At 43.4% G+C, this 70,551-nt stretch overlaps 5 protein-coding genes and 1 long non-coding RNA gene across 10 annotated transcripts in view; 3 read left to right on the top strand and 3 right to left on the bottom strand.

The window, feature by feature from the left end:
• Positions 1-7,259: 7,259 nt before the first annotated feature.
• Positions 7,260-8,527, bottom strand: LOC124877650. Its single transcript, XM_047381026.1, has 2 exons — positions 8,483-8,527; positions 7,260-8,311 (listed from the first exon to the last, which is right to left on the bottom strand). The coding sequence occupies exon 2, from the start codon at positions 8,300-8,302 to the stop codon at positions 7,421-7,423; it is 882 nt and encodes a 293-aa protein (XP_047236982.1). The 5' UTR covers positions 8,303-8,311; positions 8,483-8,527; the 3' UTR covers positions 7,260-7,420.
• A 1,155-nt stretch (positions 8,528-9,682) lies between these two features.
• Positions 9,683-10,952, top strand: LOC124877651. The gene is made up of 2 exons (XM_047381027.1): positions 9,683-9,729; positions 9,901-10,952. The coding sequence occupies exon 2, from the start codon at positions 9,910-9,912 to the stop codon at positions 10,789-10,791; it is 882 nt and encodes a 293-aa protein (XP_047236983.1). The 5' UTR covers positions 9,683-9,729; positions 9,901-9,909; the 3' UTR covers positions 10,792-10,952.
• Positions 10,953-14,603: 3,651 nt separating this feature from the next.
• On the bottom strand, positions 14,604-17,004 carry LOC124877653. Its single transcript, XR_007040578.1, has 3 exons — positions 16,574-17,004; positions 15,181-15,246; positions 14,604-15,004 (listed from the first exon to the last, which is right to left on the bottom strand). It is a non-coding gene; the product is annotated as an uncharacterized LOC124877653 (long non-coding RNA).
• A 510-nt stretch (positions 17,005-17,514) lies between these two features.
• LOC124877649 (regulator of G-protein signaling 3-like) lies at positions 17,515-59,655 on the top strand. 4 transcript variants are annotated; one of them, XM_047381022.1, is made up of 28 exons: positions 17,529-17,661; positions 18,235-18,339; positions 18,991-19,170; positions 19,246-19,486; positions 19,608-19,737; positions 19,818-19,868; positions 19,946-20,004; positions 20,085-20,179; positions 22,552-22,620; positions 22,697-22,757; positions 22,878-23,010; positions 40,179-40,387; positions 43,469-43,550; positions 44,163-44,268; positions 44,424-44,520; positions 44,682-44,924; positions 45,618-45,657; positions 45,746-46,002; positions 46,246-46,329; positions 47,516-47,627; positions 47,874-48,043; positions 48,363-48,873; positions 56,482-56,705; positions 57,810-57,859; positions 57,973-58,071; positions 58,242-58,303; positions 58,391-58,557; positions 58,631-59,655. In XM_047381022.1, exons 1-28 carry the CDS (start codon positions 17,606-17,608, stop codon positions 58,844-58,846), a joined length of 3,909 nt encoding a protein of 1,302 aa, XP_047236978.1. In that variant the 5' UTR covers positions 17,529-17,605; the 3' UTR covers positions 58,847-59,655. The 4 variants fall into 4 exon arrangements, with proteins under 4 accessions (XP_047236980.1, XP_047236981.1, XP_047236978.1 ...); XM_047381021.1 differs by having other exon boundaries at positions 17,531-17,661; positions 18,232-18,339; XM_047381024.1 differs by lacking the exon at positions 18,235-18,339 and having other exon boundaries at positions 17,515-17,661.
• A 2,474-nt stretch (positions 59,656-62,129) lies between these two features.
• LOC124877652 (myosin light chain 1, cardiac muscle-like) lies at positions 62,130-62,808 on the bottom strand. The gene has a single exon (XM_047381028.1). It carries the CDS (start codon positions 62,789-62,791, stop codon positions 62,204-62,206), a length of 588 nt encoding a protein of 195 aa, XP_047236984.1. The 5' UTR covers positions 62,792-62,808; the 3' UTR covers positions 62,130-62,203.
• A 5,133-nt stretch (positions 62,809-67,941) lies between these two features.
• The window catches only part of LOC124878218 (G-protein-signaling modulator 1-like), a 23,412-nt gene continuing 20,802 nt past the window's right edge, over positions 67,942-70,551 (top strand). Inside the window, exons 1-2 of one of the 2 annotated variants that reach the window (XM_047382066.1) lie at positions 67,942-68,034; positions 68,235-68,739. The gene's annotated coding sequence lies outside the window, so the exon portion shown is untranslated. Of the gene's footprint in view, positions 68,035-68,234; positions 68,740-69,738; positions 69,962-70,551 lie in introns of those variants that run through there. The other variant, XM_047382067.1, reaches the window with a different exon arrangement.

Below are 70,551 nucleotides of genomic sequence, written 5' to 3' on the forward strand. Positions count from 1 at the left end.
ATTAATGTACCTACTTTATGTTCATTTTATTTTTAAAACCCAGCGATGTTTGAACATTTATTTGGTGTTGGTCACTTTTTGTGGTTATCTTCTCAAGATGATCTTGCACCTTAATGTATTTCACTTCTGAATGTTAAAATTGTAAAATGTGTTAACTCCAAAAGATTGATGGTTGCAGTTGATTATTGAATGTTTGGGTTCAAAGGACTATCTGTTATCTGAAAGAGCACCAAAATTGCTTACTTTGTTAAAAATGCAACTAATGTTGTCAAGTTCTTCTTCAAAGTAATAAAGCTGTGTAGCTAAAAATGCTGAAGCCTCAGTGCAATTTATTTTTGTTCGTTCGTTCGTTCGTTCGTCGTCTTCCGCTTATCCAGGACCGGGTCGCGGGGGCAGCAGACTCAGCAGAGACGCCCAGACGTCCCTCTCTCCAGACACCTCCTCCAGCTCCTCCAGGGGGAGCCCAAGGCGTTCCCAGGCCAGCCGAGAGACATAGTCCCTCCAGCGTGTCCTGGGCCGTCCCCTGGGCCTCCTCCCGGTGGGACGTGCCTGGAACACCTCCCGAGGAAGGCGTCCAGGAGGCATCCGGTATAGATAACCAAGCCACCTCAACTGGCTCCTCTCGATGTGGAGGAGCAGCAGCTCTACTCCGAGCTCCTCACCCTATCTCTAAGGGAGTGCCCGGCCACCCTACGGAGGAAGCTCATTTCAGCCGCTTGTATCCGGGATCTCGTTCTTTTGGTCATGACCCAAAGTTCATGGTCATAGGTGAGGGTAGGAACGTAGACCGACCAGTAAATTGAGAGCTTTGCTTTTCGGCTCAGCTCTCTCTTTACCACAACGGACCGGTACAGCGCCCCCATTACTGCGGCTTGTCCTCTTCAGGTTGGAGGGGAGTTCCTGCCTCAAGTGGAGGAGTTTAAGTATCTCGGGGTCTTGTTCACGAGTGAGGGAAGAATGGAGCGGGAGATTTATTTTTGTATGAAACTTAAATTGATTAGGTGAGGAAGATAATGTTTTTTTTTTTTTTGCAAATGTTTGGCAGTATGTTGGTAAAAAATATTAATAGGTTTATAATAAAACCATATATAATTGAGTAATTTTTTTTAACACGGTATTAGCTACAGACTAACAATGTTTTGAGTAAAATCTAATTAACAGCGAGCATTACATAGATTTTACGCTTTAGAATAAAGAATGTAGGAGATTATTTAGAATAACACTTAAAAAGTAGCCGCGTCATATTTAAATAACACTATGAGTGTTGTTTATCTTACAGAGTGAAAGTATATTAACAATTGTTAGTGTTAAATGATTTTTACTCTATAACTCAATTTAACTTTAATCAGTGTAAAATCAGCTCTGAAAACTTAACACTGAGAGCAGTGTAACTTTAAGACTTATTATTATTATTATATTTAACACATATGTTCACCGGCTCAGTGTTGAAATTGACTCTTTAAGTGTTAAATTAACACTGCCCATTTTACTGTGTAAGTGCATGCAGGGCCTGCTGGGAGCACTGGGAAGGAGAGACTGGGGTTCAGTAAAGGCGTTGCTCTGCAAGCACAAAATCACGCCCCTTATGGAGTTCCTGTAGCCTGTTGTGAGCAGGTGGGATTAGCGACATGGAAAGCAGGTGAGTCCAACCAGATGATGAATGGCAGCTGAGTGGGGAGCGAAGATGGGGAGATCACAGAACCGTGGAGGAACTAGAACAACAATCAACAGTAAGAAAACTGAATCTAGAAAATACAGAACTGAGAGCAATCAGAAAGGTCCATGGGGCTATGACATGTCCAGCATCCTTCATAAGACTGTAAATAATTGAATCCTTCATCCAGAAATGTCTCATATGCCCCATGTCCACAGGGTCATCAGTTCAATGATGAGTGCAGTAAAAGCCAAAGCTTTCAGTTCCTGAATCACAGACCAGAGGCTGGTTTCAATTTATGTTTCTGTATCAGAGACAGCAAGCAGCTTTTACATACAGTGTTCTGAAGGGGTGCCTGTCTCCATAGGTCATAGGGCGAGAGGCAGGGGACACTCTGGAGGACAGGTCCATAAACACAATGATGTGTGAGATCCAGCTGAAAACAGGTCAAATTGATAACAAAGCTGCATTTAGCTAGCAGGCAGGATCTAAATGATCCCAGCTGGAACAAGGAAAAAGGCCAAAACACAGTTTTTTGTTTTCCAGAAAACCGAAACAACCAGTGAACTGAGAGAACAATGGGAAATATAGCTTCCATATACAGTCATATTCAATAAATTAGAAACTGGGTTCTGATAAGGCCGGTTAATCAGATTAAAAGAATCTTCTGAAAACAATAACCTTTAATCAGGTATCAAACATACTTTTCATTAAGCCCACATTTCTGTATTAAATGTTTTTTATTGGTCTGGTTTGAGTGTTTTCATTGGCTGGAAGAAGAAAATCATCTTAATTAACAGAAATAAACACTTGAAAACATTATAAATCTATATGATGTTGTGGCGGCCTGATTGGACACGCGTTTTGTTCACCTCCACGCCCATTTCTTTTTTTATGACGTTCGTCTTCCGGCGCAAAAAGCGTTGTTTTCTGATTGGAACCGCTGGGAGAACTGATGCGTGGCAGTGGGGTGTGTGGCATTGACAGTTCGTGAAACAACAGAAGCAGATCTTGGATTACCTGAGAGTTCGTCTGATTCACATCAGAAGCTCACCATTTGGATCTAGTGTTTCAAAACGCCGGTACCGTGAGTGACAAAACCACCTGTCAGCTTAAAGATGCTGAAACAGGTTGTCTAACTTTATGAGCCGCAGAGGACAGCGTTTGATTTGCTTCTTTGTGCGTGTATAAAAAACACGAAATGGAGTTTTTCTTCCATTAGTTTTTTGGATGGATTGGACTGGCGAGAGGAAAAGCCTGGACTGGTTTAATTTTTATTTGAACTGGATTTGACTGAACTGAGTTAATTCTTATTGAATAGACTATTATTCATTTTTGTTGTTTTTTGCTGGGGACAATTAAATTATGGTTGTTGGGTGATTCTCCATCAATGTTTCTGTGATGAGCATGTCTCTGCTCTTTTTCTTTGTGCAGGATTTTGGATTGCAGAATAAATATGTCAGGAGAGAGACCTGGCTGGCACCCCAGAAAGAAACTCTGATTTCATAATACCGCTACAATGTGTCTCCATCAAAGCTTTGTTATGCTAATATATTAATATTAAGAACGCCCCAAACAGTCAGATTATTTAGTGAAACACTCTCCACCCATTCTTCATTATTTAAACTCTTTGGTTTATAAATGCTAGTATCTTTAGTTAGTTTGATGTCCTGTTCCTCTTGTGTTATTATGTGTAATTTTCTTTGTTTGGTCATCATTAAATCCCTTAGCCCACTAAAGTGCGTCTGGTATGCCTGCATTTGTCAAAGTATCTTTGTTTGTCTCCCTTGGGAGACATTTGCTCTGGACGGAGGGTTCTACTGCACCAGTACCATTGTACTCATAACTTCACATAGATAAATGAATAACTAAATAAAACTATTCCTTACAAAAAACAGCACTCAATGAAAAGAACCCGGAAAAATAAAAACAACAAAACCGGTAAAATCCATAAAAAGGTTTTATTATTCGGACCCATAACTAGTAGAACATCAAACCTTACTATTAACATAAAGTCTTCTTTCAGTCCCCAAAAAACTCAAATGTGAGAACCGTTCCCTCAGAACACAGGACATCACAAGGATAGACTACCTTCAGTTCTTATGAGGGATTATTCTACCCTTTTAAACCTAAGGAAAGTTTCTATCAGTCTATAAACCTAAGGGGCACCTTTATCACACATCCCCTGGTAGTCACTCTCACAGGTTCAGTTGAATCAGAGGGAGACCCCGGGTCAGGGTTCGGCGATGACTTCTCCACTGGTGACTGTGGGGGAGCCACCTCCTCGGTAGTTGTGTATTCTGGCCCCAGTGACGCGGGAAAGGTGCTCTGTTTCCACTCCTTGGGGTGAGCTGTCTCTGGGATGGCCTAAAGGTGTCATCTTTGGATAGTAGCACGGATTCGGGGACCCGTCATCAGCTGAGCTGAACTTTCCCCCAATGCTGCAATTGGTGCAGAGTGATAGATAATTAAAGCTAAACAGGGGTCAGAATGTACTTGGCAGTTTGGACAGCTCTTTTCGCCGCTCCGTTTGCGGATAATGAGGGCTTGAAGTTATATAGGTGAAGCCATAATCCAGTTTAAAGTCTTGGAACTTCGTTGATGGTAAACTGGGTTGCATTATTGCTAACTAGTTCTAATCGGATGCCCCATCTCACAGACATGTGTTTGAGTTTAATAATACCTGCCTGCTATTGGTGCTAGTAAGAAAATCAATCCCAATGTCTCTTGAGAAATAATCAACCACTATCATGAAGTTCTTGCCCTCCAATTTGCACAGATCAGCCCCAATCCTTTGCCAGAGGCCATCTAGCAGAGGAGTCTCTTTGAGAAGTTCACGTATCTGTGTGGGCTTATTCTCCCTGCAAAAGAATCAGAATCAGAATCAGCTTTATTGCCAAGTTCGTACATACAAACAAGGAATTTGCCTCCGGTACACTTTGCTCTTTTGTTCTGTTTTTGCATTACAGAATATACATATTTACAATATACAATTTACAATGCAATAAAAGTTGCATAATCTTACTCAGTTCATGATTTGGAGTCCAATATCGGGCCACCACACTGCTAATTTAGCATGCTCGTGACATTTGGTCAGTCCTTGGTGCCCTTAATGTACAGAGGTTGGACAATGAAAGTGAAACACCTGGTTTTAGACCACAATAATTTATTAGTATGGTGTAGGACCTCCGTTTGCGGCCAATACAGCATCAATTCCTCTTGGGAATGACATATACAAGTCCTGCACAGTGGTCAGAGGGATTTTAAGACATTCTTCTTGCAGGATAGTGGCCAGGTCACTACGGCACCACCTTCAGGATACAATGTTTGAACCATTGGATGCACATGGTCCTCAAGAATGGTTCGGTAGTCCTTGGCAGTGACGCGCCCATCTAGCACAAGTATTGGGCCAAGGGAATGCCATGATATGGTAGCCCAAACCATCACTGATCCACCCCCATGCTTCACTCTGGGCATGCGACAGTCTGGGTGGTACGCTTCTTTGGGACTTCTCCACACCGTAACTCTCCCAGATGTGGGGAAAACAGTAAAGGTGGACTCATCAGAGAACAATACATGTTTCACATTGTCCACAGCCCAAGATTTGCGCTCCTTGCACCATTGAAACCGACGTTTGGCATTGGCATGAGTGACCAAAGGTTTGGCTATAGCAGCCCGGCCGTGTATATTGACCCTGTGGAGCTCCCGACGGACAGTTCTGCTGGAAACAGGAGAGTTGAGGTGCACATTTAATTCTGCTGTGATTTGGGCAGCCGTGGTTTTATGTTTTTTGGATACAATCCAGGTTAGCACCCGAACATCCCTTTCAGACAGCTTCTTCTTGCGTCCACAGTTAATCCTGTTGGATGTGGTTCGTCCTTCTTGGTGGTATGCTGACATTACCATGGATACCGTGGCTCTTGATACATCACAAAGACTTGCTGTCTTGGTCACAGATGCGCCAGCAAGACGTGCACCAACAATTTGTCCTCTTTTGAACTCTGGTATATCACCCATAATGTTGTGTGCATTTCAATATTTTGAGCAAAACTGTGCTCTTACCCTGCTAATTGAACCTTCACTCTCTGCTCTTACTGGTGCAATGTGCAATCAATGAAGACTGGCTACCAGGCTGGTCCAATTTAACCATGAAACCTCCCACACTAAAATGACAGGTGTTTCAGTTTAATTGTCCAACCCCTGTACTTTTAGTCTCAGGATTCTTTGGGAAAACGGACCCTGATAATTCTGTTTTTGCAAGTTGTCCTTCAGCTGTGAGGCACCTGATTGAGCCAGAAGTAAGGTACCGTGTCAAAACCTCATTTATGTTTGAATGACCTTAAGGTGAACCTCAGAAGTATTGGAACTGCAGGGTGAAGCACATGCCTTGATGGGAAGGAGACTCCTATTCGATGTTACCAAGAATGTCTTTGTGTGTGGAGATAAATTTGAGCTGGTTTTGAAATGTCTGTACTGACATTAATCCTGTCTTGTCTGACTATAGGATGGTGAAAAGGAAATCCTTTTCAAAGCTATAACCACCAATAAATGGCTTCTATTACAAAACTCAATTTCAAAAATTGTTGACCTGCAAATGAGACAGAATTAATGAGACGGAGAGAGTTCGCCTTGCTTTCGGTCTCTACTGTGACGTTGCTGAACAGCCTTCAGGGTCAGTTTCAGATGGCAGAGTTCCTGTTATTGGTCATTAGTTCCTGGCAGGAAGTTCAAGGCTTCCCTCCCCACAAGATGTATCTACAGTCACATTTAGTAAATCAGAATCTGGGTTCTGATGAGGCCCGTTTGTCAGATAAAAAGTATCTTTAGAAAATCTAAGCAGGTAATAAACATACTTCATATTAAGCCAACATTCCTGTATTAAATGTGTTTATTGGTCTGATGTAATATTCTGATCTTAAATGTCCTGTTTTTATTTGCTGGAAATCATCATAATTTTTAGTCATGGTTTTTTAGATTGGTGAAGGCTTAGTTATTTCTAATTTATTAGTTTTGCAGCTCTAATGGCCTTCATTTTGACCTCTTTTGAAAGCAGGCAGACAGGAAATGGGAGGAAGACCTGCAGCACAGGTCACCGTGGGGCTGAAATTAAACTCTGCCAATAATAAATGTTTTACAGTGTTTTAAAGTGACCAGAATCCTGCATTAACTTGGTACTAATTGTTCTCAGTCTGACCAGGTTGTCCTGATTCATCAGATGTTTTAGGCCCATTTGTCTCTTCCGTATTCTGGACTTTAGACCATTATTAATTGTTATTATATGATCATATGATCCAGCTGCTTTTCTGAGAAGCTGAACCTGCTTGGTTTAAACTGGGAGAAAATGTTTAATTTAATCAGATCAGTTCTCTGATATGTTCTGTGTAGGTCTCCTGATGAAACGCTGCCAAGAACCTACATTAAATCAGTCTAAGTAGCCCTGATAATCAGTGAGAACCACTCAGAACCTGTAAGCTTGGGAGAGTCTTATACTGATTAAAAATTAATAAAAACTTGCCTTATTTTACCAGAACTGGTGTGTTCGTTCTACATTTGGTGTCTAGTTTTTAGCTTTGTCATAAAGCAGTAAAACCAGCAGCAGACATGATCAGATGCTCAACTTTATTAAAACAGTATCATCAGAGACAGATTCGGAGATTAGGACAAGAGAGGACTTGTGAGACAAGAACATCATGTCATAGAAGATATGATGAGAATTAGTTTTCATTTCTTCTCAATGAGCATGCTCAGAAATGATGATGACGCTATCTAATTAAAACACAGGTACTCTCTGAAGCCTGAATTTCCCTCGTTGAGATTCTTCTCAACGACCTCGACGCCAGCGTTGATATACGGCAGCACTGCGGTTGGGTCGAGGATCAGGGTGATCATCTTGATAGGATCTTTGCTGCACTCATTTTTCTTGTAGTAAAGATACACCGGGGTTCCTAAGGTTCCCTCATTCAGGTTTATTTCCATTTTCTCATAGTTTTGATTCTCATAGCTCTCTTTGGACTCCTGATCAGTGGAGACCTGAAGATCCTTAATGGCCTTCTGACTATCGGTGGCCTGTCGGTACCAGAGGAAGACGTAAGCGCCGCCTGCATCTCTATTGGTGTCTTCATCCATTCGGATGTAACCTTGACGGAACAAGTTGGCGTCTGAAGAACTGTTGAGAGTGGCATTGATGTCACAGATGTAGGTTTGAGTCTCCCTCTTCACCCACAGGTAGATCCAGTTTCCTCCAGCTCTTCGGTTCAGGTCACAGGGCAACCTCTCCCACAAAGGCTGGACTTTGGTGGCGTCAGCTCCTGCGTCAGTGGAGAGATCGAGCTCCACGATCGGAACATCATACTGAGAGGAACCTTTGTAGAACCACAGGTAGATGGGGCTGCCACTGTTTCCAGTGTTGAGATTTTTGTCGACCTTGTGGTACCCTTCAGTGACCAGACCTTCCTTCATTTTATCGGTGAAGGAAAACTGGATCCTGGTGATTGCTGGGCAATCACTGGTTTTATACCAGAGGTAGATCGTGTTCCCTTTTCCTTCTGGGTTCAAATTAACATGAACTTGGGTGAAGCCATGTTTACGTAGCTGATGCTGCTCAGCTTCATTCACAGAAACATCGATGTCAGTGATGTACTGCGGCATCTTCAGCTCCTGCATCAAAGGTAAACCGACCATGAGAAACACAGTGATGGAAACTACATATGACCACAGGATAAAAGATTTGCCTGGTTCCAGAAAACAATTTACAGATTAGTCTAAAACATCACTGGAGGAAACAACGTGGAGAATTTCATATGTGATAAAAATGAAAGTGAGATATACCTGCAAAGATAGAGCTGAAATATAATGGATCTGCACAAAGTACAAAAATATGATTAAAAATGAACCTAATTCATATAAAGACTGTGTTTCAGGTCCAACATAAACCCTATTATGGAGAGATTAATGGATAAAGTTACTTACGTGTCTGCAGAGTTCTGAGGAATTCTGCTCATACGTTCAATCAGTCTTTATAAAGATCCTCTGAGCAGAACATGGAACCAAAACCAAACCTGCTGACATGAATTAAAAACTCCAAAACTGATTATTTTTGAAAATTAAGGCACAGTTCTTCTTTCTAGGTTCTGGGAGTTTCAAACCATATCTGGGCAGTGCAGATTATGTCACTTATATGTTGATCCTGCATTTTCTGAACCCACTGGTATGAGGAACGTCATCTGTGAAATATACCACGTTCTCTGTTTCACACTAAAGAGGATCCCTGCATGAATTCCAGGTCACCATAAGACCTGCAGTTTAATGTGTTTGGGGAAATCGATAATGTGAACCTATGTAGATTGAGTTGACCGATGATGCAGTGCCATACAGCGTGAGCACACCACGCAGAATCCCCGTCCCTCTCCCCCCAAAAGTTGAGAACGAAATAAAATGCATTCTCAAGCTAGGCCTCATTGAAGAAGTTACTGGACCAACAGGCTGGTGTGAACCAATGGGGCCAACTCCAAAATGCAACAAAGACAAGGTCAGAGTGTGTGTGGTCTTAAAACGTTGTCGGGTCCAGCCATGGATTACAACATTTAAAAGAAAAGATCACACACTGACCTCGTCTTTCGACCTGGAATTCATGCAGGGATCCTCTTTAGTGTGAAACAGAGAACGTGGTATATTTCACAGATGACGTTCCTCATACCAGTGGGTTCAGAAAATGCAGGATCAACATATAAGTGACATTATCTGCACTGCCCAGATATGGTTTGAAACTCCCAGAACCTAGAAAGAAGAACTGTGCCTTAATTTTCAAAAATAATCAGTTTTGGAGTTTTTAATTCATGTCAGCAGGTTTGGTTTTGGTTCCATGTTCTGCTCAGAGGATCTTTATAAAGACTGATTGAACGTATGAGCAGAATTCCTCAGAACTCTGCAGACACGTAAGTAACTTTATCCATTAATCTCTCCATAATAGGGTTTATGTTGGACCTGAAACACAGTCTTTATATGAATTAGGTTCATTTTTAATCATATTTTTGTACTTTGTGCAGATCCATTATATTTCAGCTCTATCTTTGCAGGTATATCTCACTTTCATTTTTATCACATATGAAATTCTCCACGTTGTTTCCTCCAGTGATGTTTTAGACTAATCTGTAAATTGTTTTCTGGAACCAGGCAAATCTTTTATCCTGTGGTCATATGTAGTTTCCATCACTGTGTTTCTCATGGTCGGTTTACCTTTGATGCAGGAGCTGAAGATGCCGCAGTACATCACTGACATCGATGTTTCTGTGAATGAAGCTGAGCAGCATCAGCTACGTAAACATGGCTTCACCCAAGTTCATGTTAATTTGAACCCAGAAGGAAAAGGGAACACGATCTACCTCTGGTATAAAACCAGTGATTGCCCAGCAATCACCAGGATCCAGTTTTCCTTCACCGATAAAATGAAGGAAGGTCTGGTCACTGAAGGGTACCACAAGGTCGACAAAAATCTCAACACTGGAAACAGTGGCAGCCCCATCTACCTGTGGTTCTACAAAGGTTCCTCTCAGTATGATGTTCCGATCGTGGAGCTCGATCTCTCCACTGACGCAGGAGCTGACGCCACCAAAGTCCAGCCTTTGTGGGAGAGGTTGCCCTGTGACCTGAACCGAAGAGCTGGAGGAAACTGGATCTACCTGTGGGTGAAGAGGGAGACTCAAACCTACATCTGTGACATCAATGCCACTCTCAACAGTTCTTCAGACGCCAACTTGTTCCGTCAAGGTTACATCCGAATGGATGAAGACACCAATAGAGATGCAGGCGGCGCTTACGTCTTCCTCTGGTACCGACAGGCCACCGATAGTCAGAAGGCCATTAAGGATCTTCAGGTCTCCACTGATCAGGAGTCCAAAGAGAGCTATGAGAATCAAAACTATGAGAAAATGGAAACAAACCTGAATGAGGGAACCTTAGGAACCCCGGTGTATCTTTACTACAAGAAAAATGAGTGCAGCAAAGATCCTATCAAGATGATCACCCTGATCCTCGACCCAACCGCAGTGCTGCCGTATATCAACGCTGGCGTCGAGGTCGTTGAGAAGAATCTCAACGAGGGAAATTCAGGCTTCAGAGAGTACCTGTGTTTTAATTAGATAGCGTCATCATCATTTCTGAGCATGCTCATTGAGAAGAAATGAAAACTAATTCTCATCATATCTTCTATGACATGATGTTCTTGTCTCACAAGTCCTCTCTTGTCCTAATCTCCGAATCTGTCTCTGATGATACTGTTTTAATAAAGTTGAGCATCTGATCATGTCTGCTGCTGGTTTTACTGCTTTATGACAAAGCTAAAAACTAGACACCAAATGTAGAACGAACACACCAGTTCTGGTAAAATAAGGCAAGTTTTTATTAATTTTTAATCAGTATAAGACTCTCCCAAGCTTACAGGTTCTGAGTGGTTCTCACTGATTATCAGGGCTACTTAGACTGATTTAATGTAGGTTCTTGGCAGCGTTTCATCAGGAGACCTACACAGAACATATCAGAGAACTGATCTGATTAAATTAAACATTTTCTCCCAGTTTAAACCAAGCAGGTTCAGCTTCTCAGAAAAGCAGCTGGATCATATGATCATATAATAACAATTAATAATGGTCTAAAGTCCAGAATACGGAAGAGACAAATGGGCCTAAAACATCTGATGAATCAGGACAGCCTGGTCAGACTGAGAACAATTAGTACCAAGTTAATGCAGGATTCTGGTCACTTTAAAACACTGTAAAACATTTATTATTGGCAGAGTTTAATTTCAGCCCCACGGTGACCTGTGCTGCAGGTCTTCCTCCCATTTCCTGTCTGCCTGCTTTCAAAAGAGGTCAAAATGAAGGCCATTAGAGCTGCAAAACTAATAAATTAGAAATAACTAAGCCTTCACCAATCTAAAAAACCATGACTAAAAATTATGATGATTTCCAGCAAATAAAAACAGGACATTTAAGATCAGAATATTACATCAGACCAATAAACACATTTAATACAGGAATGTTGGCTTAATATGAAGTATGTTTATTACCTGCTTAGATTTTCTAAAGATACTTTTTATCTGACAAACGGGCCTCATCAGAACCCAGATTCTGATTTACTAAATGTGACTGTAGATACATCTTGTGGGGAGGGAAGCCTTGAACTTCCTGCCAGGAACTAATGACCAATGACAGGAACTCTGCCATCTGAAACTGACCCTGAAGGCTGTTCAGCAACGTCACAGTAGAGACCGAAAGCAAGGCGAACTCTCTCCGTCTCATTAATTCTGTCTCATTTGCAGGTCAACAATTTTTGAAATTGAGTTTTGTAATAGAAGCCATTTATTGGTGGTTATAGCTTTGAAAAGGATTTCCTTTTCACCATCCTATAGTCAGACAAGACAGGATTAATGTCAGTACAGACATTTCAAAACCAGCTCAAATTTATCTCCACACACAAAGACATTCTTGGTAACATCGAATAGGAGTCTCCTTCCCATCAAGGCATGTGCTTCACCCTGCAGTTCCAATACTTCTGAGGTTCACCTTAAGGTCATTCAAACATAAATGAGGTTTTGACACGGTACCTTACTTCTGGCTCAATCAGGTGCCTCACAGCTGAAGGACAACTTGCAAAAACAGAATTATCAGGGTCCGTTTTCCCAAAGAATCCTGAGACTAAAAGTAGCTCCTAGTGACGTCATTGTAAGAAAAATCGGAGGATTCCTCAAATTCTCAGATTTTTCTTAGAATTTTCCCTCATTAAGATAAAAGTTATTCATGAAGCATTTGAGGCCTTCAGAGAGCTCCTAACGTGAGGAGATGTTCAGAGCAGTGAGGAGGACCTTTAGTGAACCTAAGAGTGTCTGAAGCAGAGAAGATGGAGGAAAGACAGAGAGAAAGGAGAGATCTTCTCCTCCAATGAACAACAGTGAATGAATAAAACGCTACCAGCTCCATGGTGCAGAGATCCACCTCCTAAACAGTCGAGTCAATGAGAACAGAAACTTCTAGAACAATCATATAATTATTAATATAGAGATAAGATTAACTTTATCATCCCTCTAGGAGGAAATTAAATAGTTTCAGCAGCAGGACAGGTTAAAGGTCAACCTCTAGTAAGGTGATATTAGGAAGGATCAATAAATACTAGAAACAATAATTAATAACCATGAATAAAAAGTGAACAAAATTACAAACAATATAGAACAGAATTATTTAAATATTTACAGAGTGTAAAATGCTTAAAAAATAAATTTGGAAAAAATTGGAAAAACTCTAAAAAAATATAGATCTACATAAATAGAAAGTGTCTCCAACAGTCCAATAATCTGAGCTCTATATCCAGAGCAGGAAGATGTAAATGAGGTGAATCTGCTGTATTGTTCATGATGATGTCAGCAGCCTAAATGTTCATCTCCAACATCTGTGGAGAAGTTCTCTGGTGCTGCTATCTCCTCTCTAGCTTCTGAATGCAGCAGGAACCAGAGCTGCTCACATTCCAGGCTGGTGCTGAAAGCAGAGGGAACGACGCATTGATCTAGTGGGAATGTCTGTCAAACTTTTGCCCGTCGGTGTGAGTCTCCTTTTGGACTTTACAGGAGCCAGTGCTGTTCTATGTAGTTCGGCCATTGATTGATTATTAAATATGTTAGTGGAAAAAAGTTATTTTACAGTTGTAACAAAAATCATTATTAGATTTGGATTCTGTGGGTTAAGGTATAAAATGCCTTACTCTTTCCATGTGTCTTTTACAGTTTGACCATATCTGCACTAGATGGCCTGCAGGTCAACATGATGGCCAGCTTCTACACATGGGCAGAAAGGGTAGCTTGTTCAAGTGCCACAGCAGGGTTGGAATGAAAGTGCCTGAAGGGAAGTGGAGGTGCTTAGGAAAACGTCTGGATGTTGACATCAATTCTGTCCCAACCATCATAAGTGCAAGTTGCACTCTCTACAATATGTGAGAAGCATGGTGTGGCCTACAAAGAATCCAGTAAAAGTGTTCTTCATGGTGACAGAAGGTCAGAAGGATGGGTTTTACCCGATGTTCATCCAACGCTGAACCACAAAAGGCCCCTGTTGTTTCTACACTGAAATGAAATTGACCCTGATGTCTTCTGTAAAATTACCAACACTTTGAAACATTCACAACAAAGTGGCGCAGATGGTAGCACTGTTGCCTTGCAGCAAGAAGGTCCTGGGTTCGATTCCCAGCCTGGGGTCTTTCTGCATGGAGTTTGCATGTTCTCCCCGTGCATGCGTGGGTTCTCACCGGGTACTCTGGCTTCCTCCCACAGTCCAAAGACATGCCTGTTAGGTTAATTGGTCTCTAAATTGACCTTAGGTGTATGAATGAGTGTGTGCATGGTTGTTTGTGTGTTGCCCTGCGATGGACTGGCGACTTGTCCAGGGTGTACCCCGCCTCTCACCCATAGACTGCTGGAGATAGGCACCAGCTCCCCCGTGACCCACTGTGGAAGAAGCGGTAGAAAATGACTGACTGACTGACGTCCAGTTCTTTGGAAAAAGATTAAATTCATAGACATTACTGTAGTGCAAATTTAAAATATGCACACTGTATTGTTACATGCAGAAGTGTCTGCATGTCTTTTGTTTCTTGCAGTGAGGTTCCTGCAGCCAGGAGGGTGCAGCTGATGAGCTGGGTTGACACTGGAAAAGGAGCTGGTCTTCTTCCCAGTTGGCCATTTGGCAGCATGTGTGCTGCATGGGCTTGGTAAAAGCTTGCCAAAGGCTTGTGGAACCTGTATGTTACTCAAATTGTACAACATCCACACTTATGATGTAGGCTACTATCAGACGATCTAAAATCGACTCCAGGAGAGGAGAAGGACATAAAGATGCAAAGTATATTTTGGTGCAAGAAGGTACCATATATTGTGAAAAATAACACAAAAAATAAACAGAATGGCCATTCATATACATAACACAGTTGGTCAATTCAGAATTAATTCATCAGTTCAAAGTTAATTCAATTAAATGCAATGTTCAGAGTATTTTTTTTCTGAATGTAACGCAAAAGTTCAGATTTGTACCCAGATGCCAAGACGCAATTAGCCCACAGGCCCAGCGTAATGCCCAGAGGGAAAATTGACCATGGGTATTGGGGATGGAACGAGAGTTTAAGTGGATGAGCCGTTCAGCCAAATGTTGTTGGAAACAGAATGGAAAACAACAGGAGGGCGGCTGCTCAAGGGAGTCTCCAACCAGACCAACAAAGTGAAGGAGGTTCAGTTCATTTGAGGTCCGGGGGAAATTCTTCAGGCTGTTATCCTGGAGAGTTGACAGGGCTCCTAGCTCGCCATCAAAACCTGGCCTGTATAAAAAGACACGACCAATTAAGTTTCCAGTGCGCACATATCATCACAAACCAAAAATAGCCATGCTAAATTTGACAAATTAACAGTATAAATATCAATATAAACTGTCCAGAAAATATAAATTCAGTCTGAATAAACTATATATTAGTTTTATATCACAATATTTACTTACCAATTCCGTAGTTAAAGTTGCATTTAAAGAATCGATCTGTCGCTCTACTGTCCTGGTTGTTGGCTCCTATAGTTCAAGATCAGTTCACAATAGTATTAGTTACTTTTGGACTGTGTAAATAGCACAAAATAGCAAACATAACCATATAATTTACTACTATTAGTTCTTATGCCTTCTGATTGGCCGCTGACAGCGTGACATCATGGGGCAAATAACTACAAGGCCCACTTGGAAGAGATTTATTTAGAATGTTTTATAATATAATATATACTATTTTAATATCATTAGGGTATTTTTAGCCAGGTTACACTTGGAAAGAGCTTGGTGAGAGATTGGTGAAGGTCTGGCCTTTGGGTTCAAATATTTCACTGTATGACCTTTCCTTCCAATGTTTGCCGATGACCTACAGATTTATTTGCCCTTAAAAACAGGAAAAGACTAATTTCAGTTTTTATTGTGTTATCTTGAAGACGTCAAACAGTGGTGGTCCATACATTAAAGAAAATGAAATGAACAGAGATTGTCATTTTTGTCTAAGGTACAGCCATAGCTTCCAGCTGATGTCTTTGAACATGTCATTCATCTGTTTGTTACTTGCAGATTGGACAACTGTAACTCTCTGTACTTTGGATCAGTCCTTGATTCATCGTCTCCAGTTAGTCCAAAACGCTGCCGCTCATCTGCTGACTGGTACGATATGCAAGGAGCATCTTAACCCAGAGTTGGCGTCCCTACACCAGCTCCCTGTCTCCAACAGGATCCAGTTTAAAAGTTTACTTTTTGCTTTTAAATCCTTACATGGTCAAGCCGACCAACCTGTCTGAGCTGCTCCAGAAAGAACCGTGAGGTCTAGCGGACAACTAATGCTGTCCATTCCAAGATCTAGACTTGTTTCTGAAGGAGACAGGTTCCAAACTTTGGAACAAGCTACGTCTTAATATTAAATCTGTTCAGCTTCGGCAGCATTTTAAATCACCATTGAAGATGCAGAACTGGCTCAGCACATGTTGACTTTACATTTTGTTTTTACAGTTGTCTTAAACTGCTTTAGTGGCTTTGGTTTCCTCTTCATTGTCTTTATCTGAATTGCTTCACCCGCATGCATTTTTTTCTTTCTGGCTGCTTTTAATAAGCCATTTAAAACTTTTTTATTGTCTTGTTTTGAGTTGATTCTTTTTTATTTCTAACCCTTTACTGTAAGGCCTTTTACCATTTCTTGGCTGATTTCTTCTTGTAAAACACTTTGTGCAGCCTGAGTTGCTGGAAATGTGCTAAATAAATAAACTCAAATTGACCTTATCTGACTGTAGAATTTTTCAGCTATAGTTCTAAACCAAAAATAGATATTCCTCCTAAAAAGCATTTAATAAAGAGGAACATCTTGGTGTTTTACCTCCTCTGACTGTAGAATGAAGGAAAACCCAGACTTTGTATTTACTCTTCTGTCTGAACATGCAGCTGACACAGAGGGTTCTGGTCCCTGATGTTCTGCTCTCTCTGGTTGTGGTCCCTGCGACTCTGTTCTTCTTGGTTCTGGACCCTGTGGCTTTGATCCCTGTGGTTGTGTCCTCTTTGATTTTGGCTCCTATGGTTCTGATCCCTGTAGCCCTGCTCTGTGATTGGCTGTGTCTCTGTTCTTCATTTAACTCTCCCAGACTATCAGAGTGCAACAAACTTATATGGAAAGCCCTTAATGACAATAAAGAGCCCAAAAATGATTAGAAAGCAATCGTCAGAGGATCATGACAGCTAACATGGCAAAAGGATTGAGGCGCTTGAATAGTACCAGGGTTCTATGAGTCAATCTCACAGAACCCTGGACAGAACCGGACCCTGATAATCCAAGGGTGAGGGTCCTGTTATCTGAACAGAACACATGCATTAAATGACTGAAGAGGTTCTGTGTGCTGCTGCAGCAGAAACAACAGATGGTCTGGGGACAGTTTCTTGATTTTCTGCCTGCAGTTTGAGTTGTTGCCATGGCAACCCCCCCTGGGCCCCATAATGACTAACACATGTGACCAGCAGGAAGTTTCAGTAACTTGGATTTATCATTACCTCAGAAAACTAGACTGACTCTTTCAGAATAAAAGCACCATTAGAGACTAATCTGATTGGTTCACTGTGTTACTACAACAGCCAATGGCAGAGCTCACACACAGCCTGGTAGCTGTTAACCTGACATCCCATAGAAACCCCAGCCCGGGCCAGGAGGGGCCCAGAAGCCCAGAACAGAACCTTTTTAGTGACAGTGATCTGGGTTTCATTCTGACAGGCTAGACAGGAAACAGTTGGGAGGGTTTCATTCAACCGACAAACTGTTGCAAGTTTAAATTTTTCTTTTTGTGGGAAAAACAGAAAGAAGAGAGACTTTAGTTAGTTGATTGGTCAGTCAGTCAGTTAACAGTGAGTACTAGTTAGTTATATGTTGCTCTGGGACAGCCCACTCATGGACACATCATCTCGTTGCAGCAGAGAAAGGTGAGAATGAATCAGAACCTTAATCTGAAAGGATCATTTTTGTTATTTGGATGAAGAATATAGATAATGCATTGACATCACAATCAGTAGCAGGGGACCTTCTGTATTCTTCAGCAGCAGGGTGCTCCTATCTACTGTAGGACTGATCAGTAAAAACAGATTCATTGACCTGCTTGGTTTCATATCTAATACGGTAAAAGACTTCTAGACTCATCTTAAATATTTTTCATCAGAAAGTTCTTGTCATGGATCATAAGCTTTAGGCTCAACAGATGTTTCCAGGGTAATCTGGAAGGTGCTTTACAGTCATTGTCACCTGTTTAGAGGTTTCAGAGACACTGTCTATCGTCTCTGTCTCCCACTGTCCTCAAACATAAGGAGGTTCTGGTTCAGTGCTCCTCCATGTTATATTGCAGACACAAGATACCTAACCAAACAGAGGCAGGTCTCAGTGGTGCTGATTCAGAACACCCAGGCACCCTCCTCATTAGTGTTAATCAGAGTATCAAGTGTATCTAACTCTTGTGTCTCATCTCGTTTGGGTCTTCGTGTTTTGGGTTTTTGTCTCAGCAGCGAACCTCATCTCGGTTCTAAGGATGTCCTTATATGTAAAGTGTCCAATCACAGGACCTGTTGTTGTCCTCAGAGAACAGGATGGAGGACCCTTCAGAACCAAAGGTCAGTTAGAATCTATGACCTGCCAGATTTAAGAATAGATTAGAACCAAGGTTCCATTAGAACCATGGATCAGACAGAATGATAAATCAGAACTGGAATTCTGAAATAGAGAACCAAAAGCTGGATTATCTGCTGCCTCGGGGCCTCTGTGTGCTTTCAAATAAAACATCAGCTTTTTTCTCTCAATCCACCTGCCTCGTAGAAAAATACCCAGCATGCCTTGTGGCACAACATCATTGTGTTTGTTACAGAGAGCTTTTCTCCTACCTACTGTATGACTGATCAGCAAAGACAAATTCATTTCCCACGTGAATTCATGTCTTATTGAATACATATGTAACCATCTTCTTCCAGTAGCGTCCTGTTCCTGGCTCTGGTTCTGGTTCTGAGCAGTCTATTACGGAGCTGCTTTAGTTTCTGCTACAGTTCTCCCTGTTGTTGCTAATTCTGCTGGGAAAAAGTTTTCTGCTCCTGATTTTGATCTGGTTCTTCTCTTACACTTGTTAAATTCTCACATCCTAAGCTCACATTTATACCGAAATGACCAGCAGTGCATGCTGGGTAATGTATGCTAAATGTGCATCAGAACCACCTTCTGAAACTCAGCAGCTCCCCCTGCTGCTACCAGACACAAACTACTTTCTCCCATAGGGCCTGTAGAGGAGCTGGTCCCCAGCTGCACCAGGAGGCCAGGGTACTGGACAGCAAAAGGAGGAGCAAAGAGGAGGAGGAAGAAAGGCTGATAACGGGCAGGAGGAAGGAGAACACAGACCCAGGAGAAGGTCTGCACCAGACCAGAAAAATACAGAATCTCTACAAAGACTACAGATGGTTAGACCAGACCCTGTACCAATCACTGATTGAGAACTCTGGTTCCAGACACTGATGGTTTCTGACTCCCTGCAGGTTTTTACAGAACAGTACCAGAACCAGGTATGCAGCTGGATCTGGATTCAGGTCTGGACATGAGCTCCAGTCCTGCAGACCAGAAATCAGATTGGCACTGATCAGGAAGACCAGGATCCAGAACTCTGTCCAGATTAAAGACAAAAACAATGTTATTGATTTTGTCCCCAAAGACCAGACTGATGCAGGATCCACTGAGACAAATGTGGATCAGAACAAAGAAACCAGAACCAGCTCTAAGGTCAGTGGCACCCTTTGGCTAGACCTCTGATCATGGACCAGAGGGGTAGGGGTTAGGGTCTCATCTGTTTACTTGGTCTCAGATTGGGTCCAGATTCACATCAGTTTTGATCTCTTCTCAGTTCTCAGAGACCAGAACCAGCAGGAGTTCTGACAGAAGAGCAGGGTGGCTACAGGAGACCATATCCAGGTCTGAGACTAGGCCCAGGACCAGGAGGAGGAAGATCCACCAATCAGCATTCAGAGGCAGAGGTTTGATCATTAATTGGGTTAATTGGTCATCAATGATTGGAGCAATCAGCTGTCAGTTATAACTGTCTGGCTCTCTATAGGTCAGCTAAGGCTGTCAATCACTCTGGAGGCAGGACAGCTCATCATCCACAGTAAGTATGCATCAGGATGAAGCATAGGTCCGTCACTGGTCTGATATTGATTGGTGAACTTCTTGTCATATTTGCAGTCCATGAGGCCAGAGGGCTGATGGGAAAATCCTGCGGGTCATGTGACTCGTACGTAAAGGTGAGAAGATGAAGGTGTTGCTCAACAGGTGAAAGTTGACATCCTGCAGCTACCTCAGGTTTGTGTGTGTGTGTTCACAGCTCAGCGTGACCTCTGACCTCCATGACAGCATCGGGATAAAAACTCAAACTTTTCGCAACAATAAAAACCCAGCGTACCAGCGGAACTTCTCTCTGTGAGTTCTGATGTTCTGCTCCTCCTGAGTGAAGCTGAGCTGGTGTTGATTGAGCTGTTTTGGTACCAGATCACGTCAAGTTGTAAAATAAAGAGCTTTTAGACTTTTTTCAAACAATGCAGATGTTCAGAACTGTTTATAGCTCTCCATCCAGCACAAAGTTCTCTGGGTTCGCTCAGAACATCTGGAAACAGATGCTTTGATTGATTAGAAACCACTAAAATAAAAAGGTCTGTTTTATTCAGCTTAAAACTGAATATTTAATTTCATGTCATTCAGTCTTCCTGAGGTGAACTCTGTTTTTGTGAGAAGGAAATGGATCGGGCTATGGGTTCCAGGATCAGCTTTATCTGGACCAATGTCTTATTCATGCTTTCACATCTTCTGGTTTAAGGACGGGAGAAACAGGCACATCAGATCCATATAAAATCCTTCAAAGATCTTCTGAAGCGTGGTGTTGATCAGGTAATCGTGGCAGACAGACTGAGAGGACAGAACCTGACCATTATACTGACACTGGTTCTGGATCTGGTTCTGCTGGAGGTTTCTTCCTGTTAAAAGGGAGTTGGTCCTCTCCATTGTCACCACATGCATGCCAGGAGAAGGCATTGCTGCAGTGTTTGGTTGGGCTTCCTCACATAGAACCTTTGTGCTGGTTCTGATTGTGACGACGCGACGGAAGTGACATTTGGATCGTTCTGAACAGAATTTGGATTCCATCTTAGTGCACATACAGGTCCTTCTCAAAATATTAGCATATTGTGATAAAGTTCATTATTTTCCATAATGTAATGATGAAAATTTAACATTCATATATTTTAGATTCATTGCACACTAACTGAAATATTTCAGGTCTTTAATTGTCTTAATACGGATGATTTTGGCATACAGCTCATGAAAACCCAAAATTCCTATCTCACAAAATTAGCATATCATTAAAAGGGTCTCTAAACGAGCTATGAACCTAATCATCTGAATCAACAAGTTAACTCTAAACACCTGCAAAAGATTCCTGAGGCCTTTAAAACTCCCAGCCTGGTTCATCACTCAAAACCCCAATCATGGGTAAGACTGCCGACCTGACTGCTGTCCAGAAGGCCACTATTGACACCCTCAAGCAAGAGGGTAAGACACAGAAAGACATTTCTGAACAAATAGGCTGTTCCCAGAGTGCTGTATCAAGGCACCTCAGTGGGAAGTCTGTGGGAAGGAAAAAGTGTGGCAGAAAACGCTGCACAACGAGAAGAGGTGACCGGACCCTGAGGAAGATTGTGGAGAAGGGCCGATTCCAGACCTTGGGGGACCTGCGGAAGCAGTGGACTGAGTCTGGAGTAGAAACATCCAGAGCCACCGTGCACAGGCGTGTGCAGGAAATGGGCTACAGGTGCCGCATTCCCCAGACCTGGGCTACAGAGAAGCAGCACTGGACTGTTGCTCAGTGGTCCAATGTACTTTTTTCCAATGAAAGCAAATTCTACATGTCATTCGGAAATCAAGGTGCCAGAGTCTGGAGGAAGACTGGGGAGAAGGAAATGCCAAAATGCCAGAAGTCCAGTGTCAAGTACCCACAGTCAGTGATGGTCTGGGGTGCCGTGTCAGCTGCTGGTGTTGGTCCACTGTGTTTTATCAAGGGCAGGGTCAATGCAGCTAGCTATCAGGAGATTTTGGAGCACTTCATGCTTCCATCTGCTGAAAAGCTTTATGGAGATGAAGATTTCATTTTTCAGCATGACCTGGCACCTGCTCACAGTGCCAAAACCACTGGTAAATGGTTTACTGACCATGGTATCACTGTGCTCAATTGGCCTGCCAACTCTCCTGACCTGAACCCCATAGAGAATCTGTGGGATATTGTGAAGAGAACGTTGAGAGACTCAAGACCCAACACTCTGGATGAGCTAAAGGCTGCTATCGAAGCATCCTGGGCCTCCATAAGACCTCAGCAGTGCTACAGGCTGATTGCCTCCATGCCACGCCGCATTGAAGCAGTCATTTCTGCAAAAGGATTCCCGACCAAGTATTGAGTGCATAACTGTACATGATTATTTGAAGGTTGACGTTTTTTGTATTAAAAACACTTTTCTTTTATTGGTCGGATGAAATATGCTAATTTTGTGAGATAGGAATTTTGGGTTTTCATGAGCTGTATGCCAAAATCATCCGTATTAAGACAATAAAAGACCTGAAATATTTCAGTTAGTGTGCAATGAATCTAAAATATATGAATGTTAAATTTTCATCATGACATTATGGAAAATAATTAACTTTATCACAATATGCTAATATTTTGAGAAGGACCTGTAAGTTGGAGCGGTTAGTAAGGGGCCTTCAGATGACCTTTAAATGAACTGAACTGTGTGGGTGTGTCTCAGGTGTGTGTCAGAGCCCCTCCACCTCAGCCGGTTGTTGGTCTCGGTGCTCAGGAGACTACCTAAACCCAGGTAACTGATGACTCAATTATGCTGAACCCCAGCAGGTAGGGGGTGGAGCTTCACACATGTTTCTGCATCTCCTCAGGTGCAGCCAGCTGATTGGCTGTATGAGTTTTGGGATTGGTTCCCTCAGCCACTCTTCTCAGGTAAGGTTAAACCAATCACAACTAAGATTGCTGATCTAGGATTGGCTGTGGAGATGGAGAGATTTATTTTGGAAACACCTGAGTGTTGTAATGTTACCTGAATCCCTTTTGACCCCACAGCTGATCACTGGTTGGTTCTACCTGCTGGGGGAGGAGTTTGGACACAGCAAACACATGAGAGTGACATCACAGAGTTACAGACCAATAAAAAGCCTCCAGGTGACGGTAGAGAGGCAGGAGGTGGAGTCTACAGGTGAGTCCATGCTGAAGTTGCTCTGTGACTGGATGTTCGTCAGCGATGCGACCCTACTCACAGCTGATAGGTTGATCAGAGACTGAAGACAGTAAGCCAATTGAATTTGTACAAGTCCCGCCAGATCCACAAGAGTCTAGATGAGATGAACAGGATAAAGCTGGTCCATTACCTGCACGTTGAAAGGTTGAGGCATGGTCTATGGTCTGGGTCTATCTCTGTGGTCCAGTAGTTCTGGTTCTGCTCTGTGGTTATAATGAAAATCAGCTGTGTTTTGTCTGGCTCCATGGTTTAATAATTGTTTCAGAGACTGAGGAAACCTAGCTTATTATTTTTGTGGCCATGGGTGACGCTGTTTGTGTCGTTTTATCTTAGCGGTTGCTTGGATCTGAATAAGTAGAACTAGCGTCTGCTAACTGGTTCCCAACCCGTGGTAAGCGGCCCTCACAGGGAACACCAGAGATCATGAGGGCTAAACATGAGGTTGTCATTCTGTTCAAACCTCCTCTGTTAATAAATGGATAATTTAGAGGGACAGGTTTTGGACCAGCATGCACTGGGGTGGGCCTGTGGTTTCTACCAGAGTGGGAGCACCAGCAGGAAACAATGGAGAATGGATCTGTGTTTGTTGAAATGGAGGAATAAACCATCAGACACATCTTTCAAGTTGTGGATGTTGAACCTGTTCCAGCTTATCAGTGATTCTCAAAAACTGCATTTTATGGCTACATTTTCTAAACAGCTGCTCTCATTCACATCCTGTAAAACAAAAGAAAACTGAGATTGTGAGTGAAAGCGTCCATTTAGACTGAGGTCCATTTTAACCCTCTTATTACCATCATGTCAGGGCAGAGATCCAGATTCATTTAACAAACTCACAGTAACAGAGACTAACTGCCAAATACTCAAAACTGCACATTTTGAAAACTGTTTTGTTTTCATTAAATTAAAATAAATTCATGTTGGTTGTCAAAAAAGGTTTGGTCATAAGGGAGTTAGAGCTTTATTCATCAGCTTTATTGCCAAGTTTGTACAGACAAACAAGGAATTTGACTCCGGTACACTTTGCTCTCAGTGAGGATTTTTTTCTCTGTTCATAATGAAACGACAAAGCAGCAGAAAAGCCCTCAGTGGAAGCTGGAGCTAAAGCTGAAGGCTGAAGGCCCCAAAGCTTTCCATGCATTTTAACGTTCACAACTTCAGCTCAGTTCATCTGTGGGCCCACACTCTGAGTTTGGTACTGTTCACCAGAAAGACTGCAAGCGGCTGTCCTCTCTGAGAACAAAGTATGAGTCCCTAATGATGCCAGAGACATTTTTCTAAAGCAGCACATCCTCACAAAACCTAGTCCCAGAGGTGGAACCAAGTCATTGTTTTGCAAGTCACAAGTAACTCTCAAGTCTTTTCACCTAAGTCTCGAGTCAAGTCTAAAGTCAAAGTATGCAAGTCTTGAGTCGAGTCAAAGTCCTAAACTTTTAATTTTGAGTCTTAAACAACTATGAGTCTTGACCAACCATGTTATTTAAGCAGAGTAATAATGTTTTTGAGATTTTTCAATTCTTTTAAAAGGTATTTTTATTCATCAGAACAACCAGCAAGAGGAAGTGTAAATCTGTCCTGATGTTGTTTTTAATAGTAAATATTAAACAGAATAATTAACTGATCCATCATAAAAAATAACTACATTTATATACAGAATAAAGGTTATTGTCAACAGTACAAACCTGCTTTTACAATATTATCTGAGCAACATCAGATTTATACAAGGGTGTAAGAAGGAACTTTGTGATCAAGTTGAATTTATTAGAATTGATTCTGGTTCTGTTGTCTGCCGGCTTGGATCCACTAACCTTGTTAGTTTTCTGGTTGATCTCCTTGTTATCTATGCCAGCAGCTTAAATGATCCTTGATTTTTTCTGCTGTGTCAGATGTGTTCATTCTAGAAATGCGCCTCTCAAGGTGGCAGCAGATTGGAGCGGCTCTGTTACTTTTCATTCTGATTAATAACTCAAATTTCTCTTGTGGTGGACAACAACAGATGTTTTTGGACAATTGTCCTCTCCGGTATCGGATACTGTGCAGCTGGAAAGATTTTCGCTGATACTTGTTTACTTTTGGACATTTGGTATGATGTGTCACCATGGCAACAGGTTTTTTTGTGTAAAATATCTCAAAAGCTCAAATAATACTTCAACTACAACCCCAAATCTCAGATGAGTTGAAAAGGAGGCGCCGTGGATGCAGAGCAGGAGCAAAGAGAGGAGAGAGAAGGAGGAAGTTCAAACCATCTCTTCCGTCGATTCTGATGGGCAATGTGAGATCGTTGGGAAACAAGTTGGATGAACTCCAAGCCCTACAAAGGATCCAGCCAGAGTGAGGTTAGGGTTAGGGTCTCACATCATGAAGGTCCTAGAGAGACTCCTGTTGGTCCACCTGAGTAAGCAAACAATAAACTATCAGGACCTCCTTCAGTTTGCTTATCGCTGTGGAGTTGGAGTTGAAGATGCCATCAAACACCTGCTTCAACAAACCCACTGTCATCTGGACAAAGCCAGCAGCACTGTGAGGATCATGTTCTTTGATTTCTCCAGAACATTTAACTCAATCCAACCCGATTTGCTTTGTCAGAAACTCCAGAAGACTCAGGTGGAGGCCTCAACAATCTCCTGGATCAAAGACCACCTGACAAACAGACCCTGCAGAATATGAGCTACAACATTTAATTTGCCCTTGGGGTCAATAAAGTATTTTTGAATTGAATTGAATTGAATCATGAGGATTTACTACAAACTGGCTAAAAATGAATCAGTCTGACTTTAACCGATGTTAGAAATGTGTTAGAGTCACTTAGTAAAATACAGAGGATCATCTGAATAAAATATATTTCATCTAAATGGACAACTTTCTTCTCACAAATTGACACATGGAAATATTGAAATCATTTAATAAATAAAAGTATTTTTCAGCATAAAAGCCTCTTTAAGACTGAACTATGACACCGAAGCATTGCATTTGTGACAAATTAATTAAGCCTAAATAGTAAGAACAAAGAGCGTTTTCTGTGGGTGACCCACCTGCTTGACATGAAGAAGAGGAGGAGATTAAAACATTGATTTATTGCTTTGCTTTTTTATTCTAGATATTTTTAAGAAGAAGACTTCCATTATGACTTTATGGAAGACCTCATGGTTGTTGGACATAATGATAGGAGGGAATAATTCAAATGTGAAGTCAGTTGGATTCATCAAATTAAAATATAGGCAACAAAAGGAATCTGAGAATCAATCAGTGTGGAAGAAAAACTGAGAGGGAAAAAACAACGTTTTGGTTTTTCATCAACTGGAAAAAGGAAAATGTTGGGAGCAGACAATTGTTTTCTGGCTGAATGGGTTGAAGAGAAGGGGAAGACAGCTGATTACAGGAAATATCTAAATGTTAAACAATGTTATCGATAATCAGGAATTTACAGATTCAAATGTTAGAACTGAGGAAATAAAGACACCTAACTGTACGTTATATTCATCAGATTACTTGGTAAGTGACTCAGTTATAGTTTCTGACAGAATCAAAGTAGGAATTCAGTTTTTATTGAACTGGATCAGGCAACACAGAGATTAATCAGGTAACAGTCCGGGTCAGGGCGGGCTGATAAACCATTTAAAGGTATAAAATTCAAACAGTGAAACAAAGACTTGTTTTATTCATTCTAAAAGCAGGAAAGATGTCTTGATAGTTTTGATGTTAAAAACTGATTAACAGCTTTTCCCTCATGTGAACAGGAACTGAGTGGGAGATGGTTCACACAGACCATAAGTAATTTCTTACGGCCGGAGGATTTATTAGATTTAACCGTGTATCTAAGGTTGATGGAGTGTCTTGGATTACATCTGTTGTTCACGAGCACTACTAATCAGCGACGGTGGAGACAGTGGAAGAGTTTGTCCTGTAACCTGTGGGTTGCCAGTTCAAACCCCCGCAGTTGGTGTGTCCTTAGGTAAGACACTTGGCCCTCCTTACTTGCTGATGGTGGTCAGAGGGCTCGGTGGCGCTGATTGTATAGCAGCCTCACTTCTGTCAGGGTGCCTCTGGGCAGCTGTGGCTACAATGTAAGCTACCACTGTCAGTGTGAATGGGTGGATGAATGAATGTAGTGTGAAGGGCTTTGTGGTCTCTGAGGATTTGATAAAGCTCTGTATACGTGCAGGCCATTACCCATAATCCACCTCCATTGCGTTTGCCGCTCCTCTTTAAACCTCTGTCTGCTCAAATGGTCAGAAAGCCTGGCAGAGAGACGCTGGAGTCTGGGATATGATCCTGCAGCCATGTCTCAGTGAAACACATAACACTACATTCCCTCTGGCTGGGTCCTTGTAAGGGTTTGGAGTTCATCCAGCTTGTCTCCCATCGATCTCACATTGCCCATCAGAACTGATGGAGGACATGATCTGAATTTCCTCCTTCTCTCTTTTCTCTTTTCTCCTGGTCTGCATCCACGGCGCAGAGCTCATCAGAGATTTGGGGTTATAGTTGAGGTATTATAAAGATCTCAATGCTGTCAATTGATTTTTAACAGGTCAAGCTGCATATTTGTGATTATTGTATCACAGTGTATTGGTTTCTGGCCTTGATGCTGGAATGTGTGAACTGCCGTATTAAAAGAAGGTTTGTTTGACTCCTGTCACCTAGGCTCAGGGGCGGACTGGCCATTGGGAGCACCGGGACCTTTCCCACTGGCCTGGTCGCTGGCCTGGTTTGCTCAGCTATCACCGAGGGGCAGGACCAGAGGCTCAGTTCAATCTGCGTTTGATTTGTTTAAACAATCCATGCCTCTCTCTTTTCTTTGCTCCTGCTCTGCATCCACTGCAAATCCTCTTTAACTCATCTGGGATTTGAGTTTGTAGTTCAATTCAGTTCAGTTTATTTCTATAGCTCCAATTCACAACATGTCGTCTCAAGGTTCTTCACAACAGTCAGGTTCATACATTCCAGTTAATCGTAACCATTGAACAGTTCAGTCAGATTCAGTTATTTATTCAAATTGGATTAAAAGTTTTTCTATCTAAGGAAACCCAGCAGATTGCATCCAGTCAGTGACTTGCAGCATTCACTCCTCCTGGATGAGCATGTAGAGACAGTGGACAGTCACTGGTGTTGACTTTGCAGCAATCCCTCATACTGAGCATGCATGTAGCGACAGTGGAGAGGAAAAACTCCCTTTTAACAGGAAGAAACCTCCAGCAGAACCAGAACCAGGCTCAGTGTGAGCGGCCATCTGCCACGACCGACTGGAGGTTTGAGAGAACAGAGCAGAGACACAAAGAGAACAAAGAAGCACTGATCCAGGAGTACTTTCTATGGGAAGGAAAAGTAAATGTTAATGGATGTAGCTCCTTTAGTCGTTTCATCTAGAAAGAAAGAAGAGATAAACTCTGAGCCAGTTTTCAAGGTTAGAGTCTGAAAGAGAGAACATAGAGTTAGTTACAGTAGAAGCTCAGTCAGTAGCCATGTCTAGGAGAGAGAAAGGGTTAAACACTGAAAGACAGGGCCATGTGGATCATCTGTAGAAGGTGAGCATTAAGTTGTTGCCAGCAGAAGCTCGGACGATTCCCCTCTCCAGAAAGGTGTCACAGGTAGACACAGAGTCAGGCCAGGTGTAGCTTCTAGGAAGAGAAAAGAGAGAACAAAGTTAAAAGTTGAAATAACAGCAAACAATGCAAAATTGGAGAGTAGTATGAGAACGTAGCGAAGAGGGTGAAAGTGGTCATTATGTCCTCCAGCAGTCTAAGCCTATAGCAGCATAACTACAGAGATAGCTCAGGATAAACTAAGCCACTCTAACTATAAGCTTTATCAAAAAGGAAAGTTTTAAGCCTAGCCTTAAAAGTAGACAGGGTGTCTGCCTCACGGACTAAAACTGGGAGCTGGTTCCACAGGAGAGGAGCCTGATAACTAAAGGATCTGCCTCCCATTCTACTTCTAGAGACTCTAGGAACCACCAGTAAACCTGCAGTCTGAGAACAAAGTGCTCTGTTAGGAACATATGGACCAATCAGATCTCTGATGTATGATGGAGCTAGATCATTAAGGGCTTTATATGTGAGGAGGAGAATTTTTAATTCTATTCTGGATTTAACAGGGAGCCAATGAAGGGAAGCTAAAATAAGAGAAATATGATCTCTCTTTTTAATTTTCATCAGAACTCTTGTTTTGAATCAGCTGAAGGCTTTTAACTGCATTTTGTGGACATCCTGATAGTAAAGAATTACAATAGTCCAGCCTTGAAGTAACAAATGCATGGACTAGTTTTTCAGCGTCACTGCTGGACAGGATATTTCTAATTTTGGCAATGTTCTGGAGGTGAAAGAAGGAAATCCTAGAAACCTGTTTAATATGGGATTTAAATGACATGTCCTAGTCAAAGTTAACACCAAGGTTTTTACTTTATTATCAGAGGTCAATTTAATGCCATCCAGGTTAAGTGATTAACTAAGCAGTTTTTTTTTAGTTGAAGTATTATTTGAGCTTTTGAGATGCTAATCAATTGTTTCTCATAAGACAAGATAAGATAGACTTTAGTAATCTCACAGTGGAGAAATGAACCTGTTCAGCAGCTCTTAGTAGCACACAAGTAGGGTGCAGATAGTTATAAAAACGTGCAATCAAAGAAGAACAAGGTAGATGTGCATAAACAAGTAGCAGTAATAAAGTAAAATTAAATCAAATTAAATAACTTGTGTACAGAGAAGCACACCTGGCCTGACTCTGTGTCTACCTGTGACACCTTTCTGGAGAGGGGAATCATCCGAGCTTCTGCTGGCAACAACTTAATGCTCACCTTCTACAGATGATCCACATAGCCCTGTCTTTTAGTGTTTAAACCTTTTTCTCTCCTAGACATGGCTACTGACTGAGCTTCTACTGTAACTAACTCTATGTTCTCTCTTTCAGACTCTAACCTTGAAAACTAGCTCAGAGTTTATCTGTTCTTTCTTTCTAGATGAAACGACTAAAGGAGCTACATCCATTAACATTTACTTTTCCTTCCCATAGAAAGTACTCCTGGATCAGTGCTTCTTTGTTCTCTTTGTGTCTCTGCTCTGTTCTCTCAAACCTCCAGTCGGTCGTGGCAGATGGCCGTTCACACTGAGCCTGGTTCTGGTTCTGCTGGAGGTTTCTTCCTGTTAAAAGGGAGTTTTTCCTCTCCACTGTCGCTACATGCATGCTCAGTATGAGGGATTGCTGCAAAGTCAACACCAGTGACTGTCCACTGTCTCTACATGCTCATCCAGGAGGAGTGAATGCTGCAAGTCACTGACTGGATGCAATCTGCTGGGTTTCCTTAGATAGAAAAACTTTTTATCCAATTTGAATAAATAACTGAATCTGACTGAACTGTTCAATTGTTACGATTAATTGGAATGTATGAACCTGACTGTTGTGAAGAACCTTGAGACGACATGTGTTGTGAATTGGTGCTATATAAATAAACTGAATTGAATTGAATTGTACATTAAGTATTGGAGGATATTGTGCTAAAGCGACAATGATTGCAGGTATTTACAAATTCAGAGGCTGTTGCACAGGTTATTATATCGTAGAACAATCTGACAGCGATGGGGATGAAGGACCTGTTGTAGCGCTCCTTCCTGCGCTGAGGGCGTTTCAGTTGGCCACTGAAGGAGCTGCTCAGCTCCTCTACAGTCTGGTTCAGTGGGTCAGAGGTTATGTCCATGATGGATGTGAGCTTGGGTGACATCCTCCTCTCCACCTCCACAGAGTCAAGTGGGCCGCCCAGGACAGAGCTGGCCCTCCTAACCAGCTTGTTCAGTCTCCTTCTGTCCCGCTCTTTGCTCCCTGAAGCCCAGCAGATGACAGCGTTGAGGATGGCAGAGGCTACCACAGAGGCATACAAAGTCCTGAGCAAAGGCCTGCTCACTCTGAAGGACCTCAGTCTCCTCAGAAGGTGGAGGCGACTCTGACCTTTCCAGTGGTGTTATGGGACCAGTCCAGTTTATTGTTGAGGTGAACACCCAGGTACTTAAAAATGTCAACTGCCTCAAAGTCCTCCCTCTGGATGTTCACTGGTGAGTTAGGTGGTGTCCTTGTCCTGAAGTCGATCACCATCTCCTTCGTCTAACTGGGGTTCAAGTGTAGGTGGTTGTGAGCGCAACCACCTGCTCTTGAGAGGCTAATGCATTGTAATGGACGTTTTAGAAGTTTCAACAAATCTGTTGTGCATCACATTCAGACTCTTAACAGGGATAAGCAGGAGAGCTCATATTACTCCTGTCTTGGCTTCGCTTCACTGGCTACCAGTTCATTTTAAACCATATCTTAGACTTACTTAAGCCCTAGTTTTCTGCCAGAGTTCTTCTGAGGTCCACTGATCACAGTCTATTGTTTGTCCCACGAACAAGGTTGAAGACCTGCAGGGATCGGGCGTTCCAGGCCGTTGTACCCCGATGGTGGAATTCCCTTACATTGTTTTTACGCCGTGTCAACTCCGTTGATCAATTCACAATGTAGCTAAAACATATTTGTACTGACAGGCTTTAAATTAATGTGATGCTTAGAAATGTGATATTTATATTTGTTTTGCTTTACTTATGTGTTTTGTGAAGTACTTTGGAATTTTATCTGTGAAAGGTGCTATATGAAGAAAATTTGACTTACTTACCTACCTACTTTGCTGGTTGTGAAAAAACACCTTGTTACTATGGTTACATATAATAGCAAATGCCCAAAAGTAAAAAGTATCAGTAAAAATCCTCAGCTGAACTGCATCCAATACCAGAGGGAATAACTGTCCAAAAAGCAATTTTCATCCAATAAAGAAAAATAAGGGATTTAAAAATAATATATCAGAATGAAACTGACCCTGACCCTGAAAGTAACAGAGCTACTCCAACATGCTGCTATCTTGGTGTCACCTCAGGGACAGACAATAAATAAAAACCATACAGGTGAAATGTTTTTAGTTTCTACAAGCAACCTGTGGGGAGCAGCAGTGTGGTGCTGGTCTGTCGGACTGGCTCAGATGGAGGCGGAGCTTATCTCAGTGTCAGAGAGCCGAACTTTACCTGTGATGTTCCCAGGAGAACTTGGATTAATACCGCCCTGTGTAGAGATGTGGAAGGTGGTTGGATAAATGTGGCACTGCTAAACTTTGCATGAAGAGCATCAGTCAGTCTAAAAAAATCATATCAGTCTCAAATCCATCACAAGTCAGTTTAGATTACAGTTTAAATTAGAAGAAAACAAAGACAGGAAGATTTTATGAAAATATGTTCATTCCCAGAGTCACAATAGTAACCCTTCAACTGGAGGTTCAATGAGTATTGGTGCTTATTAAACTATTAGTAACTAATGAAGTAAATATTTTTCATGGGGTTGAAGAATTAACCTTCAGGTTTTCATTTCCAGCGGATAAAGATCTGACCTTATCAATGGGTCTCTCTCTGGAGCGGCAAACTCACTTCATATAATCTGGACTTTCTAATTACCTGAATTGTGTTTGGAAAGGAAATGAAGAACCTATCAGAGGAAGGTCTGGAGATCTGGTACCAGAATGCACTTGCGCTTAGACACTTTAATCTTAGAACTGAGCCGAGTTCCCGGATCTGCAGTTCTGAACATCCTGCTTCTCATCTCGGAGGGCCAAGAATCTCTGTGCAACATTTGTTTGGCTCGGCAGGAAGGCGGCTCTGCAAAGTATTGACTGTTCTCATTTTAGCCAGACGTTGGAGGTTCTGCCGTTCTTCTCTGGGAATTCAGAACCAAAGAACAATCTTGCTGAAACATTAAAAAATGTTCCAGTGAATAAATCAGAGCAATCAAATTTTGAACGTGAATCTCAACTGGGCCCGGTGGTGTGTCTAACCCGATCACAGGTCCATCAAGGTGTCTGTCTCCTTTCGCCGTCTATTCCTTTTGGTCTCTGGCTTGCTTCTCTCCATGTCTACACTGAATATCCGTTAGGAAAAATAGATTCTAATCATCTGATGTTCCAGAGATAAACGATAAAAACCGACTGGAAGCCACAAACTCAGAGTGTCTCAGAGTGTTTGGTTTACTCTCACCAGTCTGGAAAATTTAAAGATAATTTATTTCAGTTTAATGTAAAATGAAGGTATTTTCCCCATTCTTAGGGAAAATAAACACACTCCGGGTTATCTGGCCCAGCAGAACTCTGGGTTAAAGAGCCCGGTTCCCAGTTTGGGTGTTCCACCTCATTTTCTCAGCTGACAGTGTTCCTTATTGGCTCTATAGGTTACAGAGCTGAAGATCTTAGAGAAACACCTCAGTAACAGTGATGAAGAAGAACCAGCCAGTTTACCAACGATTTTATTTGTCCTGCGCCATTCATTCAAATTAAAAGCCAAAGTACTTCACAGCACATCAAAGTTAAGAGAAAAAGAAATAACACAAGCACAAAAGAAACACATATTAACAATTAAGTAACACTTTTCTGCTATTATTCTGGCAAATTTTCACAAGACCCATGTTTTATTTAAAACTATTGAACTGGTCCTTCGTGCTCCTCAGACTGTCTGTGTCAAGACCTCTGCAAAAATGTCTCTAGTTCTTTGTCGATAAAACATCATCTCTGAAAGCTCAGATCTCCCGCACTGTTCCAGACCCCTCTGTCCTCATCATCAAGTTTGAGCCAGTTTCTTTCGTTCTTTCCAAGAGGTGGTTGCTTGTTTAAAACCCTCAGGATCTCCATATGATGCTCTAACTCCTCGATTTTAAAGAGGTCTTCCTCACTGTAGCACCAGTTTTACACTGAATCATAAATAGTAGCTTGTCCTCTGGTGTTGTTCCTGAAATTCTTAAACAGGCAGTACTTCAACCTTTACTTAAAAAACCGGCTCTTGATCCTCACACCATTGACAATTACAAGCCTATCTTAAAACTTCCTCGTACTCGTACTCGTCGTCTTCCGCTTATGCGGGACCGGGTCGCGGGGGCAGCAGACTCAGCAGAGACACCCAGACGTCCCTCTCCCCAGTCACACCTCCTCCAGTTCCTCCAGGGGGAGCCCAAGGCGTTCCCAGGCCAGCCGAGAGACATAGTCCCTCCAGCGTGTCCTGGGCCGTCCCCTGGGCCTCCTCCTGGTGGGACGTGCCTGGAACACCTCCCGAGGAAGGCGTCCAGGAAGCATCCGGTATAGATGCCCGAGCCACCTCAACTGGCTCCTCTCGATGTGGAGGAGCAATGGTTCTACTCCGAGCTCCTCCCAGATGGCCGAGCTCCTCACCCTATCTCTAAGGGAGTGCCCGGCCACCCTACGGAGGAAGCTCATTTCAGCCGCTTGTATCCAGGATCTCGTTCTTTCGGTCATGACCCAAAGTTCATGGCCATAGGTGAGGGTAGGAATGTAGACCGACCGGTAAATTTAGAGCTTTGCTTTTCGGCTCAGCTCTCTCTTCACCACAATGGACCAGCACAGCGCCCCCATTACTGCGGCAGCCGCACCGATCCGTCTGTCGATCTCCCGCTCCATTTTTCCCTCACTCGTGAACAAGACCAGAGATACTTAAACTGCTCCACTTGAGACAGGAACTCCCCTCCAACCTGAAGAGGACAAGCCACCCTTTTCCGGTCGAGTACCATGGCCTCGGACCTGGAGGAGCTGATCTTCATCCGAGCCGCTTCACACTCGGCTGTGAACCACCCCAGTGCATGCTGTAGGTCTTGGCTAGAGGGGCCAGCAGGACCATGTCATCTGCAAAAAGAAGAGACGAAATCCACTGGTCCCCAAACCAGACCCCCTCCGGCCCTTGGCTGCATCTAGAAATCCTGTCAATAAAGGTTATGAACAGGATCGGTGACAAAGGGCAGCCCTGCAGGTCCGACTTAGTGCCGGCAATGCGGACCAAACTCCTGCTCCGCTCGTACCGGATAGCCCCTGATAAAGGGCCCCCGATTCCATACTCCTGGAGCACCCCCCACAGGGCATCACGAGGGACACAGTCGAACACATGTGAACCGGTTGGGCAAACTCCCATGAACCCTCAAGTACCCCGTAGAGGGTATAGAGCTGGTCCAGTGTTCCACGGCCGGGGCGAAAACCACACTGCTCCTCCTGAAGCCGAGGTTCGACTATCGGCCGGACTCTCCTCTCCAATACCCTGGCGTAGGCCTTACCAGGGAGGCTGAGGAGTGTGATCCCCCTGTAGTTGGAAAACACCCTCCGGTCACCCTTCTTATGAAGGGGGACCACCACCCCAGTCTGCCAGTCCAGAGGCACTGTCCCCGACCGCCACGCAATGTTGAAGAGGCGTGTCAACCATGACAGCCCAACAACATCCAGAGACTTGAGGTACTCAGGGCGGATCTCATCCGCCCCCGAAACCTTGCCACCGCGGAGCTTTTTAACCACCTCGGTGACTTCAGCCTGGGTGATGAAAGAGTCCAACCCCGAGTCCCCAGCCTCTGTTTCCACCACGGAATGCATGATGGCAGGATTGAGGAGATCCTCGAAGTACTCCTTCCACCACCCGATAATGTCCTCAGTCGAGGTCAGCAGCCTCCCACCACCACTATAAACAGTGTTGGCGAAGCACTGCTTCCCCTCCTGAGGCGCCGGACGGTTTGCCAGAATCGCTTCGAGACCAACCGGTAGTCCTTCTCCATGGCCTCACCGAATTCCTCCCAGGTCCGAGTTTTTGCCTCTGTCACAGCCCGGGCCACAGCACCCTTGGCCTCACGGTACCCATCAGCCGCCTCAGGAGTCCCACAAGCCAACCACAGCCGATAGGACTCCTTCTTCAGCTTGACAGCATCCCTTACTGCCAGTGTCCACCACCGGGTTCTGGGATTGCCGCCGCGACAAGCACCGCAGACCTTACGGCCGCAACTACTGGCAGCAGCATCGACAATAGATGCGGAGAACATGGTCGACTCGGACTCTATGTCTCCAACATCCCCCGGGATCTGGTCAAAGCTCTCCCAGCGGTGGGAGTTAAATACATCCCTAGCCGAGGGCTCCGCCAGGCGTTCCCAGCAGACCCTCACTGTGCGCTTGGGCCTGCCAAGTCTGTCTGGCGTTCTCCTCCTCCAGCAGATCCAACTCACCACCAGGTGGTGATCAGTGGACAGCTCAGCTCCTCTCTTCACCCGAGTGTCCAAAACATGCGGCCGAAGGTCTGATGATACGACAACAAAGTCGATCATCGACCTCGTGCCTAGGGTGTCCTGGTGCCAAGTCCACTGATGGACACCCTTATGTTTGAACATGGTGTTCATTATGGACAATCCGTGACTAGCACAGAAGTCCAATAACAAAACACCACTAGGATTCAGATCGGGGAGGCCATTCCTCCCGATCACGCCTCTCCAGGTGTCACTGTCGTTCCCCACGTGGGCGTTGAAGTCCCCCAGCAGAATAATGGAGTCCCCGGGAGGGGCACTATCCAGCACCCCCGACAGGGACGCCAAGAAGGCCGGGTACTCCCCACTACCGCTCGGCCCGTAGGCCGAGACGACAGTCAGAGACCTATCCCCAACCCGAAGGTGCAGGGATACGACCCTCTCATCCACTGGGGTAAACCCCAACACGAGACAGCTGAGCTGGGGGGCAACAAGCAAACACACACCAGCCCAACGCTTCTCCCCGTGGGCCACTCCAGAGTAAAAGAGAATCCAACCTCTCTCAAGGAGATGGGTTCCAGAGCCCAAGCTGTGCGTAGAGGCGAGCCCGACTATTTCTACTCGATATCTCTCGACCTCCCGCACAAGCTCAGGCTCCTTCCCCCCAGCGAGGTGACATTCCACATACCTAGAGCCAGCCTAAACATCCGGAGATCGAGCTGCTGAGGTCTCCACCTTCATCCGCCACCCAATCCTCTTTGCACCGGTCCCTCACGGTTCCCCCCGCAGGTGGTGGGCCCACTGGGGGATGGCCTCGCGTCTCTCGTTCGGGCTTGGCCCGGCCGGGTCCCGCGAAGAGCGACCCGGCCACCAGGCGCTCTCCAGCGCGTCCCGACCCCAGGCCTGGCTCCAGGGTGGGACCCCGGCTCTGCCGTACGGGACGACATCACGTGCCTCAATATTTTCGTCCCCATGAGGGATTCTTGAACCGCTCTTTGTCTGACCCGTCACCTAGAGGCTGTTGGGAGGGCCATGGGAGACCCTACCAGGGGCATTTAAGCCCCAGATAACATAGCCTCTAGGATCATTCGAGCACTCAAACCCCTCCACCACATTAAGGTGGCAGTTCAAGGAGAACCACTTCCTTTCATGAGAACTTAAAACGTCCTTTCATGTCAAAAATTCTTGAAAAGATAGTTTACAAGCAATTCATGGCATTTTTCATTCTGGTTTTAAAGCTTTTCACAGTACTGAATCTGCCCTTTTAAAGTTATTAATGATTTTGGTTTAGCAACTGACTCAGGTGACTGTGTGCTATTGTGCTTCTTGATCTCACTGCTGCATTTGACACAGTGGATCATACAATTTTAATGTCTTGTTTAGAACAGTTGGAAGGTGTTAGAAGTAGTGCATTGAAGTGGTTTCAGATCTTATTTGGCAGAGCAAACTTTCTCTATCAAACTTAGCGAGTTTGTGTCATCGGCTGCCTCTCTTCAGTATGGGGTCCCACAGAGCTCGGTGTTAGGCCCCCTTCTTTTTACTTTGTATTTGCTACGCTGCTGCTTTTTCAGGAAACATGGGGTTTCTTTTCATTGCTATGCAGATGATTCCCAGATTTATCTCATTCTTAAAAAGGACAGTTACTCAATAGATTCTCTGTTGTCTGGATGACCTAAAGGTCTGGATGGCTTTGAACTTTCGACACTTGAACATGCAAAAAAACAGAAGTGACGGTTTTTGGTGGCACACCCCTGCCATAGATCTTGAGAATTTGGCTCAGTATGTTTGGCCGATCATCACAAACCTAGGAGTTAAGATGGATCCACATCTAAAACCTGAGAGCCAATGCTGGATAAATGCTATTGTGAGGTCTAGCTATTCCATTTGAGGCAGTTAGCCAAAAGAAAGCCCATTCTATCAAGACTGCTTTTGGAAACAATAATCCATGCATTTGTCACATCCAGGCTGGATTACTGTAACGCACTTTATTTTGGGGTTAGCGATGCATCTATTAAGCGACTGCAGGTTGTGCTAAATGCCGCAGCACAGCTTTTAACTGGAACAGGAAAGTCCGAACACATTACCCCCATTTTAATTTCACTTCATGGGCTACCTTTACATTTCAGGATCTGTTTTAAAGTTCTTTTATTTGCTTTTAAGTCTCTTAATGGACTGGCTCCCCCTTACCTCTCTGAACTCCTACATCCAGATATACCTGCCCACTCCCTGAGGTCTGCTGAAAAGCAGCTCCTTGATGTGCCAAAAACTAAATGGTGACCCGCTGTAGCTGCTCCAACGATGCATGTCAGACGAGCCTCGTCACTCTTTAAGTTTAACAATCTTCTTAAAACGCATTTATTTGTTATAGCGTTTTTCACATCATCAGAAGTTTGTTCTATTTTAACAAATTTTAACTTTTTTATTAAAACAGGTTTATTTTAACTTTCTTTTCTAATTTATCTTTTTTTGTTTTATGTTATTTTGTATATGTGCAGCACTTTGTGAACCCTAGTTTATTTTAAAGTGCTTCATAAATAAAGATGGTATAGTAAGTAGTCTGAATGTTTGATGAAAACAGCTTTTGAAAAAACATTTTTTCAGTTCTGATATAAAGGAACCAACAGTTTCTGAACATCTCAGGTTTTCAGGCAGTTTGTTGCAGAGCCGAAGAGCATAGAAACTAAATGCTGCCTCACCGTGTTTAGTTCTGGAGAAGAAGGTCTTTGAAGACCTGAGGGGTCTGCATGGTTCCTTCCTGACCAACAATTCAGAAATGTATTTCAGCCCAAGACCATTTAGTGCTTTATGGACCACTAATAGAATTTTAAAAATCTGTTCTTTGACAGAAAGGAAAGCAAAGCAGTGATTTAAGAACTGGTTCTGATATTATTCATTGTCCTAGTGTTGGTCATAACTCTGAGAGCAGCATGAAAAACACTGGTTTTCAGCCCAGACAGTTTTAAATGCACTGGTTTTCCAGCTCAGCAGCGTGCTTAATCCCAGCAGTGTGGGACAGGGAGGACGTGCTGTGGACACATCTGATGAATTATTGAGCAGATGGGGGCAGCAGCAGCTCAGCAGGTTCTGCTGGAGACTGAACGAGCAGCCGAGCAGAAAGTGTGTCACAGATGATCTTCATCCTTCAAACACAGCCATGAATCATGAAGAAATGCTGGAAGTTCCTGGAGTCTGAGTGGTTCTGTTAGGAAGAGGTTGGTCCCTGTGGACACTATCTGTGGACACTTAGCGCCACCGCCTGTCATGTCTGGCTCTGTCCCACATGTAACTATGTGAGTTGGTCTATTTCTGGAGAGAAAGAGTGAGGAGCAGCACTGCTACTGACTCCTGATCTCTGGTGGCTCTGTGGCGGGGGGGCTGCGTGGTAACCATGGTGATGGGAAACAGGCTGGTAACCATGTGACCCTCCGAGTACCTCAGTGCCTCGCCCGCCCCTCTTTCTCTCTCTGTGACATCACACAGAGATCGGACACTCGTTTACCCCGACAGCAGAAGAAGACCAGATAGAACTGAGAGATGGAACTTGAGAGTGGTTCGGATCTGTTATGAGGTTCTGATCTGACTTTCTGTGGTTTTGGTTCCTCTTCAGGGTCACTAAGTCCAAAACCCAGCAGTGTTGGGTCTAAGTTTGATGGTGTGGAACCAAACTGCACTTTTTTGCTTCTTTTTGACTCTTCTTGGTTTTGGAACAGAACGCTCAGTTTCAGAACTGCTTCAGTTTACGTTTGGACAAGATGTCTGCTGAGAGTCCAGTGTGGTTTTGGTTTCAGAATCTGAACCAACCTCCTGAGGATCTTCTGCTGATCGCTGCAGTTTTTTGGCCCCTTGTGCTCTGAAATGTTCAACAGAAACTGTGTGGACATTGAAGGTTTCATTGTCTACTGTAGGTTCCTTTCCACAAGTTCTGATCAGGTTCTGTTTACTTCTCTCTGTGTCTCGGTCTGACCAGTTGGGTTTGAAGCCTGAGATAGTCGATATGTTCTGGAAGAACACCGCATGGTCTTGGGAAGATGCTGCAGATGATGAGGATGATGATGGTGGTTTTCTGCTTGCAGCTGACCTCAGACGGACTCCGGACTCTGCTCCTGACCCTGACCTGATCCACACCAGCACCCTGACCAGAACCAAACAGTCCGTCAGCACCATAACCACCTCAAGTAGACCCAATGTTTCAACCCAACACAGCATGGGTTCTGGTGGGCTCGGCAGCCTGGACTCTGATGATGCCAACTACAGCAGCTATGTGACCTCGCAGCACCTGGCGGTGAGTAAAACATCTATCAACCAGCAGAACCTCCTCAGGATCTTGGTCAGTGAGTAGATAAGGATGGTAAAAAATGATGGTTTAAACCAGGTTTGAACCTCATCATGATCTGCACTGGAAACAAATAGAGTCCATTTTGAGTGCGGTCTGGACCTGGTTAAGATTAGGTTTTGGCGTTATTAGGTGGTACAGGGACCAAGGTTGGATCTGGTCCTGTTGATAATCCTCATAGCATCAAATTGTGTGTGTGTTCAGACGGTGTGTGTCCTGGACTTGTTTTGGACCCAGTTTGGACCTGATCTAGGGTCCAGGGAACGTCCTGAGTTGTTGACGATGCTCAGAGTCTGTTCAGGAAGTGTGTGTCTTATCGCAGCGACACATCCCCTGTTTTTGGGTTTCAGTGCGCCCCAGAGTGTGTGTGTGTGTTTCCTGCTATTATTCTCGCTGCTGGCTCCCACACACACACTTCCAGTCCACATCTGAGGCTTCATACTGGTCACACTGGTTCTGACTAAGCACCTGAACCTTGATAGAACTGGATCGTGGACCCTGACCTCCTGGTTCTTTTGAAGTCTGGATTTGACTCAAGAATCAAGGTCCTGCATCATTGTGGCTCTGGTTCTGTGGGATCAAGATCTGTTTTAGAACTGGTTCTTCTTGGATGTGTAGCAGGATCACACTGACCCTTTATTTTTGATTCTGGTCTGAAGCAGAAGTCAGTCCTGGTGCCGGTTCAGCTCTGCAGCAGGATCAGGTGCATTAGTAATTCCGCTAATCCTGACTATGCACACCATCCACCGTCTATGTCGGGACTGCATCGGACAGAACCTGCCGCAGGTCTAAATCTCTCACTGACTTTGGAGTTTGTTCTGGATTGACTGGGGTTCTGGATGTTCAGGGTGATGTCACAGCTGTTTTTAGTATTTCCTGGTAAAAGCCTCTGTGAGTGTTTGATGAATGTTTAATAGGCAGCTGTGTGTGTGTGTGTGTGTTCCTGTCTTGGCATCACAGTGAGAACCATTTTCCCGATTTCACCATCAAATTGAGGACCGTTTGTACCAAAGTGAGGACATTTTGCTAGTCCTCACAACCTATTTTGCTAACGGTTAGGTCTAGGACTAAGATTTGAATTGAGTTTAGGTTAAGGTTAGGGTTAGGTAAGCACTGGTAATGGTTAGGTTTAGGGTTATTGTCAGGGTTAGGGCATAGAAAGGGTTGAAAATGACTGAAAATCAATGGAAGTCAACACATGGTCCTCACTACATATAGCAAAACAAGAGTGTGTGTGTGTGTGGGATGTGTGTGTGTGTGTGTGTGTGTCATCAGCTGGAAAATAATGTTCTCACATGATCCTTCAGCATCAGTAACTAAGAACCACCAAGCAGGATGCCACTGTTTCCTCAGAATGTGAACACACTTCAGAAGTCCAAACCAACAAGACTGGACCTATAAAGAACCTTGCTAGTCATACCGGCCACTTTACTCTAGAACCAGATTGAGCCGGTCCCAGGCGCCAACATAGCTATACATCTGTAGGCAGATTAGTGGGCCACCTAGGGCTTGTTGACCACCCACAGTTTTCTGACTGCAAGACAAATGCTCTTCCACACCCGGCCCACAAAAGAACCTGTTTAAGCCCTGAGGCCCCAGAGGCTGTTCTCGGGTCATGGGGTTCCGTTTGAAGAAACTCTAGCTTCTCCTGCGCTGAACAAACATCTGTCAGGGTCCTGTTTGGACAGGGTCTTTGTTCCTTTGCTGCTCAGACATATGAAAGTCCAAGTCTGGAATCGATCCAGAACCAGGAACTACATGTACATTGGACTTCACCAACATCCATTTACATCTCAGGTTAGCAAGATGGAAACAGAGGGAGGTTCTGGTTCCCCTCAGGTAATGGGTCGGAGGTCAGTGCTCTACCTGTTTTCTTGCCTGGACCTGAGAGCCCTGGGTCTGACGATTCGCCTCCCGTTTGGGCAGAGTAATAACTAGGATCAGGGAACAGAACCTCGAATCAGGAGTAAGTGTGATGCGTGCACAGATTCTCCCTGGTTTTAATATGAACCTGTCAGTCCAAACTCAGGGACATTTAACTTCCTTTGTTCAGAGAAGAGTCTCAGGATGAGTCGACCTTTCCGTCGCCCTGCCTCTGTTTGCAGAGTCATGGAAACAGCTCGGAGACCAAGACCCAAATGGGCCTCTAGACCAGACCTGACAAAAACAGACATTTCTCAAAGATTACTGAAGAACAATGGTCTGGACAACTGCCTCCTACATGATCAAACCAGAACCACAGCTCTTACAGGAGACTGTCACAGATAGTCAGTGAGTTCAACACCTGAGCAGAGTTCTGGTTCTGACAGTTTAACAACTGATTCCAGAACAATTTTCCATTTTAAATCAGATTTTGTTGGTGTGTCTATATACAAATTATTCACACAATTTCCACAGAAAGTAAAGAGCTGCTGATCAGCATATACTCCGGGGCCCCCTAGTGGTTGTATTATCTACAAAGCCCCCTGGACCTGCACCCTTCTTCTCCTCCCAGTTCTTATCTAAGCTGGTCCTGAAGCCAGAACAGCTGTTATGTAGTTTTTTTACTGTAGAAGTTTCAAAAATTTCCAACCGGGTTTTAGAGAATCACTGTTCTGTGTGAAGTTGAGGTTTGATCAGTTTAAGTATTTTATATTTTACGCGAATACAGTTCAGTCCTTAAAGAACACCTGTAGTTTAGCACCAAATCAGCCCCTGCTTCCTCTGCTTTAAATATACTACTGCACTTTAAACTGCCAAGTGTTTGGCTTGGACCAATCAGCAGCTGGCACGCCCCCACACACCTGTAGGAGCAGCCAACCACAGAAGGGCTCACTGATAAACATCCAAAGATCCTCTCTGGAGAAGAGAGGTCACTCAGACCTGAAGGCAAAATACTCAAACAGTTAAAACAATCAAGATGCATCCAGGGTTATGACAGCGATGTTTGTGGTTTTCATGCTAAAGATCTGTACTGACCCACTTGGACTGTTTCCTTCCGACATGTTCTGATCCACCTCTGTTCTGAGCCATCTGAACTTTTTCTTGCAGATCAACATTATTCGAGGGAAAGACGGGTTTGGATTTACAATCTGCTCAGATTGTCCTGTCAGAGTCCAGGCTGTAGATCCGGGTAAGATTGCCATGAACAGACTGACTCATACATGTATGATGTAGCACATCCAGCAGGAGGTCTGTGGATCGGCTGTGGACTTTGAAATGAGTTTGAACCTGGTTACCATGGTAATCACCTGGCACAGTGTGAACTTTGACATAGCTATCGTGCTACAGGAAGAAAAAAGACAGCAGCAAATGTTGGAGATAAGGTTAATATTCAATGACACTTGCTGATAGTAATTGTGAACTGGTATAAAGTGGTTTCTTTGGTTCGGAAGTGGTGAAAATCGGACTTTCAAACAGATCCGAGAACAGATTAAACTGGTTTAAATCTTGGTTAGATTTTATAAAACTGGTTTGAAATTAGAATTTCAACTGAGCCAGTTTAAACCTGGATTAAAGACTGTATCAAACTGTATATAAACTAATCTAAACAGGTTTGAAACTGGACTGAACTGTTTAGAACATTGAATAAACTAGTTCAAATGTTTGAATCCTGACTGAACTGCTTCTAATGTTAATAAAACGTGATTAAACTGGTCTGAAGATGAGTGCTTCAGCACCACAGGGCTGATCCTTTACCAATAAGACCCAGCTTGATTCTGTTGGTCTTCTCTCCTGTTTGTAGGAGGTCCAGCTCATCAGTCTGGACTCTGTCAGGGAGATTCGGTTCTTCAGCTCAACGGACTTCCTGTGGAAACCTGGAAATGTGCTGACCTCGCCCAGGCCATCAGGTAACGTCAGGGTGTGGTCAGGTGGCCCTGTGTTCGGTTCGAGCCCACCTGAAGATTAATGACTCAGGTTTAGGCCAACAGAAATGAAGTCTGGTTCTTTCAGAACCCGTCTGAGTGACCTCAGGTTTATTCTAAAATCCATGTTGTCCAATCAGGAGCTGTCCGTCCCAGGTCGTCTTGGTGGTCTGGAGAGGTTTACCTGAGCTCAGCTCCGCAGGTGAAACTTTGCTCCGCCCACAGGTTCACAATGCGGTGAGTCTTGAATGTTTACCTGCTAAAAACAACTCTGATTGGCTTATGTTTCACGCTGACATCACTTAGGTGTATATGTTCAGTGTCAGCTAATTTTGGTTCTGGATCTGAAGTTTAGATTTAGCTGCAGCATCTCATAGATTAATGTCTCTGTTTCCTAGCTAACCACCACCAAGTTGCTGTCTCACCCCGCCCACAGCAAATACAGTCGCAGATGGAGTCAGGGTCGGGGACTCCGGTCCGGTCGGGGTTTTCTGGGTTCTCTGTGGAGAGACAGGAAGGAGGACCAGGACCAGGAGGAGACAAAAGACAAGCAGATGTTTTCCACTATAAAAAGCACCAGAGCAACAGCATCAAATGGAGACAATTACATCATCCTGTCACCTGTTAACTCTGAGGGACAGGTGAGTCACAGGGGGCGGGGCGACAGCTGTCTAAAGGAAGGACAGAACACAGGTTCATCTGAATCAGAACTTTTAAACTAAATCTCAGTCAGAACCAAAACTGAATCAGAACCATTACCCACAAACAGAACCAATACCCCGACAGACTCATTACTATAAGCCAGAATTGTTACTCTGACCCAAAACCATTTCAGTAAGTCAAACCCACTGTACTGAATTAGTCATTAACATTAGTCAGCAAACAATTAAACTGAATCAGAACCATTACCCTGACCCAAACAGATAACCCTGAGTCAGAACCAGTATTTGGATCCTGAACAATTAAACTTAGTGAGAATCATTGCAAATTAAGCGAATCTATTAGTCTGATTAATAATCATTGAGTCCAAAACATTACCCTGAACCAGAACCATTAAACTGAGCCAGAAACAGAGTTAGAATCATTACTTGGAACTTTTGTACTGACAACCAGTTATTTCTGACTACTGGTGAAATGTAGAACCCCTTAGGAGAACCAGAATCTTTCCCAGAAGCAGATCCAACAGTTAGTTTAGAACCATCACATATCCCAAACCCTCCCATGCTTGTGAGTCTACATTGGACCCGACTAAACATATGCTTGTGTTCTGATGATTCCCTACAGGAGTTCTGTATATGATTTGCTATAACCATATGTTCTTGGTTCTGTTTTAGCTCCCGCAGCAGATTTACCATGACAGAAATGGAACAATTGGTATGTCTGTTCTGACCTGATCTGTTTCGAAGTCAGTATTGATAAATATATTGTTTGAAACCTGATAGACCTGGTTCTGGTTCTCCAGGCCGTCTGTACCAGACTCATCCCAGCAGAGGTCAAAATCTCCTCCATAATACTCGGGCTGGGATGTCCCAGCAAAGCATCACCAGCCACACCTCCACCCTGCCTGTTTCACAACCCAGAACCATGGCTTTGGATCCACCTGGAAACCCTGGAAACTACCAGAACTGTACCATTGTTCAGTCCCATCTTCCACAGTCCGGATATGGAAACTACACCTCCCTTCCACCCAAAACTCTTATTTTTCCCATCTTTGTCCAGGTCAGAACCATTCACCCCATCCTTCAGAACCACTCTAGAACTCCACCATGTGTACAAAGTTAGGGTTGGATCCATCCAGTTAGAATCTGGGTCTGAGCAGCAGAAAAAGTATAATCAAATTGTTTTTGTACCTTCTATCAAGCTGACCCACAAATCTTCTGTGTTCTAGTTTAAAATCTGTGGTTGTCCTGGTTCTGTGGTCCAAAACCATACTATCTGATCACATGTTTATGTTGTTTTCAGCCTCTGGACCTCTGCAGCTCGGACAGAACCCTGCGCATGTCAGAGGAAATGATCCTACACCAGACTGACCTGCTTCCTTCCAAGGTACTAGGAACCTTTTCTGGTTCGGTCCCAGTTCAAAAACTTTTATCAATTCCCATAAAAATTGGGGAAAGGTCCAGATGTTCCGGAACCTACTCTGAAGATTTTCCTGCACTTAAATGGCGCTGTCCATGTAGAGCCTGATCCATCTGGTTCATACAGAGCCTGATTGGCACTATTCAGAATCTGCTGGGTGGTGTCTTGCAGAACCTAATGCCTGCTGTCCGTGTAGAACCTAATGGGTACTGTCTGATCTAAACCTGATCCATGCTGTTCGTCTAGAACTTGATCTATGGTGTCCGTACAGAACCTAATCAACACTCTCTGTGTAGAGCCTGATAAATCATTCCTGTTTAGAACCTGGTATGGGCTGTCCATGTACAACCGTATCCACACAGTCCATCCAGAACCTTATGCACAATCTTGTCTTATGTAGAACTTGACCTGGGCTCTTGTGCAGACCCTGATCTGGACTTTCTATGTGTAACCTGATCCATAATGTCCATTCAGAACCAGATCCAGGCTGTCCGTGCATAACCTAATCTGGGCTGTCCCTGTGGGACAGGATCCGTGCTGTCTGTGTAGAACCTGATCTACCTCAGAGCGCTGCTTCAGGGCTTCAGCACCCCCTCCTGCTACAGTGTCAGCTGGGTGTGGCATTACCAGAACAATCCATGACCGGTCCAACTCGTGCTCTGCAATTTCATTATAGGAGCCTGTGTAGGAACTACCTAATGCCTGAATGTTTCCCTTGAATTGAATGTTCATTTGTTCATCAAAGTAGCTCCTGGACCATGATGTGAAGCTCCTGGACCATGATGTGGAGCTCCTGGACCATGTAGAGCTCCTGGACCATGATGTGAAGCTCTTGGACCATGTGGAGCTCCTGGACCATGTGGAGCTCCTGGACCATGTAGAGCTCCTGGACCTTGATGTGGACCTCCTGGACCATGTAGACCTCCTGGACCATGATGTGAAGCTCCTGGACCATGATGTGGAGCTCCTGGACCATGTGGAGCTCCTGGACCATGTAGAGCTCCTGGACCATGATGTGGAGCTCCTGGACCATGTGGAGCTCCTGGACCATGTGGAGCCTGGACCATGTAGAGCTCCTGGACCATGATGTGGAGCTCCTGCACGTGTCTCTCAGCAGCTGGTTTCTGAAGACCGTCTTTGTTTCTTGTTTCAGGTGACTGTGCTGATCTACAGTGACCTGATGCTGATCACCAGAAAGGATGAAGCTGGACGCTGTAACGTCCTGCAGAGCCCGCTGTACCTGAACATGCTTCAGCTCAGAGAAGGTACCAAACTGCTGAACATTGTTTTGTACTGCATGGTATCAGCAAATCCACACAGAACTTAGCAACCTTCTGCAGAATCAGTCTGAGGTGGTTCTGTCCTTTAAAGACAGCAGGAGCAGGTTTTCCTGCATAACAGAGAGAATCCAGCAGAACCGGAACCTGACCTTCTCCCACCAGGTGAAGCTGTGATGCTCATTAACCAATCAGACAATAAGAAGTGATTTTTTTTCTTTCTTCCTGTTTTAGTTCCATCAGAACCGCTTCATATCTATTTCTTGCAAGACTCAGACAGTAGCTGGTGCTGCCTCTTCAGTTTGGAAGCATTCAGCATTGAGCAGAAGGTCCGGGTCAGCCTTTGTCTCCATGACAACAAACAGCACTGCCTGGTTACCATGGAGAACCCACTCCCCTACCAGGTGAGGACCTGTTTGTTCTGACCTCTGCATCGTCAGATGGTTTCTCAGAACCAAACCCAGGTCCAGGATTGATAGGTCTAGGTCTCTGAAGCTGGGAGTCAGTTCTGCAGTTCTCCAGCACAAGGCACCAAATCAGATACACAGAAAGTTATTTTCTCTTAAATTTGGACATTATCTGTTTGGAAATAATGTCACCTCTGTTTCCTCTCCTCCTCCTCTACTGCTTGCCTCCTCTTCCTTCACCTCCCCTTTCCGGGTCCTGCTCTCCCTTTTCTCTTCTTCTGCTCCATTTACCATCTTCCCCTCTCCTCCCCCACAGTTTTCAGACCTCCCCTCAGATTTCGGCCGACATTCTCTCAGTCAGTCTAACATCCTTTGTGACCCATCCTCTCCTTACTCTTGTCTCTCTGACCCCTGCAGACCTCCTTCCCCCTCTCTTTACTCCCACAGACCCCCACTCTCCTCCTCGATGGCTCCTCCACCTCCCTTCACCTCAATCTTTCCATTCAGCTCCTCTTCCCCTCCCCCTAGAATGGTCTCCTCTCTACCTCAGTACATTTCCCCACCTCCTTCCTTTTCTTCTACTCTGAGGAGTCCAGTCTGGAAACAAAGAGATGACACAGAGGAGGAGAGGAGGAAGAGGAGACAAGTGGAGGAGGAGGAGCGGCAGCAAGGGGAGGGAGAGAGTTCCTCTGAAACGTCAGAGAGTATCGGGAGGTTCGGGACCCGAGGACTCCTGCTCAGCCCTCACCATTTTAACATGAACGATGAAGAGGAGATCGAGAGTGGAGAGGATGGAGATGAAGAGGAGTTCAGCTGCAGACCCGTAGGTCAGTCCTGCTGCGTTCCAGATATTCTGCTGAATGAAGCTGCAGAGCTCCTTCTGTTTTTAAGGTTGGAGAAAGAGATAAAAGCTGTGTTTGGATCAAATGCAGTCTGGCACCCATGGGCCAGACTGCTCTGGCCCATGGGTGCCCACCCTTCAAGGACTTCTCTCTGGGGGTCCATACTATGTAATAATCATTTTGGTTATAGTTCTTCCTATATATGATCATGAGATCCTAGTTTAAGCTCTATACTGGCAGCTTTGATCAGCTTCTAACTTTCTTCCCCTCCGTCTTCAGTACTCTTCTCATCCTTCTCAACCACCTTCAGAGCAACATTCACCTTGCCTTTCTTGACTTACATCATCCTCTTCTTCATCTTCTATGTCTCTGCTACAAGGACTATCACCAAACAAGCAAATAAGGAGTAGGATTAGCTTAACCTGCGTGTTGCCTAACATGTAATGATCCTTCCAGTTTAATAAGCTACAGGTGACAGGTTGTAAACTGGAGAACTGTCTACATGACCTCTGATCCTGTCTCACATCCTCAATCTTTCATCTAGATCTGAATAAGGACCTTCTGCTGGTCTGCCTGAAACCAAGGGCCCGGTTTACTGTGTGCTGGGCTCTGCTCACGAAGGCACTGGAGTACATCCTGTCTTACTGTGAACGTATTCTGAGCTGCATCTTCTAATACCTGCAGCCTGGATAACTTTCTGATTAATGGCTCTCACAGAGAAATGCTTCCTGTAGTTTAAGCACTGAATTCAGTAATAATCATTCAGATGTGGCCTTGTTGTTGTGCTTTGGATCATCGTCCTGCTGCAGAACCGAAGTGTTCTTAGGCTTAACGTCCTGTACTAATGGCTGGACTTTCTACTGCAGGATTTTCTGATAGAGAGCATCCATTATAGCAAGTTGTCCAGGTCTTGAAGAAATAAAGCAGACCCGGACCCTAAAACTAACACCAAAATGTTTGACTGTAGGTATGATGCTCTGTTTCTGAAATGCTGTTAGTTCTCAGAATCAGAATCAGAACCAGCTTTATTGCGCAGTTGGTACAGACAAACATGGAATTTGACTCAGATACACTTTGCTCTCAATTATAAGGAATATCTTTTTTAAATGTACATATATACACAGTGACTTAGTCACTGGTCACCTGAAGGTAGAAGCCTAAACAGTTTATGTGCAGGGTGTGTAGGGTCTGCAGAGATGTTAGCTGCTCTTTTCCTGACCCTTGACCTGTATAAGTCCTGGATAGAGAGAAGGTCAGCCCTGATGATTCTCTCTGTAGTCCTGATTGTTGGTTACAGTCTGGACCTGTCCTGTTCTGTGGATGATCCAAACCACACTGAGATGGATGAAGACAGGACAGACTGAATGATGGCAGTGTAGAAGATGACCAACAGCTCCTGTGGAAGGTTGAACTTCTTGAGTTGCCTCAGGAAGTACAGTCTCTGCTGGGGCTTCTTCTGAACATTCTCTATGTGTGAGGAACACATGGTGGTTCCCAGGAACCAGAAGTGGTCCACAGCAGACACAGTGTGCCTGTAGTCATTTAGTCCTGTGATGGTGGGGTTCTTGGGTTCTGGGATGATGGTGGAGCGTTTGAAGCAGGAGGGAACCTCACACAGCTCCAGTAACGAAGATGTGGACAAGTTGGTTGGCGCAGGCTCTCAGGCATGATGGGGAGACGTTATCAGGTCCTGAGGCCTTCCTTGTTTTCAGGCGTTGAAAAGAGCCTGTTCACATCTTCCTCCTAGATCCTAAGTGGAGGCAGGGGGTCTGAAGGTAGTGGGTGGTTGGTGTACAGCAAGAATTAGTGTCTGAATGGGATGTGGAGGAGTTGGGTTGAGGTATGAACTGCTCCTTTTCATACCTGCATTAGAACCCAGGTGAGGATTCTGCTCAGGGTTGGGGGAAGGTCTCCTGTAGGCAGTCAGGTTCTTAAAACCTTTCCAAACAGCAGAAGCGTCTCCATCTGCTTTGTTCTCCTAGGTCTGTTTGTTCCTGGCCTGCTTATACAGGGCCTGGTCCACACTGCTGTGAGCCTCTTCCTCATCCCTGTGCAGCTGCTTCAGATAAGAAGTGAACCAAGGTTTATTGTTATTGTAGGTGCTGAAGGTCTTGGTCTGCACACACATGTCCTCACAGAAACTGATGTATGATGTCACCACCTCAGTAAATTGGTTTAAATCAGTGGCTGATGTTTCAAAAACAGTCCAATCTGTGCAGTCAGAGCAGGCCTGTAACATCTGCTTTGACTCATCAGTCCACTTCTTAACTGTCCGAACCATAGGTTCTCGGTGAATAAAACGGTTTACAGTGTATGAGAAATGACTCCAGATCTACATGTCTTTTTCAACACTTTGATTTCTCTACACCAGCATCCGATTGTATAAAAGTAGATTCTGCCTCCTCGCTTTTTCCCCGAAAAGTCCGTGTTGCGGTCTGCTTTGAACAGCTGAAAGTCCAGTATCAGACGGGAGCAGTCCGGGGTGTTCTCACTCAGCCAAGTTTCGGTGAAGTAGAGGGCTGCAGACCTGCTGAGGTCCGAGTTTAAGAATCAGTATGTCCATCTTGCTGGCCAGGGAACGCACATTTGCCAGGTGGATTGAATGCAAGGGTGAGCGTGGTCCCCACTGTCGGAACTTGACGAACACACTGGCTTTCTTCCCTCTCTGCTGTCTCTGGCGGTAAAGCCCGTAGAGAGCTGCTGCTCCGCTGGCCAGGATCTCCATGAAGCTGGTGTCAATGAATGATGGTGAATAAATGCTAAGAGAAGACTGTCTGATGTTTAGAAGTTCCTCTCTGCTGAAAGAAACCATCGAATGGTGGCAGAAAGCACCACAAAAACACACAGAAAACGAGAGAACAAAGCACCAAGGCTGCCATCAGCGGCGCCATCTTGGATTTTACACCAGGTCTACCGGGACGCACACCTTCCGAAAAGGTCCACTTTTGTCTTGTCAGAGAATTTACTACCTAATTACTTGCGGATCATCAAGATGTTTTCTGGTAAACGTGAGACAGGTCTTTGTGTTCTTTTGGGTCAGCAGTGGTCCTGGCCTTGGAACTCTACCATGGAGGCCCATTCCCTTTGTTGTTGATTCATGACCTCTGACCTGAATTGAGGCAGTGAGGTCTGTAAAGCTTTGATGTGTTGTCATTCATCATTTAACAAGGTGGGCAATTACCTTTTCACAGAGGGTAGGGTTTATTTGGAGCTTTTTTTCCTTTAATGGATAAAATCATCATTTTAAAACAGATTTGTTATTTATTCCAGTTATCCTCATCCAGTAATAAAGCTTTTTTGATGTATGAAAAAACAGCAAAAACCAAATAAACACTTCCTCACAGCACTTTACATCCATCTTCATTGTGAATTCAGCTTCCCTAAACACTTTCCTTCAGCTAGAGGAAATTTAATTATAATGTCAGTTGTTAGAAAAATGTAAAATGCATTACAAAAACCGCTTTTTATTTCAGGCCTGTTTAAGGCTGGACAGATACTGAGGGGCAAGACCATTTAAACGCTTAAAAACAAATACCAGAACTTTAAAATCAATACCCAAACAAACTGGAAGCAGAAGGAGAGATGCCAAAACAGGACTGATATGTTCATGCTTCCTTTTAGCAGTTAAAAGGCAAGCAGCAGCATTTTGAACCAGCTGAAGTTGATTAATTAAACACTGGCTCACCCCAACATAAAGACCATTGCAATAATCTAACAGAGTCGTAATAAAACCATGAATTAATATCTCAAAATGATGCAGTGAAAGAAATGGTTTGACTTTAGCCAGTTGCCTTAGATGATAAAAACTGGACTTGATTATGGATTTAATCTGTGCATCAAGTTTAAAATCACCGTCCAGTCTCACACCCAGGTGAGTCAGATAATCTGTTAAAGGACCCAGATTAACATGGGCATTAAAAACTTCACTGGGCTTAAATAACACCTCAGTCTTTTGTTCGTTAAAATTCAAACAATTCCAGGACACCCATGCTTTGATCTCTGGAATACATTGCAGAAAATGATTCACAGAGTACTGTGTTCCTTGTTTCAGTGGCATATAAATTTGGCTGTTGTCAGCATAGAAATGAAAGGCAATACCATATTTCCGGAGGACTGAACCAAGGGGAAGTAAGTAGAGGGAGAAGAGAAGAGGGCCAAGTATGGAGCCTTGGGGAACGCCACATGTAAGGGGGGCTACTGAAGACTCAATAGAACCAACTCGAACACAAAAACGTCTCTCAGTTAAATACGACCTGAACCACTCAAGAGCATCACCATGAATTCCCACCCAGTTTTCCAGGTGAGATAAATGATCTGATGATCCACTGTGTCGAAGGCGGCACTTGGATCCAACAGCATTAAAATAACCAGAGTGACCAGAGTCTGTGGCTAAGAGAATGCCATTAAAAATCCTCACCAGTCTTGATTCAGTACAATGACAGGCTTTAAAACCAGACTGGAATGGTTCAAGAAGGTTATGCGTAGTCAAATATAAAATCAGCTGATTACAAACAATTTTCTCCAGGATCTTTGACAAGAAAGGGAGTTTTGAAATAGGCCTAAAATTCTTTGTTTCAGTTTAGTCCAGGCCCGGCTTTTTGATCAATGGCGTCACCACTGCATGTTTCAAACTAACCATTTATCAAACTGTTATTTGTAATATTGGCCACATAGGAAGCCACAAAAGGAAAAACCTGTTTAAAAAGACGAGGTGGAATCGGGTCAATTGGAGAACCGGCCGACTTCATATAACCAGTGATCTCTTCTAAGAGAGGCAGAGTGACAAACTCTAACTGATTAAAAACAGCAGAGTGTGCAAGTGATGCAAGGGTTGTGAGAAGGAGGGCTGATGAGGGCTTTAATGCTCACAAGCTCAAAGGTTTCTCACACACTTCAGTCGAGTTCTCTAGACCAACTGATTGAGGGACATTAGGAACAGACATAATGGTTTTAAAAAGAATCCGAGGATTGTTGCAGTTAGAGGGGATTAAATCCGAAAAATGTTTGTTTTTTGCAGTTCTCACAATTGTTCGATAGGAACGCCAGCGATCTCTCAACATCTGGAAGGAGACCCGTAACTTGTCCTTCTTCCATTTCCGTTCAGCTCTCCAGCATCACGCAAGGCATCATTTATTCAGGGCTCAAATCTGGGTTTAGAGGATCTTATTTTCAATGGAGCCACTGTATCTAAAACGGTCTGACCGATTTAATTAAAATAAGATAAAAAAACCCTCAACATCTAAATGAATGCCCAAAGAATCACTAGAACAGATCATAGATGAAAAGGCAGCTGAGAACTGAGTGACAGAGGAAGAGTTTCTAACCGGAGAGCACTGTGCTGGAGCGGGAGGTTTGACTGAATGACAGATGAGGGAGATGTCAAACACAACAGGTAAATGGTCTGAAAATACAGCGTCACAAACTTCCAGGTTACAGACATTAAAAACATGAGCTAAATGGATGGTTTTTCAAGACAGCAAACATGAATGTTAAAATCTCCAGTTATTAAAACACGATCGCATTTAGGCAGGACTCCTGCCAAAAAATCAGCAAAGTCCACAAGAAAGTCTCTGTTGTATTTCAGGGGTCTCTACAGAACAACGCACAACACTGGGAGAGCTGAAACAAGTTCACCTCAAAGCTGGAATAAGAAGATATACAATACCGATCAAAAGTTTTAGAGCCCCTTCTTCATTTAATGGTTTTCTTGATAACAGTTTCCATAATATGTAGATTCTCAATGAAGGCATCAAAACAGTGAATGAACTCATATGGAATTATGTAGCAAACCAAAAATTGTAAAAGAACTTTAAATATGTTATATTTTAGATTCCTTAAAGTAGCCACCCTTTGCTGTGATGACAGAAATATTAACCTCTGACCTTCTCTCAATGAACCTCTGGGAAGTTCTTTCAAGACGTTCTGGAAACCATTCCAGGTGACCACCTCATGAGGATCATGGAGAGAACGCCAAGAGAGCAAAGCAGTGATCAGAGCAAAGGGAGTCTGTTTTGTAAAAATCAAAAATATGAAAATGTTTAGTTATTTCACACTTTTTATTTACTACATTATTCCGTGTGTGTTGAGTCACGGGTTTGTTGCCTCCGGTGAGAATCTACAATTTAAATAATGATGAAAATAAAGAGACCCATTAAGTGAGAAAGGAGTTGTAAAACTTTTGTTTAGATGTAGTATAGATGTAACCTGTTTACAGAGAAAGCTCTACCCGTAAACAGTAGCTACACCTCCACCAGGACCTGTCATCCTTGGAGACCCGAAGAAGATGCAGTTCAGTGGCTAAAGTTCACAAAAAGTGCTAGACTCACCAGTAGTCATCCATGTCTCGGTTATAAATAGAAAATCCAATCCACTGGAGGTGAAAACATCCTTTAGAATAAAGGTCTTGTTGGCTAGGGATCCAGATTGGATCCAGATTGTAATCCTCCATGGAGACCTACCAGAGAACACGCCAAACCAGCTTTCAGTCTCACCTGCCAGCCGCTGCGTTTCCCACGCCGTCTGCGCACACAGGTGGAGCGTGGCACTAGTTCAATTCAATTCAAATTCAAAAATACTTTATTAATCCCAAAGGAAAATTAAATGTTGTTATAGCTCATATTATGAAGGTTTCTTCAAAGAGTCGTTGTAGATGCTGATGGCTGTGGGCAGGAAGGATCTTCTGTAGCGCTCCGTCTTACAGCAGATCTGAAGAAGCCTCTGACTGAAGACACTCTGTTGTTGTAGGACAGAGATTAAAGAGTGTTTCGGGATTATACACCAGCCAAGAGTTGGCACTCAGAGCAACAGCAGTAAATAGGAACAAAAACACCAAAAATACAACCAAAGTTTGCAGAGGCCAACAAGCCAGAGACACCATCTTCAAATAGATGAGAAAACCAGAATTATAGCCTCCACTCTAATTCATCCCAAATGTGTTCCAGAAGGTTGAGGTCAGGCCACATCTGGAAGATCATTAATGTCTGGGACCTAGAAGGACTGTTCACCGCCCTTCAGAGATGATTCAAGCATTGATGATCGCTTCTCAGATTTTATTTACAGAGATTGGGAAATTTTGATTATTTGTGTTAAAATCATCACCAACTACATTTCCCTTACCAGGTTGAATATTTTCTAAAAGAAGGCAGGTAGCAGGTTCTGTTGAGCAGTCGTGCCAAGAACTTTAAAGGACATCAGTAATGAGGTATTGAATGTGGAATTAAGACATAAACAGGTAGTGAGAGTCTTTCACAGCTATGGACTGTGGTCTGATCAGTCATTTTAAATATTGATCCCAGGTGTGAATTGATGAGAACCAATCAGGTAGAAAATATCTGTTAAGCTTGAAGTTCTGATCCCAGAACCTGATCTAGTACCTGAGAACACCATCTAAAAGAAATGAAGGTACATCACTGAAACATCTGAAGATTAGATGGGTATCAAATTAGTTCGGCTGATAAAATACCTTACTGATGAGTTTGTGTGACCGGCTGATTAACCGGCTGATTAACTGGCTGATTGATCAGCTGATTGATCAGCTGATTGATCAGCCTGTTATTTGGTGAATAAATACATGTTTTTGCTGCTCTGTTTCAGTTCTGCGGCGCTCACTCTCTGAAGGTTCCTTGGTGAAAGAACCTCGATCACCCCGCTTTCTGTCTGACAGCACCATCCATCGCCTTACACGTACATCGACCTTTGACCTAACCCTCACCTTAGGCACCTCCCCTTGTCCCCCTTCCCCTCAGACTCTGAGGAAACAGCTGACCAAGGAGGGGGCATCTCTTCACCAGATGCTGATGCTGCTCAACGGCTCTAAGGTAGAAACCGGAACCAAGTTTCAGCCACATACACCATCCAACAGCTGTCTGAAAACATGCATCAGTATAATGATCAGTATAACCTACAACTAACCAGTACAGATCAATACAGGCCAGTATGGATCACCGTATACCAGCACTGATTATGCCAGACCAGAATACACCAGACCTGACTAGTACTGACCAGCACAGATCAGTGTGGACCTGCATGAGCCAATATTCTCTAGTAAGGGCCATTGCATATCCTAACAGTTGAGTGCACACCAGTTCAAAACAGCTCAGACAACTATGAACCAATAAGAACCACAACAGACTCGGGCTATGTACTAGTAAAGGGGATGAATGACTTGCTGAGGTCACTTAAGGTTCTGTTGGAATTTCAGGTGCCTCACCTCTTGTCAGGGTCTGTCACCATGCTAAATGATGGGAAACCTAACCCGATCCAGAGCAAATTATATTTCCAGATTAGAGATCCAGACCACAGCACCTCTCAAGCAATCAGAGCTCTGAGAAACCCATGATGATGGTTCTTGAACATCCTCACCCAGGTTCACAGTAGCAGACAGAGATCAGGTCAGAACATATCCTGATGGAGCCAGAACAGATTATTCTGAAGTTTCTTCTGCTTGAAACTGAATTTCAGAAAATAACATTAATCAAGGCTCCTCTTTATCTCTTCAAACTGCTCTGTACATTAATGTTCAGACGCGTATATCTTCGCTCATTCTTTTTAGTCTTTAACATCACAAAGCAACAACACTATTATACACTCTGGATGGCAGAAAGAGAAAGGAGATGTCTACAATAGCTCCCCCTGCTAAGGACCCCAAGCACTACAATCAGTCATCCCCCATTCACACACTGACAGTGGTAGGCTACATTGTAACCAAGGCTGCCCTGGGGTTGACTGACAGACGTGGGGCTGCCATACAATCAGCGCCACCATCTGACCAGCCAGCACTGTCTTGTCCCAGGACACAACGACTGAGACAGATGGAGCGGGGGTCAAACCGGTTACAGGATGAACCCCTACCACCTCAGCCACTGTCACCCCCATAGTACAGGGACCAGTTCCAACCAGTGTGCCTCTGTTTTGTTCTCCAGGGTGGAACATCCAGCAACTGTAAGCTGAAGAAGAAAAAGACCAAAAGTTTGTAAGTCAAGAATTGTGCTCAGTTGATCTGTTTGGTTTTTGTTTGTCTGTTGATTCGTCTTTTTTGGTTTATTGTCTTTTTTCTGTCTCTAATTCATCATTGTAACTCTTCAGGGCTGCTGACATTCAGAGTCGCTTGGCATTTTTACGGAGACGGAAAAATTACGCTGGTATCCATGGTAACAGTTTAGAGAAAGCGCTGAAAAACAACAGGTGGGTTATGATTGGATTCTGTTTGGTTCTCCTGGGTTCCTGTAGGGTTCTGCTAGTTGTCTTTGGTTTTGGGTGTGTTTGTTTCAGTTCTTCCGTCTTCATTTCTTGTTAGTTCTGTTCAGTTCCTGGTGTTAGCGGACAGTTTGACTTGCCTTTACTTTGTCTTTCAGACCATCTGAAGGGGAGGTTAAGAGGTGGGCAGAGAGTCTGGAAGCTTTGCTGACCCATCAGTGTAAGACTTCCTTTCTGTTTGAACCAATCAGCAGTCAGAAGAGAGCCAGTCCCCATTGGTTAACAGTCTGTCATTCTCATTGGTCAGATGGTGTGGCAGTGTTCCGTCACTTTCTGAGGTCAGAGTTCAGTGAGGAGAACCTGGACTTCTGGTTGGCAGTGGAGGAATTTAAGCGGACACTCTCCTTCAGTAAGATGGCCGACCACGCTAAGAAGATCTACGACGAGTTTATATCTACGTCAGCAGCACGACAGGTAACACTTTCTGTCAGCATTTCCTAATTTTGGTCCAACATCTGGTCATGTGACTCAACTATTCTGTCTCCAGGTCAATGTGGATTCATTTGTCAGGGACTCAACCAATCAAAGCCTCATTTTTAATGTTAACACCACCTCCTTCCAGCTGGCCCAGGATCAGATCTTCAGCCTGATGGAGGCCGACAGTTACCCACGATTCCTCAAGTCCTGCCTTTATGCCCAGCTGGCCAATTACAGCACAGCCACTGCATTGGAGTTGTCCAATCAGAGTAGATCTGTCAGCTAGTTGTGTTCAGGATCAAACAGTGGCTGGGCCAATCAGAATGATCAGAGTCTGGTATTGGCTGGCCATTGTCTGTTCAGAAAACAGTCGAACAATCAAAGAGACATTTAGCCAACTGGATTATGGGAACTGTAGGCCACAGAGGTTTTGATTAAAAATAAAAATGTTTTAATGCGTTCCTCATTCACAGAACGCTGTTAGTTTTTATTATAGATTTAAACAACTATTTCAACTACTAAGATGTTTAGAGTTTAATCAGCCACTGGGTGTGATTTAGAGATGTTTAACCATGAAGGTCTGATCCCTAAAACATAAAATTCCTGGTTTCAGCTTGCAGAGCTTCTCTTTAAACTATTAACATTATTGAGTCTGACCTGAAGGTCCACCTCAGGTTGGGTCAGACACATCCACCTATGGATCTAACTTATGGACCAACATGAGGACTGATCAGGAAGCTCCACCTGGCGATTCATCTGGGGATCATTTTAAGGAACCAAGTGATTGATCCACCTCTTTGGAGATGATCCTACAGATGGTCCAGCTATTTGTTGAAGGTGTCTCAGAGAACTCTTGATGTTTCCTACCCTTGGTCATAGCCTGGTGTTAAACCCAGAAACAGAAAGTACTTTATTTAAAAGTACCTGAGGAAGAACCAGCATAACAGAAGCCATGACCATGTGACTGATGGTTTTGGAAAATCCTATGAAATTTGTTTTTTTAATTAACTGATTTGGATCATGAAGTCACTTATGTTCACCTGTCCAATCAACTGGTGCTGCTGTTTTCTAATAAAATTAACTGTGTTGGACCTATTAAGTCTCCTGAGATTTATCTGTGACATAAGAGCACCACATCAAGTTCACCCAATCCAGACTTTCTCCTGGTGAGATGGCTTACCTGTTCCTGACTCTGGAGATCTTAGTGATCCTTAGTCATCTTGCTGTATGCACACCTCAGATCATGGCTGCTTAGGTAAACCAGTTTGAGGCTCCCTTTCACTGACAAGTTGTGTATTAGTTCAAAGATCAAACCAGAGATGATAGGCCAGAGTATAACTCATTCGTCACCATACGGGCAAATCAGAAACCCTGGATGACCAATGAGGTACGTGCAATGCAAGTTTTATGGTGTTCTCCAGTGACAGTCTCACAAGACTAATACAAGAATTACGTAGAGCTCAGGTAATAGTGAAAGCAGTAATTTAATCTGAATCACATTTTGAGACTTCAAACATTTTTTCATACATTTTTGGGTTTTTAGGCATAATTGGCTGCATACATGACAGTTACATTCATTGCTCCTTCACTAAACAAAGATCATGTTTTATTTGCTTTATTGCACAGTTGACCGACTATACTGCATCTCTAACTTAATTAATCAGAGTAATCTTCTTGATAACCACACAGTATGTTCAATAATAAATTTAACCTGGGTTTTATCCTCTACTATCCAGCCTGATTGGTTTTCCTGACTGTAACGGGTTGTTCAGAAGACCCAAAATATTTTCCGGACACAACTGATAAGTTTTAAGAGATTTATTGAGCTTTCTGAGAGGTGTTCTGCAGGAAACCACCAGCGGTAGGCACAGGAACCTCTGGAGACAGACATACTGGTTAGTGGCTGAGCGAAGAACTGAGAATATGGGTGGAGCAGATGAGGTGTAATTAGGGAGTTGGCTGGGAAAGAGCAGGTGAAAACCATCTTCCTAAAAGCTGCAGCACAGAGATGATGCAGACAACCACTGCATAATCATAACAGACTGTTCTCATAGCATTTAGTCTGCTAACTTCTTTCATGGTTTTAGTGATGAATGAACCTGGGTTTTTTTATTGCTGTTTGTTTCTGACTCACCTGAATTTCTCTACTGTGAGACAATAAAGGAGTTTATTTTCCATCCTGTTTTGCATTAAATACACTTAATCAATACAAATGTTGTCGACTTAGCAGCTAATTGTAGATTTGTACTATGAAGATCAGATGTGATGCAGCTACATATGCAGTGGCCGGGGTCTGTGCATGACTCATATGTTTCATGAGTCTATACTGGCTGGCCTGTGATTAGTTTATTTATATAAAAGTAATAGTATTTGTTATAATAATTTCTGATTCACCAATCCCCTCCCCACTGAAGACAAGTCATTTAATTTCATTCAGTGTTCATTATTGCCTGCGAGTGTAATTCCAGTAATTGATATTTTGTTGAAATTAAATCCTCCACCTCTGTGGTCACCTCATCCACATTTAACTGATGCTCCAGCCGTTGGATTTAGTGATTTCTGAAGCTGCATTTTTAGGTCCTCCTTTCTGATTCCACATGTTTCTAAGTTTTCTTCTAAGTACACCTCGTACAGCTGTTTCAGAGGGAGCTTTAGGGACAGAAAATATCTCTATTTCAGTTTCATGTGTACTATTTTTCGTATTGTCATGAGCCAACCTTTAACTTCTTATACGTCATTAACTGCTTATGATGAAACCGGGCCCTGTGGACTGGTGTGACAAACGATAATGTCAACAAAACCAAAGAGATTGTTGTTGACCTGAGGAAAAATCAGCCAAGTCACCCCGTCCTCAGCAATGATGCTGCAGTGGAGCGGGTCAGCAACATCAAACTCCTGGGCTGCAGATCACACCTTGACCTGGGCCCTCCATGCCTCGGATCTTGTGACAAGAGCACAGCAGCTTCTACACAAACTTCTCCCCTCCCATCTTCACCACTTTCTAGAGAGGGAAAATAGAGATCATGTTGTTCTGTTTCTTTTATGTATTTATTCTTTTTTATATTGCACATACTTAGAATTATAATTCTTTTCATTGTTTTCTGTTTTTATTCGGAGCTTTGCAACAAAATGTCGCTCAAATGTACGTTGTGAATGTGCAGTTGAATGACAATAAAACTAAGAGCTTTTGTTATAAAAGGAAAATTTAACTTCCGGTGTCCAACTCTTTTTTAAGCAGAACTGATGTAAATAAACTTCTTTTTATTTCTTGTTAAAAACAGAATAGAGTAACTAATTTCATAGGATAATGCAGCTCATTGAAGATAGATGGAGACTGAGCTGTGGATATCTGGTTTTACATCACTTGGTCTCATGTTCCTGGAAGTTCAGCCTATTCAGTTTCTTTATATTTGATGGAAATAAAGGGTTGTTTTTATGGGCATTTGTAATTGAATTGTTCTGGGCCTGATCTGAAGATCAGATTCACACCTTTGAGTAGAACGTGTGAGAACCCCTTGTCTAAACCAGGACTCAGAACTTTGGATTTATCACACAGTAAAAACACAGAGTCAAAGTGCGGATGTTTTATTACAGGAACACATCTGGATCAACGTTTCCACATCCCAAACATTCCCTCTGGTTCCTATGCAGCCAGGATGTGCTTTACAAACTCCGTATAGTTTATGTGTCCATTGGCATCCTCTTGTCCCACCATGAGACGATCCACCTCATCCTCAGTCATCCTCTCTCCTAGCGTGGCCAGAACGTGACGGAGCTCCGCCCCCATCACTGTGCCGTTACCTTCCTTGTCGAAGACCCTCAGACCCTCTATGAAGTCCTCGAAGTTGCCCTGCTCTTTGGAGCGTGCCACGTGCTGCAGCATGGGCAGGAAACCGTCAAAGTCCAGCAGCTTGACATTCATCTCCTCTGCCTTGGGCCTCCCCAGCAGCTTCAGCACCTCGTCGTTGGTGGGGTTGTGTCCGAGCGCCCTCATGACGTCGCCACACTGAGCGTAGGTGATCTTCATCTCTCCACTGGGTGTCTCGTCAAACAGTGAGAAGGCATCTCTGAACTCCTCAATCTGGTCTGGGGTAAACTCCACCACGATACTCTTCAGGTCTACCTCTGGAGGTTTGGGCTCCACAGGCTTGGGAGGAGGAGGGGGCTCCTCCTTCTTCGCTTCCACCTTCTTCACCTCTGCCTTCTTCGGTTCCACCTTCTTCGGAGCCATGCTGCAGCAGAGATGGAGGAAATGTCCCACAGGCTGTTTTATAGCAGCCAGCAGATGGGCAAGTGAGGCAGAAATGACTGAAGGAGAGGAGACAGAGAGAGAGCAGAGAGCAGCTGACCAAATATGGATGAAAGCTGAAATAGAAACAGTCAGAAGATAAGAAGCAGGAGATAAGGCGGTTCCAGAAGCAGCTCAGAGCTGTGTCACATGATCATTCCTCTGCTGCTGTGAATCTCTGGCAAACACATGGCACTTATCAGTCATCAGTCACCAAGTCGGTGAAGTCTGGGCTTGGTTAGAACTCATCAGAACCAATGCAGAGCTTCTACTGTGTTGATGAAAGTTCACTTAAACAGCTTGAAGCTCCCAGGTCAGGTCTTTGACACAGAACCCAAACTGGTAGTATCAGAGACCAAAACCTGCTTTGAAGGTTTCAGAGACCATAGCCTCTTGGATGAATGATGCCCTGGTTGAGGCCCTCCTTCTGTCTTTCCCCAACCAATCACATGCCCTGAGGCGCCAACTCTTTGTTGATTGCACGTACATAAAAGCAAAAGTGCAACTGCAAAATAAGCTAATTTTGTATCTGGTGCACCTGTTCCTAATCCTGCGCAAGGCAACTGCCCATATGGCCCAAATCAAAAACTGTCGGTGATGACATGAAACATTCAGCAGGAAGTGGATGTTTATCCTTAAAGAAACACCTTAAAGTCATCCTGACCCAACAGGTTGAAACATTTTGTGTGGTTTAGTTGGTCCTCAGATAAAACCAGTTTGAAAATACCAGAGCCTTTGGAAACAGAACTGGTGTTAAGGAAAAACAGGAACCAGTTTGTTGGAAAATAGATAGAAATCCTTAAAAACTTTATATTGACACTCAGCTGCATCTCCGACATCGGTTAGTCTGCTGTCTTTCTCTGGTTAAACTACTGCTGCCCCTGCTGATTGCAGGAGGATCATTTGTTCTGCAGGAAACAAACATGTTTGACATCAGCATGCGGAGACATCCCAGGCCTTGTCTGGTTGCCCTTCACACCCTCCTGTCGTATTTTAGGCCTCTGTCTGTGTCTGTCCTCGGCCCTCCATACTTTATTTCTGTCTCTTTATCTCAGGAGGCCTGGTTACATGCAGAGAACATCATTAACATACCTGGGGCAGAATGTATCTGATGCATCTCTATCTCTACACTGATGACACAGTTGTTTACTGTCATGTAAACTCCGTTGTCCTGGTTTTGTATCGTCTGCATGTTGAATTTGACACTATCCAGTCACATTTGTTCCACCTCAAACTGGTCCTTAATGCTGGTGAAACTAGGAGAAACTCCCTGCTGTTCTCCCTACTATTATGTCTGCACAGGTTTCCCAGCTGAAAGTGTGTCTTCCTATGAACATCTCGGTATTTAAGAAATGAAAATCTTTCTTTTTAGCCACATAAAGAACATGTTGTAAAAAGGCTCAGATTGAAACGGGTTCTTCTGTAGAAATAAATCATGTGTTTCATTCGACGTGAGAAACCGACTTGCTGCAGCCACCTTCTGACCTCACATTGATCATGGTGACATTATTCATGTGAACTCCTGTTAGATCTTTACAGATGTTGGAAGCTGTTTATCGTGAAGCTCTGAGGTTCTTCACAGGATGTAAACCTCTTATCCTTCATCACTTTCTACTCTGTGGTTAACTGACCTTCATGGTCCAGGCTCAGATGCTGCATTGGTATGTTGTCATTTATGAAGCAGTAATGGGCTTCCTACCAGAGTCTCTAACTTCCTGGAGGTCACCTAAACAGGCTTTTATTACACTCTGTTCCTTCAGAGTGTTCAGAACATTTTCTTACAGTGCTCGTTCCGGTTGGAACCAACTCCAAGCAGACCTGCAGCTGTGCAGCTTTATTGAACCTCTAGCATCATGAAATATTTGTGGTTCCTGTTCTTAGTGTTTTGTTGCTGCTGACTTTCATTTTATTCTCTGCTGTATTTTTCAGTGAACTGGTTCTTTCACTTCTAATGACTCTAGTTTGTTTGAACAGGTCCCAGTTAATAAACGGGTCACTGTGAAAAATCAGACCTGGCTTCTCAGTGACAAATAAAAGGAGACTAAAAAATCACAACACTTTTCATTGTCTGATGAAGCAGAGCTGTTACCATGGAAACAGCTCCCATCTCTGATCATCAGCTGGATCATTTTAAAAGGAAGACTAATTCCTGCTAATTCCTGATTAGTGATGTGAAGCAGTGGAGGTGGAGGAACTGGTGCAGTCTGGGAAACCTGAAGCAAGACTGAGGCCAGATCAACTGATGAGGTTCAACATTATTGTCATAGATGGTAATGACACAGCCCATAACCTATCAATAATCATAATGAGAAAAAGATCACCATGGTTAATAATTTTAATTGCTTTTTATATTTGGCTAGTTTTATTGGCTTGTCTTTACCTTAGCTAGAAAGTTGTTTGTTTGTCAATGCGCTGCCATGTTTGCAGGCCAATCACGTGAGAACTCACCACAGCCTGTCATTCCCCTCACATGCATCTGCTTTCTGGAATACAAAAGCATCTCTGAGAGAAACTAATTACTGTTAATTTAGTACTATCTAAAAGCAAGGAGTAAAACGAGGCCGAGGAAGATCAAAGTTACATTAAAGAAATGCAGATGTGCTACTTTTTACTTCAGCTCCTAATATTGCACACAGGGCTCTTTGGGAATCTGATCAGTGACAGTAAGCATAATTTTTTTGCCATTTTGGATTTAGTCGCGAAGCATGACCCCTGTCCCTGGGAGAAAGCTATGTTCACATGGCAAAGCCAAGAGGAAGAAGACAGTCGTCAAGGAGAAGTGTTCTTTATTAACCAGCTTAGAGAAACAATATATTTTGCTTTATTAGTATATGGAGCCCTGGTCATGCTAGGAGGTAAATGAAGGACCCCTGAGTAGATAAACTACCAACAGAGTACTTCAATAATAAAATAGTAAATCTTACAAATGAGGAACGCAGGGAGAATAAGGTAAACCCTCATGGGCAGGCAAATGGTGGAATAGAGTAAGCTGAAGCAATGGAGAAGAAAGAAATCTGATGGAAGAAACCAGCTGTAGGTAATAAGAGCCAGAGAGCTTGTATACTGAGGGAAAGGTTGAGAACGGCATGAAGTGCAGGTGAGAACAATCAAGTGAAGATATGGCACAGCTGAGGCAGAAGGAAAGCAGACTAATTAACTCAGAGGAGCAGAACTGAGAAGCAAAGAAACCCGGGAAAGAAATCTAATAGAAATAAATATAAAAGTACAAAGAACATGAGATTGAACTAAGAAACTAACACAAATGAATGAACAATAATGGCAACACACAAATAAACAGGGAAATTCAATCCAATTCAGTTTATTTCTATAACTTCAATTCACAACACATGTCGTCTCAAGGTTCTTCACAACAGTCAGGTTCATACATTCCAATTAATCGTAACCATTGAACAGTTCAGTCAGATTCAGTTATTTATTCAAATTGGATAAAAAGTTTTTCTATCTAAGGAAACCCAGCAGATTGCATCCAGTCAGTGACTTGCAGCATTCACTCCTCCTGGATGAGCATGTAGAGACAGTGGACAGTCACTGGTGTTGACTTTGCAGCAATCCCTCATACTGAGCATGCATGTAGCGACAGTGGAGAGGAAAAACTCCCTTTTAACAGGAAGAAACCTCCAGCAGAACCAGAACCAGGCTCAGTGTGAGCGGCCATCTGCCACGACCGACTGGAGGTTTGAGAGAACAGAGCAGAGACACAAAGAGAACAAAGAAGCACTGATCCAGGAGTACTTTCTATGGGAAGGAAAAGTAAATGTTAATGGATGTAGCTCCTTTAGTCGTTTCATCTAGAAAGAAAGAACAGATAAACTCTGAGCCAGTTTTCAAGGTTAGAGTCTGAAATAGAGAACATAGAGTTAGTTACAGTAGAAGCTCAGTCAGTAGCCATGTCTAGGAGAGAGAAAGGGTTAAACACTAAAAGACAGGGCTATGTGGATCATCTGTAGAGGGTGAGCATTAAGTTGTTGCCAGCAGAAGCTCGGACGATTCCCCTCTCTAGAAAGGTGTCACAGGGAGACACAGAGTCAGGCCAGGTGTAGCTTCTAGGAAGAGAAAAGAGAGAACAAAGTTAAAAACTGAAATAACAGCAAATAATGCAAAATTGGAGAGTAGTATGAGAATGTAGCGAAGAGGGTGAAAGTGGTCATTATGTCCTCCAGCAGCCTAAGCCTATAGCAGCATAACTACAGAGATAGCTCAGGATAAACTAAGCCACTCTAACTATGAGCTTTATCAAAAAGGAAAGTTTTAAGCCTAGCCTTAAAAGTAGACAGGGCGGACCGCGGCGCTGATGGTGTGGGGGCTGCAGTCCTCGGGGAGGCCATCCCGGGTTCGAGTCCCGAGCCCGGCGATGTTTGCCGGTGTCTCCCCCTCTCTCTACCCCTCTTTTCTGTCTGCCTACTGTGAAAAAATAAATAAATAAAATAAAATAAAGGCTACTGGTGCCGAAAAAAACAAAAACTTTAAAAGTAGATAGGGTGTCTACCTCACGGAAATGAAAAACTCAAACACCTACGGATCAAACACCCCTGATAAAACTTGGTCTACCCTAAAAGTCTATTTTCATCACTGCTGTAGAGCCAAGAAATCACTTAAACAGAACCTGTCTGACAACCCGAAGCAAGCTGAAAGATCTAAAGAACCAACAGGATATTCTAATTTCCCCTCGGGGATCAATAAAGTATCTTTGAATTGAATTGAATTGAATTGAACACATCATGCCCCAATATAAAGACATTCAAAAACTGCTAAAAAACCAAGTCACTGACATCCTTGAGCCTGGAAAGGCTTACAGATCCATGGCTAAAGGCTTCGTGACTCCAGAGAACTTCAGTGAGAACCATTATTCACATATGGAGAAGACATAGAACAGTGGGCTACCTTTCAAGGGCTGGCCTACCTACCAAAGTTACCAAAGTTACTCAAAAAACCACGATTGCTGAAAAATCTTCCAATGTAGATGAATTTGAACAATTTAGCAAAGCAGAGTGGGTCCAAGTTCCTCCACAGAGATGGTAACAAGTCATTAGCAGTTATCACAAACACATGAGGGCAGCTAAGGGAGGAACCACCAGATCTTAAGACCTTTGTTTCACACAGGACCTAGTTGGTGTGGAGAGATTTGTTTTCTCAATAAATAAGATCTGGTTTTCATATTTACTCAGGTAATCTTTGTCTGATATTGACATTTGTTTGGTGATCTGAAACATTAAAAAGCAAAATTAGAAGAAATCTGTGAAATACTTTTTCACAAAGGTTTCAGACAATATGAAGAAGTTTAGAGATGATAAAGCTGTCAGACAATAGATGTGATCAAAGGAGATGTTCCAACAAAAATTAGTTTCTGATCTTCACCTTCTAACAGAACCAAACTGGAAACTATGTGTTTGTGCTCCATCAGGATCAGTTGTGCTCAGATCTCTCACTGAGGTTTTCTGCTGTCAGTTTTAAGAGTAAAACCGTCTCCAGACCAGGTCAGGTCCCCAGCATCATAATGTTGATGAGGACTCTGTCTTAATGTCTTCAGCTCTTTAATTCATTGAAAAATAATTAGTTTTGCAGTTTTTGTTGTTGAAGAACCTGAGAGAAGTTTGATCATTAATTCTGTTTCTATATGAGAGGCCCACAGATGGAGAGCAGCTCCCTGAGCACGGCTCAATGGACTCCAACAATGCAGCAGTGTGTGTGTGTGTGTGTGTGTGTGTCTGTTTGGGGTGGGGGTGCAGCATTTGGGAGCCTTTCTTTGGTTTCCATAGAAACCATGATGTAAGACTGGGCTGGAGGGTTCCCCCTCTGAAGCGGAGGAAGAGCGGTGTAAGACGTTGCGAGGACGTTTGGAGGACACTTTGGAGGAACTTTGTGACGTTCAGGTAAAGAAAATGAGAAAGCTTGTCTTTTGTCTGTTTAGGTTCACTGTCAGATGTTCTGTGTGTGCCTGTAAATGTTCATTAGATAAACGGTCCAGTCCAACTTGGTGCTAATTTGAAACCAAAGTGAGTCAGAGTGAAAAGTTTGCAGCCTAACAGGGTGGGGCCATCTCTGTAGTTCCCACTCATGGCCACCAGATGGAGGTAAAGGGACTCATGTTTAACTGCATGAACTCAGTGACGCTGAGCATTAATGCATTTGAGAGCCTTTTGTGTTACTGTGAACAGCTGCTTCTACTGGGTTCTTCATGACCTACTGCTGCAGAACCACAGTCCAGCTGAACCACCAACTCTACAGCAGAACCAGAGTCTTTGGGTTGTTGATGTGAGCTACTTCACAACCAATTCATGTCAAATCACTCTATTTACATTGCTCTGCTGTACTACAAACGCTTTAAAATTTGCTTTATTTGCCAGGTTTCTGGACACAAACGAGGAATTTGACTTTGGTTCCACTTTGCTCTCATTGAAAACATTTTAAATGTGACTACATAAAATTGGTGGGAATTTAAAAAGTATATTTTTTTATCTCAAGGCAATTTATGAAAAATTAACTTTTTTATATAGAAATATAAAATCAATTCAGACAGAGTTAAAGTCAGTTCAGTCCGTTCTAATCAGAAACATTGCAGTAAAGTTGTTTTTTGTTCAAATAAGTAGAAAGTTACTGGGGAAACCCAGCGGATTCACTGACTAACATTATCTCATACTCAGCATGCATGCGGTCAGTGTTGTGCACAAAGGAGTTCATGAGTTTAGCTCACATTGTTGGGAACTTTGAACTGAATGATGCTGTTTTCTAGGTCACAACAGTGGAGAGATCTTAGCTCATTTTGATATAATTTAACACGCTCTGTTTGGGGGTTAATGAAAAATGTATACAGTTTCTTTGGGACAAACTTTGGATATTTCATAGAGAAATAGCTTCCTTTCAAGGAGCTCGGTGTTGGCTGGGTGTGTGTGTGTGGACGGCAGAGACAGTTCAGCTTTGTCAGGACCTACATTAGTAATTTAGGCTGCCTTGGGCTTCATTTTGAATGCAATCACTCAAGTCTCCAACCCTTAAGACTATCAGAATACACAGAGGGGTTTTGGCAGCCCGGTGTTTTCATGGACTTCAGATGGAGACGCTGCAGCTTGGAACTCCTCTCCAACCGCCACGCAGGTCAGCACCTGAAAAAACCACAGAGATTAAATTAATGAACTAGATTGAAAATTATTTTTCACTTAATGTACTTAAACAGAATCAGGATTGAAGAACATCTTGGTGAGTGGATTCCTTTGTGACCAAAACTATTTATGGTCGACCTGAATTTATTTTTGATTTAATGTCGGCAAAATTTAAAAAAAATGTTCAATGAGTGCTTTTGTCACAGAATTCAGTATTACTTTGGGTTTTTCATTATGCAGTGATCATTTAATGGGCAAATTAACAAATTAGTTTTAAGACTAATTAGGTACAATAGTTGGTATGTCTTCAAACAATCAGTCGCAATGCAAATCAGAAGAGTACATAAAACATTATTTTAATAAAAGAATATTTTAAAAAGTATTTGATGAAATAGAAGTCCATAACTGTTTTGGACAATGGATTCTTAATGTTTTATTTGCCACCAGTAAAATAATATTTAAGGGAATATTATATGCCAAATTAGAAACCCATATTCCTTCGGACAATTGAGTTTAATGTTATTTTAACAAGCCATTACTTGGAGTATTGGACCACTAAAATGGTGGAGAGGAACGTCTTTGGAA

This window comes from Girardinichthys multiradiatus, chromosome 12 (assembly GCF_021462225.1).
Source record: "Girardinichthys multiradiatus isolate DD_20200921_A chromosome 12, DD_fGirMul_XY1, whole genome shotgun sequence".
Lineage (NCBI taxonomy): Eukaryota > Metazoa > Chordata > Actinopteri > Cyprinodontiformes > Goodeidae > Girardinichthys > Girardinichthys multiradiatus.

What these genes read in the sequence shown, in the direction of transcription:
- LOC124877651 (XM_047381027.1), top strand. Translation starts at nt 9,910, where the DNA reads ATGCCGCAGTACATCACTGACATCGATGTTTCTGTGAATGAAGCTGAG.
- LOC124877649 (XM_047381021.1), top strand. Translation starts at nt 17,606, where the DNA reads ATGTTGCTCTGGGACAGCCCACTCATGGACACATCATCTCGTTGCAGC. An exon ending in AGGACCCTTCAGAACCAAAG is followed by an intron (nt 18,340 to 18,990) that starts GTCAGTTAGAAT and finishes TTTCTCCCATAG; the next exon opens with GGCCTGTAGAGGAGCTGGTC. An exon ending in AGGACAGCTCATCATCCACA is followed by an intron (nt 19,869 to 19,945) that starts GTAAGTATGCAT and finishes TCATATTTGCAG; the next exon opens with TCCATGAGGCCAGAGGGCTG.
- LOC124877652 (XM_047381028.1), bottom strand. Translation starts at nt 62,791, where the DNA reads ATGGCTCCGAAGAAGGTGGAACCGAAGAAGGCAGAGGTGAAGAAGGTG.
- LOC124877650 (XM_047381026.1), bottom strand. Translation starts at nt 8,302, where the DNA reads ATGCCGCAGTACATCACTGACATCGATGTTTCTGTGAATGAAGCTGAG.